Source organism: Pygocentrus nattereri, chromosome 17, assembly GCF_015220715.1.
Source record: "Pygocentrus nattereri isolate fPygNat1 chromosome 17, fPygNat1.pri, whole genome shotgun sequence".
Classification (NCBI taxonomy): Eukaryota; Metazoa; Chordata; class Actinopteri; order Characiformes; family Serrasalmidae; genus Pygocentrus; species Pygocentrus nattereri.
Window position 1 is genome coordinate 36684900 of NC_051227.1, and position 65140 is coordinate 36750039.

Below are 65140 nucleotides of genomic sequence, written 5' to 3' on the forward strand. Positions count from 1 at the left end.
AGTATTTCGGAAATACAGTCCGTAAGTTGCACTGGTTGAAGTCACCGGCAATGATAAACACGGCATCAGGGTGAGCCGTCTCTAACGCGCTGATGACGTCATGGAGTTTGCCGAGCGCTGCCGCAGTTACCCCGCGGATTAATATATACAGATGTTAAAAATACAGCGCAGAATTCCCTTGGTAAATAATAGGGATGACATTTTAACAGCAGGAACTCCAGATCTGGTGAGCAGTGCTTATAAACGGTCCGTATGTCTCTACACCACGCGTTGTTTACAAACACACACACACCTCCACCCTTAGCCTTACCGGAGGCTGCCGTGCGATCTCCGCAATGCACAGAATGAGTCTCTAGCTGGATAGCGCTGTCCGGTACTCTGTCTGAGAGCCATGTTATCCTAGCTCTCAGCTCGTCCAGCTTGTTCTCCAGTGACCGCATGTTAGCTAGCAAGAGGCTAGGCACTGGTGGTCAGCTAGCGCGAGCCTTTAGCCTAGCATGCAGCCCTCCCCTCTTGCCTCGCTTGCGTTGCCGCCTCTGGAGCGCTCTCCTCGGATCAGCGTGCTCACTCGCGGTCGGTAGGTCTGGGTCTTCCTGGTGGTGGTGGCTGCGGGAGCGGACAATGGGTTGTAGCTCCGGTGGAATAAAGCCGCTAAATCCGTGCATGTTGTCTTTTGCGATGTCCAGCAGAGTTTGTCTGTCATAAGTTAAGAGTGCCTGGCACTTGTGCACTGTAAGGAGAGCATTAATGCACAGAAAAAGAAGAAAAAGCTGGCATTCTTGAGCAGAGCGAGCAAACACGTCTGCCTCGGGGGGCGCCATGTTGCCACATGTAGCCATGGTGGTTAGCACTTAAATGCTTTTAGTATCTGCTGATAGCTACTTCTAGCCTTCCAGTTTTAGCATTTCTGTACTGTTAGCCTTTACTGTTAGTCACCTATAGCGTTTGAACTATTGTTGCTGTTCCGTCCTGCGTTTGGATGCTCTTTCTCTCCTTTTCTCCTAAATACAGCTTCAGGAAACATGTCTGTTCTACTACTGCTCGATCTCAGCGCTGCCTTTGACACCATTGACCACAAAATTCTCATAGATAGACTGAGAACTGGGTTGGACTCTCAGGAACTGTCCTAAAATGGTTCAGTTCATACCTTCAAGGAAGGAACTTCTTTGTGGAAATGGAAGGTAACGTTTCTGAGACTGTGCCAGTGCCCTGTGGTGTACCCCAGGGTTCAATTCTTGGGCCACTCTTATTTAATTTATATATGATTCCTCTAGGTGAAATCATGCATACTTATGGGATATCTTACCACAGCTATGCAGATGACACTCAGATCTACATGGCTCTCTGCCCAAATGACTACGGTCCCCTAGACTCACTGTGCAAATGCCTTGAGCACATAAACAAATGGATGAAACAAAACTTTCTGCAGTTGAATAAAGATAAAACAGATTATTTTATTTGGGAATAGCAATGAAAGACACAGACTAGCTGCCTATCTAGATTCGTGAGGCCTAAAATCTAAAGAACTAGTACGTAACCTTGGTGTACAAATGGACTCTGATCTCACTTTTAACAGTCATGTCAAAGCTGTCACCAAATCAGCTTTCTATCACCTCAAAAACATCAACAAAATCAGAGATTTTCTGGCTAAAGCAGACCGGGAGAAACTCATCCACGCCTTTGTTTCTAGTAGGATTGATTACTGTAATGGGCTCCTAACTGGACTCCCAAAAAAGACAATCAAACAGCTTCAGCTGATTCAAAACGCAGCTGCCAGAGTTCTCACTAGGAGTAAAAGAAGGGAGCACATCACTCCTATCCTTAAATCCCTACACTGGATACCAGTATGTTGCAGGATAGACTTTAAGGTACTATTACTGGTCTATAAATGTCTTAATGGTGCAGGACCAGTATATTTATTAGATGTGCTCCAGCAATATGAGCCGGGCAGAACTCTCAGATCATCAGGAACTGGTCAGTTAGTGCAGCCTAAGGTAAAAACTAAACACGGAGAGGCGGCATTTAGCTACTACGCTGCTCTGAAATGGAACCAGTTGACAGAGAGCATTAGAAGAGCCCCAATAATAGACACTTTTAAATCCAGAATGAAAACCTTCATGTTTGAGCAGGCCTTTAGCTCAGTTTAATCCACTTTTATCCTGTAACGGCACTCTTATGCTCATTCATTTAACTTCTTTTATATCTATTGTTTTAATTATGTTTTTAAAATTGTTTTTTTTAATTTACATAAATTTTATTTTATTTACATTAATTACATTTTTCTGTATTTTTTCATTTGTAAAGCACTTTGAAAGACCGTTGTGTAGGAAAGGTGCTATATAAATAAACTTGCCTTGCCTTTTCCCTTAGTTTCCAGGTGGACCTTGTTGCTGTGATGGACGTCTCGGTTTTCCCGGCGTGTGGTTGGCTGCTCCTGTTGGCGCCGGTTATAAAGGGCCTTTGATGTCGGAGCAATGTGGAGCGGTTTTCTTATTCGGTCTCGCACGGTTCCGCTCCCCTGGCTGCCCGCCAGTCGACAGGCCGGTTTCTTGTTCATTTACTGACCTACAGGTTCCAGGTATCAGTAGTGTAGTGAGGGTAGTGTTTTTGTAGTTATTTTTTTCTTTTCTTTTGTTAGGTAAATTAGTTATATTTCTTTTCTTGTTATTAGGCTTTTTGTTTGTTGTTTTGGGCTTGGAAGGGTTTTGAAGCTGTTATAGCTACAAAGGGTGGGCCGACATCATATTAAACCCTATAGATTAAGAATGGCATAGAGAGCCTCACCTGCATGAACTGACCCTCCTAATGATGCTGCATAAACTCATACTATCTAATCAACCATTGCACCACCTGTTTTTACCCATTTTGTAATATTTTAAGGCTGTTTGCTATCTGGTGTCGACCAGTGGAGGATGGGTTCCCTTGTTGAGTCTTGGTTCCTCTCAAGGTTTCTTCCTCTTAGGGAGTTTTTCCTTGCCACTGTCGCCATTGGCTTGCTCATGAGGGCTTGGACCCAGATTTTTCTGTAAAGCTGCTTTGTGACACCTGTTGTAAAAAGCGTTTTATATACTTTGACTTGAACTGCCTATATTTTTCAGGGATGGCCCATTCTTTCTCAGGACTAGACCTTTCCTGGATGCTGTTTTACCCTGCATTACCTCTTTTAAAATGGAATAAATTACATTTACAAAAAACAAGTTAATAAGGTAAACATTTTCACTTAAATGCAGGCGAATCACTGTTTTGTTTTTATTTGTATTTATAGGTTGACCCTAGAGGACTGGCAACATGCAATGTTGTCTGAGTCATTGTACCGATTGTTTCACGCTGACGGTAGGGTTAGTGTGTGATGCAGTACCCCATCAAGCCATGGACCCCAGTTATCAATGAGCCACTGTGCAGGCTGGCGGTGGTTCCATACGGTCAAGATGGTGGCGCGACGTGCGGTCGCTGCGGCTTACGGCTCTCCCCTTCAGTGCTCTTTTTTGTTGTTTTTGTACTTCTTTTCTGTTTGTTTGTGCACTTTCTGTTCTGCGAACATCCATTACACCCGCCAGAATCTTTTGGACATCGGTGCCCAGCACCAGTTTGCTGTTTCGAGTGACTTTAGATACACACATAACATCCCAGACGACATAGCGAGACCGCCGGGCTCTCCGTGGATTGTTATCGGGTCTGGGAGGCAGCGCAGACGGAGGAAGGAGAGGAAGCAGAAGCGAGGCCGCAGGTCCGGTGCTATGCTAAGGCTAAGGAATCAACCACACAAGCCACCTCTCCCGAGCCTCTATCTCTCCAATGCCAGATCCCTGGTGCATAAAACGGACGACTTGGAACTACAACTTGCTGGAAATCGCCATGTTCGTGACTGCTGTGTCTTGATTATTACCGAAACCTGGCTTCATCCGGCGATACCCGATGCTAGCGTGCAGCTAGCAGGCCGCACTCTGCTGCGCTGGGACAGGACTGAGAACTCCGGCAAGAGCAGAGGTGGGGGGCTGTGTATTTACGTGCATGATAACTGGTGTAACAACGGGACAATCATAGACAAACACTGCTCCCCAGATCTAGAGTACATGTCGGTAAGATTTCGGCCCTTTTCGATGCCTAGAGAGCTAACAATAGCGATCGTAACAGCTGTATATATACCGCCAGACGCTAATGTAAACAAAGCGCTCTCTCTCCTGCTGAACACCGTAAACGAGCAGCAGCGCGCTCACCCTGACGGTGTTCACGTGATTGCAGGAGACTTTAATAAGGCCAACTTGAAGACGGTACTACCGAAATTCTACCAGCATGTAAAGTGTTCAACTAGGGGGGAGAACACTCTGGATCATGTTTACACGAATATTAAGCACGCGTACAGAGCCATACCCCTCCCCCACCTCGGACAGTCAGACCATCTTTTCCTTCTGCTCTCCCCAACCTACACCCCCCCTACGGCGCAGAACTAGGCCCACCATAAAGACTGTTACAACCTGGCCTGACAATGCACTCTCAAAACTACAGGACTGCTTTGAACAGACAGACTGGGACTTGTTTGAACACCAGGAACTGGAAACATTCACAGGAACGGTGCTGGACTATATCAAGTTCTGCATCGGAAATGTGACTGTGGACAAAATCATCCGGGTTTACCCAAACCAGAAACCATGGATGACCAGCCAGGTCCGCTCTCTCCTCAGAGCCCGGGATGCCGCCTTCAGGTCAGGCGACAGAGCTATGTACATCGCCGCTCGAGCTGACCTGAAGAGAGGGATTAAAAAAGCCAAGGCGGACTACAAGAGGAAAATAGAGTCCCACATGTCCAGCAACAACTCACGGGAGGTGTGGCGGTGCATACAGAACATCACAAACTTCAGAGGCTGTGATGTGACAGCAGGAGTACTGAGTGCACCGTTGGCAGAGGAGCTGAACTGCTTCTTTGCTCGCTTTGATGCATCTCAGCAGCACTCTTCTGCTCCTGCCCGACCTCCACCCCCACCCGGCTTCCACTCCACTCACTGTACAGGAGCGCGATGTCAGACGGGTGCTCCTGGCAGTGAACCCCAAAAAGGCTGCTGGTCCTGATGGAGTACCCGGCAAGGTGCTCAAAACGTGTGCCAACCAGTTCGCCCTCACCTTCACCAAGATCTTCAATCTCTCCCTGGCCCAAGCCATCATCCCGCCCTGCCTGAAGTCAGCCACAGTCATACCAGTGCCGAAAAAGTCTACCATCACCAACCTTAATGATTACCGCCCTGTGGCCCTCACACCGGTAATCATGAAGTGCTTCGAGAGATTGGTACTTCAGCATATCAAAGACTCTCTGCCCCCAGACTTCGACCCCCACCAGTTCGCATACCGTGCAAACAGGTCAACAGAGGACGCCATAGCAGCAGCTCTCCACTTTGCACTGAGCCACCTGGAGCAGCAGCACAGCTACGTCCGAATGCTCTTTGTGGACTACAGCTCTGCTTTCAACACAATCATCCCGGACATTCTTATCACCAAACTGGGCACCCTCGGACTCCCCCCCACCCCCCCCTCACATGTGCCTGGATCAAGAACTTTCTCACTGACCGGCCCCAAACTGTGAGACTTGGCCCCCACCTCTCCTCCACTCGTATGCTTAGCACCGGCTCACCACAAGGCTGTGTGCTGAGCCCCCTCCTGTACTGCCTCTACACCTATGACTGCAGTCCGGCCTGTGACAGCAACCTCATCGTCAAGTTTGCTGACGATACCACAGTGGTCGGACTCATCTCAGAAGGAGACGAGACAGCCTACAGGAAGGAGGTCCTGAAGTTGGCAGCTTGGTGTTCAGAGAATAACCTGGCTCTGAACACCAAGAAAACAAAAGAGATCATCGTTGACTTCAGGAAGCACAGCACCGACCCAGACCCCCTGTCCAACAACGGCGAGTGTTTGGAGAGGGTCTGCACCTTCCGGTTCCTTGGAGTCCAAATCTCTACCAACATCACCTGGACAGACAACATCACAGCCGTCATCAAGAAGGCTCAGCAGCGACTACACTTCCTGAGAGTCCTCAGGAAGCACAACCTGGATTCCAACCTGCTGCTGACCTTCTACCGCTCTTCCATCGAGAGCCTGCTGACGTACTGTATCACAGTGTGGTACGGCAGCTGCACCATGGCAGACAGGGAGAGGCTTCAGAGGGTAGTAAAGACAGCACAGAAGATTATTGGCTGCCCTCTCCCATCCCTGATGGACATCTACACCTCCCGCTGCGTCAGCAGAGCGAAACGCATCACAATGGACAGCTCGCACCCCGGATCTGTACTGTTTGACCTGTTGCCCTCAGGAAGGCGGTACAGATGCATCAGATCAAGGACAAACAGACTTAAGTACAGTTTTTTCCCAAAAGCAATAACACTTCTCAACTCACAGATGCACTGATAGTCTATCCCCAGACTTCCATCACCACCTACATACCAGTCTATTCCCAGACTCCATTACCAGCTACTGTGCAATACTCTGCATACGGAAATGTGCAATCATACTGTACATGTATGTACATTATACTGGAATATGTGCAATACTTAGCAATGTGCAATATTTAGTGAACATACAATACAGCTGTAAATATCTCCATATTTATATCTTGTAAAATTTTTAAATTTTGTTTCTATATTTATATTTATTTCATATACATATATATAGAAAACGCATAGAACTGTGCACAACCCCTCCCCATTCTATTCCGTGTCATTTGTTTACATTGTGTGTTTGCACTGAGATGGAGATGCTCTTAATCTCATTGTACTGTGTATAGTGACAATAAAGGCATTCTATTCTATTCTATTCTATTCTACTGGTGTGGGCTGTGTTATCATGGCATGAGGTGGGTCCAGTGCTTTTAAAGTCACAGCTAAAATTTTCTGGGCTTGATAGCAAGTTTAAGTTACTTTATCTCAACTGACTTATGCATGGCAGCAAAGCTTATTCTCCCACTGTTTCTTGTTCTCTCCAAATACTGTTCTGGGCAGGAAGAGTTAAGGACCTTCTCAAAGTAATCTTTTAGTAGATCTTTCTTCATCCACACATGATTGTGAAATAGCACATTGGTGACAAAAAAAAATATTTTTCTACCACAACCACATACACCAGTGTGTTATTTTTACACCTGGCTATGATCACAAAATAAAGACCGTTCCACACCAAATGTACATGAAAAATGCCATGAAATTATACACACTGGATGCAGTGTGATTTTTAGGAATATTGCAACCTCATTCAAATTTTTTTTGCAGCAAAAAAAAGGAGCTGACAAAATGTCTTCAAGTGATGAAGACGTTCTTTTGCTGCTAGCAGAAAAATGTAAACAGGTACATCAACTTTAGGGTACATCCAATGTAACAAAAAAGGAGCACGAAGAACTTTACCATCTTATACAGGAGCTGAAACATCATAATAAGCACTTCTGCACATATTTTAGATGTAAGATTATAAACACCCAAAAATTAATAGCCTGCTTAGAGATACTTTTAGAGAAGAAACATATTTTCTTTATTATGTAAGCTTTTTAATACAGAAAGTATCAATTGGCAATCATCATGCATCGCATTGTATGTCACAGAGTCATGAGTACGGGGGACTTATTTAGAACCATAGTTGCCATGTCAACTGTGGCAAAAGTCGACTGCAATGTCCTCATGCAATGGATATACATGAAGGAATAGTAAATGTCACTGGCAACAGAAAAGCTCTGGAAAGCTGCTGCATCAAGATTCCTGGAAAAGTGGAATTTTACTAATTGTATTAGTGCACCCACCTTGTCTATTTCTCTTTGCACCTAAGCTGGGGCCTGTGTCACAGGTTATTATGGCAAATGAAGCTTTTACAATCAAGCCCTACCTACTGTGACCCTACCCATGGAGATGTCTTCAAAAGGGCCGGAGGCCCAAAATTGCATTGATCTCAAGGCTTCTATCAGGCAAAATTGAACCACTTAGTAGTCAATTTCCCTCATTACTGTACACCAGCATAACAATTCACACAACAAACTATTTTGCCCTAATGTCCATTGCTTACAAACAAATCAAAACAGGCTTTTACATCTGGCTTAAATAACAACAGAAAGACAGTTCAACACCTAGATAAGCTTAAGCATCAGAATAATTTGTTAACAGGAACAGATGAAACTATGACTCCTATCACCTTCAATACCAAAGACAATTGCATGGTTTTGATTATCAAAGATAGCTGCTCCTTTGAAATTCCCTGAAAAAGGTTTCCTGCTGGGCCTCCCTGTGAAATTCCCTCAAAGGGATTTCTTGTCCTGTTCAACCTCGCACCTATTTTGTGTATTCCTGCCTGCATTTTACGACAGTGTCTGGCCTGATGACCAAAATTATGGCAGTAATGACATTCAGATAACTTATCCTTCCTGTTGGAAGTAAAGTTCTGCCTGGAGCTTGGGTTAGAGCTACTCTCTGTGAGTACATGTATAGATGCAGGAACATTGCAGAAATCCAAATCACAGTCTATCACAGGTGATCAAGCTCATCTTTAAGGTTCCTCCATTTGGTTTTACGGCAGTTTGGAACAGCAGTCACTAGTGCTTGCCTAAGATCTGATTGCAGTGACACAACAAGTTGTCTAAAATGAGGACTATCAGTTATAGTATCAGTGTTATCACTACTGCATTTAGGAATACCAGAGTGACACAGGAAGACTCTTTCAAAACGCTCACAGAAATCTGCAGCCGATTCTCCTCTTTTCTGTCTGCATTTGGTTATTTCATTTTATTTTCCAATCAGTAGTTCTGCGACATTTACAGCTGATCCAGTCATTAAAAGCTTTCCAACTCCTTTCAATGTCAATGTCCTGGCCTTTGTCACCCAACGCATCCAATATCTTATTAGCAAGCTGTCTACTATCTGTTACGTTAAGTGCTTGGCTTGCTATGGCAACAGCATCATTGGGGTGCAATAAGTAGAGGGTCCTTTTCTTTTGCATGAGATCAATGAAGTCAAGCCCCATTTCCCTAGGAGGTTTAAATTCCTTGGACAGCTTGTCCAAAGTGGCTGCATCTAAAGGAACACGATCAACTTCTACTCTCGTTTGCTTAACTTCTTCTTCTTCTTCTTCTAACTTCTTCTTTTGGCTGCTCCCTTTAGGGGTCGCCACAGCGGATCATCTGCCTCCATCTTGCCCTATCCATTGCCTCCTCTACTTTCACACCAACCAATCTCCATGTCCACCTTCACTACATCCATAAACCTTCTCTGAGATCTACCTCTTCTCCTTCTACCCGGCAGCTCCATCTCAAACATTCTTTGCCCAATATATCCACTATTCCTCCTCAACACATGTCCAAACCATCTCAACCTAGCCTCTCTGGCTTTATCTCCAAACTGCTCCACCTTCACTGTCCCTCTTGCTTAACTTCACCACCCTTATTAAGGGCCTCAGATGATCTAATAGTGATTGGTCTCATCTGAACTGCCTTATCGCTTGTAGGTTCAGAATCCTCATTAGAGGAGGAGGTTTCTGATCCATCAGAGTGGATTGCTTCCAATTCTGGATATAGGGCCTACAGGTACAGACTGGCACTGACGTTTTGATTTAGAATTACAATTGGTCTGTTGCTGTTCAACCTTGGTCAGTGATTTGCTTAGGTTTTTTTACATGTTCTCTGGGCATTCATGGCAGCTATTTTATGCTTTTTACATTCGCTGTTTAGCTCTAGGATCTTTCCCTCAGTTCCCTTTAGCTTACCCTCCATTTTCTCTCACAGGGGAGTGACTGTTTTAATAAGGAAGAATATCCCATTCAGGGTCCTGAAGTGTGTGGAGGATGAGCAGGAACAATATGTGACAGTGTGGGAGTTATGTTTGGTCAAACCAAGGCATTTACGAATGTGTACTGTTCCCAGGTTCACCCTTCTAGCTTTCTTGAGATATTCTGAGATTTCCCTGATCTGGGGTAGGATATTATGGTTGTGGTGGGAGACTTTAACTGTATATACTTCATGTTGTGATTTATCCTGAAATATAAGCCTAAGGAAAAGGCCAGCACACCTGCTGTTGAGTCTCAAGGTCACTTGGAAACGGGCTGGGGCTAGCCCAAGCCTTGAGCCTGTGGTCGACCAGCTCAACCCATGTCCACGATTGCGTTGGAATGGGTTCTCACAAAGTTGGGAGCATGAAATTGTCCAAAATCTCTTGGTGCTAAAGCTTTAAGAGTTCCTTTCACTGGAACTAAGGTGCTGAGCCAAACTCCTGAAAAACAACCCCACACCATAATCCCCCCCTCCACCAAACTTTACACTTGGCACAATGCAGTCAAACAAGTACTGTTCTCCTGGCACCCACCAAACCCACTCATCCATCGGCTTGCCAGACAGAGAAGCATGATTAGAGACCTCCAAACTTCATGTAGCCTTCAAGATTAGCTCAAGGACAGAGCAAAGAGCACTTAATGTAATGGGTTTCCATGGCAGAGCAGCTGCACCCAAGCATCACATCACTAAGTGCAAGGCAAATTGCTGAATGCAGTAATGTAAAGCCCGCCACCACTGGACTCTACAGCAGTGGAGACATGTTCTCTGGAGTGACTAGTGATTGACTCTGCAGAAAGTTGGCGACCTCTGTGCACTTTGTGCCTCAGCATCCGCTGACCCTGCTCTGTTATTTTACATGGCCTACCACCTCGTGGCCAAGTTGCTGTTGTTCCCAGTCGCTTCCACTTTGTTATAATACCACTGACAATTGACTGTGGAATATTTACTAGTGAGGAAATTTCACGATTGGACTTGTTGCACAGGTGGCATCCTATCACGGACCATGCTGGAATTCACTAAGCTCCTGAGAGCGACCCATTCTTTTACAAATGTTTGTAAAAGCAATCTGCATGCCAAGTTGTTTAGTTTTATAGAAGTGACTGGAACACCTGAATTCAATGATTTGGATGGGTGACTGAATACTTTTGTAAATACAGTGTACTCTCATTTAGAAAACATGTTTCCATTTACAATCAATGGTTTCATGAAAGGTCATAATTCATACAATAACATGTTCAGGTTCTTAAACAATGAGGAATCAGTGGCCTAGTGTTTTCTCTGGATGCAGAGAAGGCATTCTACCATGTAGAATGGTTGTACTTTTATTTGTTTTGGAAAAGTTTAATCTTGGAGCTAATTTTATTAGTGGGTAAAAGTGTTGTATGAAGATCCTAAAGCATTAGTCAATACAAACACTATGAGGTCAGAGTGTTTTACTTTACACAGCTGGACTAGACAAGGGTGTGCTCTGTCACCCCCAGTTCTCTCACTAGTCACTGAAACATTGGCTAAGGTGATCAGAGTGGAGAACTCTGTTGAAGACTAAAAATCATAAAATAACCCTCCATGCAGATGACGTTCAAAAATTTATTTCAAACACCTCAATACCAACCCTTATTAACAACATCGATTTATTTGGATCCTTCTCAGGCTATAAAATCAACTCTACAAAGTCAGGAGCTATGCTTGTAGGTGGATTAAAATTAGCATCTACCACTACCCCAACATTTCCTTTCAAGTGGACTTCAGAATTCAAACAGTTATATACAGTCAATTTTACATCCCCTGTTGGAAAAGATAAGGCAAGACCTAGACGGAACTTGCTAACTGTTCCCTGGTTGGGGCGCATAGCACTTTTGTACCCAATACAGATGATTCAGGTTTGATTTTCTAGCAAGGTGGTGAGATACAAATAATTGGTACAGTTCTTTCATATGGAGTACACGAAAAGCAAGGCTTTATTTTGATGTTTTGCAATTACCAAGCTCCATGGGTTTGGACATACCAAACATGGGACTTTATTGATGGTCTGCATATTTAAGATATATCTTTGAATAGATAAACAGTTAAAAAAAAAAAAAAAAAAAAAAAAACCTCTACATGGTTGGACCTTGAAAAGTCCTTATCAAGATATCCTGCTTCTGATCTTTTACTCTTTAAACACTTCAAATCAGTTGGAGAGAGCTGTGATAATCCTGTAACTACAGTTATACTTAAGGTATAACTAACTTAGCATTCATTATATTACTGGGATTTCACTGATTGTCTGCATCAGTTCCATCAGTAACAATCAGAATCTGTTAAATTTGTCTGTTGAGATTGTGGAAACGGTCTAATTGTGCCTTGGTAAACGGTTTAAAGGCAAAAGCCAAGAAAGAAATATTCAGAAAAAAAGTATTCTGTGTTTTGATTCTGTTAACTGTAATTGACCAAGGACCACAATATGGCCCAACGTATTATTACGCACTTCTGTAACCTCAAAACAGCACCAACGCTTTCCACGTAAGGCCCTAGAGTTACTGAATATGCTTTAATATGTAATAAGCTTGGAATTTTAAGAGGTTAAGTTCAATTGAATTTAATAACAGCACAATTATTATTACAAATAGTAAAAAAAAAATGTATTACCTAAAGAGGCTCATAGGCTCTATTATTCAATTGTACTGAATGACGTTACTGTACTGTAAAATCTAAAAAAAAATATTGTTGTAGTCAGCCTGGAAAATCATTGAGGCAGACTTTACTGAAATGTAAGACAAGGCAAGGCAAGTTTTTTTTTTATACATAGCACCTTTCAAACACTGCTGTCAATCAAAAAAAACAAAAAAACAAAGACCATTAAAACAAAAAGAACATTAAAACAAAATGTGACAAAACAGTACATTTACAACAGAATACCATTCAATTAAAAATCAATTTAAAGAAGTTAAATTAGGATAGTTAAATCAAATTAAAAATGAAAAGTTAGATTAGGATTTTAAAAACTTGTGTACCTGATTACAGTGAAGAGTTAAGCATTTTTATTAACTTACACATATATTGTAAAATACTGTGCAAAAACTTTCAAATGCTGATTTATTCAGTTATATAGGTCTTACTTTGCTTCGAATGGACAAAGATTGGGAAAGATTATCAACACCATAGCATGCATAATGTCTCAAAACAATAAAAAATCTCTCATCTCTGAGACCATAAATCAGTGGACTGAGACAACGTGGTGCAATCATAAAAACAACAAAAATGGAGTACCTAACATTAATAAACATCATAACATCACCCTTCCAAAATGCTATTTCTACATATGGTGTTACAAACTGAACTATGGACAGAAACAGCTGAAAGGCATGAAGTATCACAGTTCGGAGACTCTTGTTGGTTGATTTCTTATTGTCAGAGGAGGCGGCTCTGGCTGCAATCATTATTTTGATGTAGGTGAACAAAACAACAACGATCATAAAGAAGAAAATGATCTGGAAAATTAAAGCATGTGTTTGTGCCACCCACTCTTCCCCCAACAATAACTCTACACTACACAAAGCATATGAGAACAGAGCACTAGAATGGACCGTTGAGAGATAAGCTATAAAATTAAAGATTGGGGCTATGGAGCTGATACCCCATATGATAAAAAATCCAAAACATCTATTCCTGCTGGTAGAGAAGGCAGCATGTCTTAAAGGCATGCATATAGCAACATAGCGCTCCAGACACATTGCCACAAGAGTCAGTGGAGTACAAATGTAAAAAAAAGTCATTGCTAAACAGAGGATAATACAAGGAATCATGTGGATGCGGTACTGAAAACCATAACAAATAAAGAGGATATTGTTCACAACCATGAAAGCAGAGTCAACAAACAGGGTTTGTGCAAACAAAATGTAGCGAGTGTCCTCCCTGAATACCTCCTTTTTCAAAAAGGTGAAAATCATCAGGCCGTTCACAAAGAGGAAAATCCCCACCAACACCTGCAACACTGGCATTTGTCTCAAAACAGTATACATCAGTAAGTCCATATTAATGCTGCTGTTTACAGTGAGCTGCATTTCTGCAAAAGGTACATACACACAATAATAAATGAAGCAAAGATGAAGACCTCTTAAAACCCAGAAAGTCAATATTGAAGTCACAGAAAGCAGTGTGCAGAACTTGAAATCACACAGCTCAGGTATTCAAATGCTTTTTCAAGACCTCATGGGTGGAGCAATGATTTTTCCTCACCAATCATCACACACTAACATTGGTGACAGTGACATTTAATAATGAAACACTTCAAACACTTTTTTTCTTTTTCATTATTTAATTAATCCTCAATTTTTGGAAGGAAATGGAAATTTCTGAGAAATGCCATCCATACCCCTACCACAAAACAATTCTGAACCACCCTTTATTTGTGACTGGAAATAATTATATTGCCCAAATTATTCAGTCAGTTCTGGCTTTTGTTTAGCTTATTTCTGTGTGTGTGTCAATTAACTGGTCTCGCAGTTTCAGTTCTTATTGATCCTTGCTGGCTTGCCAAAATTTACATGTAACACTTGTATGTAATACGCATGTTGTGGCTTACCTGAACAGAGAGTAAAGATAACCAATGGACTAGTTAGGTTCGCCCGTGAAGCGAGAGACTTGAAAGAATCAAGACCAGATATGAGGTAAGTCATGAACTGTATTGAAAATTATGTAAAACACAGATCTCTCAACTTTGACAGAATACAATAAATAAAAGTACACACACAAGAAAAAGTTCCCTCAAGGAATAAGCAGTGTTTGGTCAACCTTCCAGGTATCAAGGTATTGAGAATCAGAGGTAAGTGATTCTAGTTTCCGTTAGTGTTTGCGTTATTCAATATTATTAATCAATGCTATTAACCAGTAATATTTATTTCAGGTTGAGATACTCGCAGCCCTCAGGCAAGTATTGATTATTATAACCTATTTACAGCTATTTTAACAACTAATTTTGCTCTCTTTCTTTTCCTTCTAGGCTCTTATAGATTCCGGTTCCTCCGGTTAAGGTAAGTATTATCACTGGGTTATGGTTTAGTTTTGATGTTTAGCGTTTACCCCCTATTTAGAAAACAGTAATTAATACTCATTTCTTCTGTTATTTCTCTTTAGATTTAAAATCACCTTCTCAGTTATCTAACCCAAAATAACCTCAAAAAAACAAAACAAAAAAAAAAACAAAACTATAAATTCAGCCACCAAGAACAAAACCAACAATTATGACCAACAGCAATAATCAAGATAATCAGCAGAAAAACCAACAAAAAAAAAAAAAACAAAGACACGTATCAAATGAGTCATTAATCAACAGTTTTAAAATAAAACAGAATTATCCTCCTCAATGTCTCTTTTGTCAAGATCGATTCACTTAAATATCAAGAGTTAGTCCTGTGACTCAGTGGGTGACTTTTGTAACCAATACAGATGATTCCTGTTTGATTTTCTAGCAAGGTGATGAAATACAAATAATTGGTACAGTTCTTTCATATGGAGTAAACGTAAAGCAAGGCTTAAATTTGATGTTTTGCAATTACCAAGCTCCATGGGTTTGGACATACCAAACATTAGACTTTACTGACGGTCTGACGGAGCTGTGATAATCCTGTAACTACAGTTATACTTCAGATATGGAGGGGTGTGTGGTGTCTTGAAGGAAGGTGAAAATTAACTTCTGTTCGAACATCAATTATTAATAACCCGGGCAGTCATGATGCAGGCTTTCAAGTCTGCGCAGCTAAAGGCATTAAAAGGTTAGCAAGCCTTTTTAAAGATAGGCATTTAATTGTCTTACAAACACCCGAGTTAGCAATATCATTTATGGAGACAAAATTTTAGATTTTTACAAATTCAGAGTTACATTTTCAAGGACACTTCATTGACCAACAATTTTCATGAAACCTCTAGAGAAAGACTCCTATTGTATCCCCTTGGGAAAATATCAATGAGCCTATTTTACAATGTGTTGAAACTTAAACCAGCAACTCATACATCTGAGCTTAGGAATGCTTGGGAGTGGAAACTGTGTAGCTATAAGTGATGAGGATTAGGGGAACATCTGGAAACACGCAAAGTCCATTTCTGTTTGTAACCGTGCAAAAGCAGCCTCACCACTCTGTCTGAAGTGCTAAACGCAGAGAAGGTCTATTACCCACTGTTTTTGGGCATGGTATGTGGCAGTATTAGGCTAAGATAGAAGAGAAACTGGGAACATCTTTGAAAATGAGGTTGATTTAGATCCAATATCTTTGATTTTGGGTATTCTCAGTGAGAAAAGTAACTTCAGTGAATGAAAGAACAACGACATACTTACCTTTGCAGCAAGGAAGAATATTTTCATACAGTGGGTTACTGACAAGGTTCCAACTGCAAGTGGCTGGCATAAGATCTTAAGAGAATTAATGGTACTGGAGTATTTAACCTGTGCATTACGTTCTAATACAGACCACTTCTACAAGGTATGGCATCCTAATACTAAGTCCATTGAACTAACTTAGAATCCATTTTACTATTGGGATTTCACTGATCACTGATTGTCTGCATCAGTTCCATCAGTAACAATCAGAATCTGTTAAATTTGTCTGTTGAGATTGTGGAAACGGTCTAATTGTGCCTTGGTAAATGGTTTAAAGGCAAAAGCGAAGAAAAAAATATTCAGGAAAAAAAAAGTATTCTGTGTTTTGATTCTGTTAAGTCTAATTAACCAAGGACCACAATATGGCCCAACGTTTTATTACACACTTCTGTAACCTCAAAACAGCACCAACACTTTGCACGTAAGGCCCTGTAGATACTGAATATGCCTTAATATGTAATAAGCCTGGAATTTTAAGAGGTTAAGTTCAAGTGAATTTAATAACAGCACAATTATTATTACAAATAGTAAAAAAAAATAAAAATAAAAAATTACCTAAAGAGGCTCATAGGCCCTATTATTCAATTGTACTGAAAGACGTTACTGTACTGTAAAATCTAAAAAGTTTATATATAGCACCTTTCAAACACTTCTGTCAATCAAAGTACTTTACAAATGAGTCAGAGTCAGAGTTGTTCAAACAAAGTAAACGCAAATACAAAAACAAAGAACATTAAAAAAATTAAAACATGACAAAACAGTACATTTAAAAGAGAATATCATTCAATTAAAAATCTAATTAGAAGTTAAATTAGGATAGTTAAATCAAATTAAAAATGAAAAGTTAGATTGGGATTTTAAAAACTTGTGTACCTGATTACAGTGAAGAGTTAAGCATTTTTATTAACTTACACATATATTGTAAAATATTGGGTAAAAACTTTCAAATGCTGATTTATTCAGTTATATAGGTCTTACTTTGCTTCGAATGGACAAAGATTGGGAAAGATTATCAACACCATAGCATGCATAATGTCTCAAAACAATAAAAAATCTCTCATCTCTGAGACCATAAATCAGTGGACTGAGACAACGTGGTACAATCATAAAAACAACAAAACTGGAGTACCTAACATTAATAAACATCATAACATCACCCTTCCAAAATGCTATTTCTATATATGGTGTTACAAACTGAACTATAGACAGAGACAGCTGAAAGGCATGAAGTATCACAGTTCGGAGACTCTTGGTTGATTTCTTATTGTCAGAGGAGGCGGCTCTGGCTGCAATCATTATTTTGATGTAGGTGAACAAAACAACAACGATCATAAAGAAGAAAATGATCTGGAAAATTAAAGCACGTGTTTGTGCCACCCACTCTTCCCCCAACAATAACTCTACACTACACAAAGCATATGAGAACAGAGCACTAGAATGGACCGTTGAGAGATAAGCTATAAAATTAAAGATTGGGGCTATGGAGCTGATACCCCATATGATAAAAAATCCAAAACATCTATTCCTGCTTGTAGAGATGGCAGCATGTCTTAAAGGCATGCATATAGCAACATAGCGCTCCAGACACATTGCCACAAGAGTCAGTGGAGTACAAATGTAAAAAAAAGTCATTGCTAAACAGAGGATAATGCAAGGAATCATGTGGATGCGGTACTGAAAACCATAACAAATAAAGAGGATATTGTTCACAACCATGAAAGCAGAGTCAACAAACAGGGTTTGTGCAAACAAAATGTAGCGAGTGTCCTCCCTGAATACCTCCTTTTTCAAAAAGGTGAAAATCATCAGGCTGTTCACAAAGAGGAAAATCCCCACCAACACCTGCAACACTGGCACATGTATCGAAACAGTATACATCAGTAAGTCCATATTAATGCTGCTGTTTACAGTGAGCTGCATTTCTGCAAAAGGTACATACACACAATAATAAATGAAGCAAAGATGAAGACCTCTTAAAACCCAGAAAGTCAATATGGAAGTCACAGAAAGCAGTGTGCAGAACTTGAAATCAGCTCAGGTATTCAAATGCTTTTTCAAGACCTCATGGGTGGAGCAATGATTTTTCCTCACCAATCATCACACACTAACATTGGTGACAGTAACATTTAATAATGAAACACTTGCCATTCATAACCCTACCACAAAACAATTCTGAATCACCCTTATTTGTGACTGGCAATAATTATACTGCCAAAAGTATTCAGTCACCCATCCAAATAATTGATTTCAAGTGTTCCAATCACTTCCATGGCCATAGTTGTATAAAACCAAGCACCAAGGCATACAGACAGCTTCTACAAACATTTGTGAAAGAATGGGTCACTCTCAGGAGCTCAGTGAATTCCAGCGTGGTTCCGTGAATAAGTCCTGCCATAAAATTGCCTTGCTACTAAATATTCCACAGTTAACTGTCAGTGATATTATAACAAAGTGAAAACATTTGGGAACCACAGCAACTCAGCCATGAAGTGGTAAGTCATGTAAAATAAGAGCGGTGTCAGCGGATTGTGACAGTCACTTTTAAGTGCCTTAGACCCCGCGAATGCGCACTACAATGTTAATACTTGGAGAGAGAGAGAGAGTGTGGAGATGCCAATAGTTATATGCACATGGTGGATAGCTCTAGGTTGTAGCCTGTATGTTCTGCCTACTGCTGTTATTCTGGACTGTGATGAGTGCAGTGTGTGTGCTCCCCAGCCCAATAAATGTTCTCCATTACACCGCACCTGCTGACTCCTGCGTGTTCCCTTTGGAGGACCGGGCAAGTACCTGTCCACCCAGTAGCATCTCTCTCCCTGGGAGCATTCACCCCACCAGTTTCCATCACAATTTGGCGCCCATACTCGATGGTATTGGAGCCTTCAACTTTCTATTCATTCATTTTTGGCTTTTGACTTATTTTCGCCGTTTTCCTGTGTCGTTGACTTCTTGCGTCCTCCCATACAGGGCTAACAGGAACTAACGCTAACTGGCTTAGTTCATCATTGTGTGTGTCAGCTAGCTACACTTTGTGGACTGTAATTTGGGAGATTGTTGGTCCGTTTTATATTATTGGGCACCCAGCTTCGCATTTTTCCTATTTGTGTAATCTGACGACTACTGCTCTTTATTTTTTTGATACCGGACATGAATTTTTTTTCCGGTTTTCGCAGACTTTTGGCTCCATTAGCTTAGGACGGGTGCTATGCTAGGCCTCTGGATGCTAACATTAGCCTCATGGGTTGCTATGAACTACAGCTGCCCCACCTTATTCAGTGAAGAGACTGCTGTTTGTGTCGTGGGACATGTTTAAGGACTTTTCTCCAAGTATCGCTCAGTTTCGGAAGGTAATGCATGTTTTTCACTTTTGCTGGACTGGGTTCACTTTAAACCCAAAAGCAAAACTTTTTTTTTCTGCTGGTGTTTGCTCAGGCTACAGAGAGGACTTTGTACTGTTCTGGATATTTTGCTTGCTTTGTCAGGACACTTAATGCCATTTTTTTTCATGGACAAAGATTTCTTCGCACAGCTGTTGGTGTTCCGTGAACGAACTTTTCTGTGACTGTATGCGCTACATGTCTGCAGTGGGACTATGTGCTGGAAACGGGTGTGTTTACTGTGCTGAAAACAGGTGTGTGTCAACTTGGCTTGCAGGTGCATAGTGCTCCAGACTGCTTCTGGGAAGAACAAGTGAGACTGTTGCTATTACAAGTTTTATTTTGTCGTTACCGCACTTATTGTGTGTTTCAGATGTTAACTAGTTTATGTGTAGTTACATAACTATATATTGGTTAGTAACTGGAGAATATTCACATGCTCTAAATTCAAGTCAACATTTCATTCACTATAGTCACTGATTTTGTGTATCTTTTGAGACTGATGAACGTTATTGCATGTCATTGGAAAATGGATGCTTTTGATGATCGTTTGACACTGATCACTATGAGACGTGCTATCGTATCTGCACCTCTTTTGAACACTTTAGAAAGTCAAGTTTAGTTAAAGCATCAGGAAATGGGAGTTTCGTTTCCTCATTATGAAAACAGACTGAAATTTTGAAACAGAAAGACTGACTCTAAAACTACTCCTTCTAGTCAGAGTGCAACATGGTCTGTCCCTTTGAGTACTTCCATACCTTATATACCTGCTCACACTACATGCACTCCTAAATCTGGCCTGCCTGGGGCTTACATGAATTCGGTCATGCATGGTGCCCAGGGTGAATCTTCCCCTGTTACACGTCACCTACATATCTCACCTTCTGTTGGGGTTAAGCTTAGTGCTTCCTGAAATGCACACCAATGCTCGGGTAGTTGTGCCACATCTGACTCTGCTGCGTTAATAGCACTTCCCACGTGCTTATTTCACTGTTGCAGCACTCACAAATGGAGCCACCAAAGTTTAATGGTTCCACAGGAATTCCACCAATGGAATGGTTGTGTGCTGTAGACGACTTTAAACAAAACACAGGCTTTTCTGATGTACAGACCACGTTTTCTGTCTGGAGAACCTAGTCATTGGTCCCAAGTACTCAAACAGCACTTGAATAGCTGGGATGACTTTTCTGAGCTCTTTAAAAAAGCTTTTCTGCTTTCTCACAACCAGGAGAGAATCTGGAAGAGTATTCTTGATGAATACCGGATGAACCCCTTCCAACATTTGTGGCATATATGTTGAGTGAATTCAAAAAGCTCAGATATCCTTCTCCTGAACTAGATCAGATCAAACTAATCTGCAAACATGCTCAAGAAAACCATACCATTGCTTTGTATGATACTCGTATATCCTCACAAACTGCATGCTGCACTCGGGGACACAGAGACTCAAGTAGCCCTCCAGCTATTCCTACTAAATCAGCCAAGGCTGTTGTCTGCTTTCAATACTCTTTACCTGGTTATACTTCACATACTTGTCCCCAGTGTAACCCTAAATCTTCTCGGGGACCGGGGCAACAGAGAACGTGTAGCTGAGTTTTCCCCACAACACCAGGATGGTTCAGGCACACAATTTGGGGACCATGAGCAATGTACAAGAGAAAAACCAGACACCAAAGGATGTGAGAAGTGGGACACAATGTCAGTGTGTTTCCCAACAGTCCTCCAGGGGGCCAAATGTTTCTAGTAACTATGACTACCACTGCTAAAGTACATAATATAGGGTATGTAGCAGATTCTTCCTCTGATGCTTCCTGGAACAAATTTCTGGATAAGTGTAAAACTCAAGAACCAAGTTGTGCCTGCAAAACTTGACACTGGTGACTCGTCTGCTGTGTTAGCAGATTATGTTGACAAGGACATATCTGGAAACATGAAGTGTGAACCATGGACAGCTCCTCCATTGAGGTTAGCCAATTCATCTTACTGTGACCCTGTAGGAATTACATGGCTGCCTGTCTGGTTCCAAGGTTAGCCAATTCATCTTACTCCATTGAGGTTAGCCAATTCATCTTATTGTGACCCTGTAGGAATTACATGGCTGCCTGGTTCCAAGGCCAGCACTTTTCATCATTTCATGATCCTGACTTCAATGTCCTCACTTCTTATTCTTGAGATGGATTTCATCATCAGAGCTTCGATTTCTATCCATGTTCCAAGCAGAACTGTTATCCGTGGGACGCACAATGTGCCTGGTGGGGTGGAGCATGAAGACGAACTCTCAAGCGCTAACTTTGCGTTCTTTGGAGGGACCAGACTCACCTTACTTGGAGCCTTGTGAGTTCTCTGTTAATCTAGATGATGCAGCTCTGAATTCTTTGCAGAAGGAGGAACTGGGAAATCTGCTGTCAGATTTCACTGGACTGTTTGCAGCGCGTATCGGTCATACTACAATTGCTGTTCATCACATTGTGGTTGGTGATGTGAGGCCTATAAATCGTCCTCCGTATCACAGTTATCCTCTTAGAAAGAAGCTCATAGAGGAACAGATTCGGTCAATGTTCGAAAATGACATCATTGAGCCTGCTTCAGGGCCTTGGTCGTCACCAATCGTCATTGTTCCTAAGCCTTCTGGAGAAGCTAGATTTGTTGTGGATTATAGAGGTCTCAACCAGGTGACTGTAAAAGACATATCCTCTACCAAGAATAGATTGATCATCAAGTTCATCTTGATGCTAGACATGGCTCGTGGGTACTGGCAGGTCGGGGTGGAAGAAAGCTCTAGGCCCAAGACTGCTTTTGGGTCTTACTGTGGCCTGTTCCAATACAAAGTCTTTGCAACGCCCCTGCGACTTTCCAGAGGGTTATGAATGCAGTTTTGGCAGGTCTTATCTATAAATGTTGTGCATTCTACCTCGATGACATTGTGATTGCCTCACCAACATTCAAGCAGCACCTTGTGGACTTGAAAGAAGTCTTTACAAGGCTGGAGGAGGCTGAACTTACCCTAAAATTAGGGAAGTCTCAGTTTTGCCAGAACAAGCTAAAGTTCTTGGGGTACAAAGTTTTGCCTGATGGTATTCTCCCAGACACTGACGAAGTTGATGCTGTTTTGAAGTTTCCTGTGCCTGCTGATGTTAAGCATGTGAGAATTCTTGGGACTCACCAGTTATTACCGGAGTTTCATTCACAACTATGCTCAACATGCGGAACCCTTGTTTGCTCTCACCAGACATGACACGCCATTCGTGTGGGACAACAAATGCCAGGTGGCAATGGATTTCTTAAAAACTAGCCTAACCTCGGCCCTGGTCCTAAATTTACCAGATTTTGATCGACCATTTAATCTCCACACTGATGCTTGTGATAGGGGACTAGGTGTGACTCTAATGCAGCGTGATGATGCTGGAAGGGAGATTGCTATAGCCTATGCTAGCCGAACTCTGCACAAGTCAGAAAGACCTTACTCCACATCGGAAAGTGTACTTGGGTGTACTTCAGGCCATACAATGAGGGGCTTCAAGTAACTGTGTACACTGACCACAGTAACCTCAAATGGCTTATGTCCCAACCCCTCTGGACATTTGGCCAGGTGGTGCCTCAGGCTGCAGGATTTTGACATGTGGTTGGCTCATAAGCCTGGTCCTCAAAACACTGTGCCGGATGCTTTATCCAGGAACCCACTAAATGTGGATGTTACATAGATGTACTTCAGAGGTATGCCGTTGTAGCAGGCCTAGATTTGGAGTCACAGCCGCTCATTGAGCTATCTGACAAAGAGCAGCTTCGTCATCAGATTTAAAACCCTAACGCTGGCCTACAAAGCCAAAAATGGACCAGCCCCTACCTACTTGATGGCAATGGTAAAATCTCGAACTGTACCACGAGCCCTTCGAGCTTCGAGTACAGCTCGGCTTGACCCGCCATCCTTCAAGGTGCTTTGTTGGGCCTCTGCCACGTCCTCAAGCAGGAAATGCCTACCTCTTGGTCTTTGTAGACTATTTTACCAAATGGGTAGAGGTGTCTGCTGTGAAAGAAGCTACAGCTCAGGTTGTGGCTATTAAGTTCCAAAGCGACATTTTTGCAAGACATGGTGCTCCAAACTTTATCTCGGATCGAGGACAAGTTTGAGTGCATTCTTTAACCATGTTGTGGAAGCCCTGGGAACGGAACACCACTTCACAATGTCGTACCATCCACAAACGAACGCGGCAGAAAGGGTTAACCACACAGTTGAAAACTGCAATCAGAGCTTACACTGTTAACACGCATAAATCCTGGGATAAATTTCTTCCACAAATCTGCTTTGATCTTCGTACCTCACATTGAGGGAGTATGGGGTTTTGTCCGGCAAAAATTCTTTACGGCAGAGAATTGATGACTCCCCTCAACCTCTTGACAAAGCCGTCCACTGATGGTCTGGTCGACCCTTTGAGTCAGCCTGAGACTCATGGGGAGGCTGTGCAAAGAATTCATGATCATGTCCGAGTTTCTCTGAAGGCATGTCACGAGTGACAGAAACGTCATTATGACCGGAAGCACTGTTCAGTCACGTATGAACCTGGTGATCTGCTTTGCTCGAAGAACCATCCATGTTTAGATGTGGCTGCGAACCTGACAGCTCAGCTGGCTCCTGTGTATAGTGGCCCATGCGAAGTAGTTCGAAAACTATCTCATGTGAACTACCGCCTCTCGACGGAGGATAGTCTGGACGTGGGTGTGGTTCACGTAGTTAATCTTCAACCTTTCCGTACATGGTCTTCACCTCACACTCAGCCAAAAGACTACCCCAGATCAGACCCTACTGCTAGCCAGGAGAACATGCCCAGTAGTGTGGTAGACAGTTGTTCAAGTCCTGCCTCCCACACAGGGCCAGAGTCAACTGTAGAAATTTCTGAACAGGCAACAATTGAGGGTACACTAACACAAGGTGACCCAGGATGCTTTAGCTCTAGTCAGATCAGGCTGTCACAGCCTCTTGCTGATATGTTTGTGGACAATGATATGCCCCCCACTCTTATGACTTGAGAAGCAGAACTGACCACACCCTTGACACTCACACTAACCCAAAGTTAGTTAATGACACTGACACTATTACTGATCCCGATAGCCCTAATCAGATGCCAGTGACCAATTTTGAGTTTACAGTTACCATGACTTAGACCACGACGTCAACTGACAAGCACTTGAACTCTGAACGCTGGACTGTTTCTGTTTCTTTTGCTCTGAGATAGTGAGCTTTTGTTTTCCTGTTTTTAATATGTTGCACTGTTATACATATTCATGATTTCTTGTGTTATAAATCTTTTTATATTGAAAGGTTTTGATTTTGGTGTTTAAACAACAAAAACGTGTAAACGTGTGTGTGTGTGTGGGGGGGGGTGGAGACCTGCAAGCTTTGTTTGTTTTTTGAATAATTTTTGTAATTCATGGGCCTGTCACAAATTTTTGTTTCATGTCATGAATGTATGGTTTAAGAAGTTTTGCAGTTTGTAGACAGCTGGCGACAGCTTTGTTCCTGTTGGGGGAATATGTGACGATCATTTTTTAAGTGTCTTAGACCACACGCATACGCACTACAATGTTGATACTCGAGAGAGTGTGGAGATGCCAATAGGTATATGCACATAGATATAGCTCTAGATTGTAGCCTGTGTCTTCTGCCTATTGCGGTTAGTCTGGACTGTGATGAGTGGTGCTCCCCAGCCCAATAAATGGTCTCCATTACACCACACCTGCTTTCTCCTGTGTGTTCCCTTTGGAGGACCAGACAAGTACCTGTCCACCCAGTAGCATCTCTCTCCCCACGAGTGTTCGCCCCACCAGTCTCAATCACAGGATGCTGAGGCGCATAGTGCGCAGAGGTCAACAACTTTCAGCAGAGTCAATCACTACAGACCTCTAAATTTCATGTGGCCTTCAGATTAGCTGAAGAACAGTGTAGAAAGCTTCATGCCTCCGTCTGATGAAGTCTGAGTCTGGAGTTTGCCAGGAAAACGATACTTGTCTGACCTGCATTGTGCCAAGTGTAAAGTTTAGTGGAGGGAAAATTATGGTGTGTGGTTGTTTTTCAGGAGTTGGTCTCAGCCCTTTAGTGCCAGTGAAAGGAGCTCTTAATGCTTCAGAGATTTTGGACAATTTCATGCTCCCAATTTTGTGGGAATAGTTTGGGGATGGGCCCCTTCCTGTTCCAACATGACTGCGCACCAGTGCAAGGTCCATAAAGACATGGATGAGCTAGTTTGGTGTGGAAGAACTTGCCTGGCCTGCACAGAATCCTGACCTTAACCCGATAGAACACCTTTGGGATGAATTAGAGTGGAGATTGTGAGCCAGGCCTTCTCATTTAACATCAGTGTCTGACCTCACACATGTGCTTCTGGAAGAATGGTCAAAAAACACACTCCTAAACCTTGTGGAAAGCCTTCCAAGAAGAACTGAAGCTGTTATAGCTGCAAAGGGTGGGCCAACATATTGTTAAACCCTATGGATTAAGAATGGAATGTCACTCAATTTCATATGCGTGTGAAGGCAGTCAAGTGAATATTTTTGGCAACATAGTGTATATTAAATGTCAAGGATAAGATCATCAGGGTGCTCAAAACACACAATGTAGTAAAATCAAACAAATTATACATCTGTGTTTATATCTAAAGTAAATCACTCCAGCACCAAAAGGATAAACCACTGATACAATTATACAAAAAGAGTTCATGAATATGCCCTGCAATGGAATGGCAACCTGTCCATGGTGTATTCTTTTAAACAATGACAGCTGTATTAGGCCCCAGCACCACCCCGTGACCCAGAAGGAGAAGCGGCTTAGATGATGGTGTGTGTGTGTGTGTGTGTGTGTGAGTTCATGAAGAAAAAAAGTGCACAAAAATATACTATTAGATTTATCACCTACTTTATACATTATGTAGCGAATGCTGGCTGAAACTTTACTTCAAGCTGAATGTTCACCTAACTTAACAAACCGAAGTTAGGGCCTTTTGGCTCCAGCGAGTCTGGAGTTAAAGAGTGTAAATCTGTCAACTTAACACTCCCAACCTCAAACTCACTCAAATTTATGACTGAACTAAGGACCAGAACACCTCTCTCTCGACCTAGGAGAGCAACACTACACCTCTTTGGAATTTGGCCATCTGGCCCTCCAAATCCTATGGACAATTCTTTCTGTAAGTAACAGAACAAAGATTTAGGTATTTAGATAGATTGGTTCCAGTTTGGAGTGGGCAAATACCTTTCATTAGAACTCTTTTCACTAAACGAGACATACCAAGAATGAAGCGGATATGACAATCTGGACAGAAAGTCAAATTTTCTAAATTCCCTGAGGATCTTAAGCATGGACCCACAGCACCCCAAAGAGGTAAAAACGTCAATTACCACATCACCACCAATAAGGACTGTTGCTCACATTCCAGAGAAGAAGAGAAGCGTTCAGAAGCCTGTGCCAACCACGGTTAGCAATAAAGTTTAGAAGTAGAACACTTAGATCAGATCTGGACATTTTGTTGTCTGTGTAATTTGTCTTTTCGTTTATACCTTTAAGTTTAACCCAACATTAGAGAGGAAAGTGAAGATTTCTTTACATGGCCAAGGAGCTTACTTTCAGCTCTGACAAAGATAGGTAATTAATTTAGGTTAGCAGCCTCGAAGTGTGACTGCACCGCTCCAGTCAACTGTGTGTCGAGGTAATCCCGTGACACCAAGAACCAAGGTTTCATTCGAACCCCACATTAACCTGCAGGCAGATTTGTCACGAAAGGCCACCTCACTGCAAGCTCCATCCTCCAGCAGCCCCAAGGAGAAACCCAGAGACTCTGAGTCTTACTCAGAGCTATGCTTCGACCTGCAAACCAACTCCTTGCCAGAAGATTAACCCAGTTCCAAACTTCATCCTTGGGTAGGCGAGAAGCTGAAGCCGGTCCTCAACTCCAACACCGAAGTCAGTCATAAGCTGCAGCGCATCGCCTGTGTGAAGCCCAACAAAGACTCCAGGGCCAGCTATGGCCCAACGTGTGAGCTCCAGCCAATTCTCAAGTGACCCATCTCAGCTCCCCAACTTCAAAGTAAGGCTGGCTATCTTTCATTTGTGCAGTCAAGATTTGATGCTATTTTATTCAAAAAAATAATCTTTTAGATATATTAGTTTAGGTTAAGCCTCTCCATGGATCCCCACCTTATCGTGGTGGAGGGGTTTGTGTGCTTGAATGATCCTAGGAGCTATGTTGTCTGGAGCAAAAGCTCCTGGTAGGGTCTCCCATGGCAAACTGGTCCTAGGTGACAGGCCAGACAAAGTGTGATCCCTAATAACAGTACTTGTGTACCCTGCCCGGATCAGGGTTACCGGGACCCCACCCTGGAGCCAGGCCTGGGGGAGGGGCTCACCAGCGAGCATCTGGTGGCCGGGCATTCACTCATGGTGCCCGGCTGGGCCCAGCCGGAAGGAGCTAAATGAGGCCCCCCTCCCATCGACCCACCACCAAAGGGAGGGGCTGTAGTAGGGGTTCGGTGCATTGTGGTTTGGTCAGTGTCAGAAGGCGTGGGACTTGGCGTTCTGATCCTCCGTTGCTGAAAGTGGCTTTTGGAACTTGGAATGTTACCTCACTGACGGGGAAGAATTGGTGCACGAGGTTGAGAGATACTGGCTAGATATAGTCGGGCTCACCTCAACACACAACTTGGGCTCTGGGTCCAATCTCCTTGAGAGGGGCTGGACTTTATTCTTTTCTGGAGTTACCCATGGTGAGAGGCGGCGGGCAGGTGTGGGCTCTCTCATAGCCCCTCGACTCGGCACCTGTATGTTGGGGTTTTCTCCGGTGGATGAGAGGGTAGCTTCCCTACGACTTCGGGTGGGGGAACGGGTCCTGACTGTTATCTGCTTATGCACCAAACAGCAGTTCAGAGTACCCAGCCTTCCTAGAGTCCTTGAGAAGGGTGCCTGAAAGTGCTCCTCCTGGAGACTCTATTGTCCTACTGGGGGAATTCAACGCTCACGTGGGCAACGACAGTGAGAGCTGGAGGGGTGTGATTGGGAAGAATGGCCTCTCTGATCTGAACCCGAGTGGTGTTCAGTTTTTGGACTTCTGTGCAAACCACAGTTTGTCCATAACGAACACGATGTTTGAACACAAGGATGTCCATAAGTGCACATGGCACCAGGACACCCTAGGCCGCAGTTCAATGATCGACTTTGTAGTCGTGTCATCGGACTTGCCGCCATGTGTTTTGGACAATTTGGTAAAGAGAGGAGCTGAGCTGTCAACTGATCACCACCTGGGTGAAAAAACCCAGGTGTGGGAAGAGTTTGGTGAGGCCTTGGAAAGTGACTAAGTCGGCTCCGAAAAGATTCTGGCAAACCGTCAGGCGACTCAGAAGGGGAAAGCAGTGTGCCACTAGCACTGTATATAGTGGAGATGGTGTGCTGCTGACTTTGACTGAAGACATCATTGGGCGGTGGAAGGAATACTTTGAGGACCTTCTCAATCCCACCTACATGTTCTCCAGTGAGGAGGCAGAGTCTGGGGACACGGGAATAGGCTTGTCCATTACTGAGGCCGAAATCACTAAGGTGGTTCAAAAAAGCTCCTTGGCGGCAGGGCTTCAGGGGTGGATGAGATCCGTCCCGAGTTCCTCAAGGCTCTGGATGCTTTGGGGTTGTCTTGGCTGACACGCCTTTTCAACATTGCGTGGGCGGTGCCACTGGATTGGCAGACTGGCGTGGTGGTGCCTCTTTTTAAAAAGGGGGACCGGAGGGTGTGTTCCAACTACAGGGGAATCACACTCCTCAGCCTCCCTGGTAAGGTCTATGCAGGGGTACTGGAGAAGAGTGTCCGGCTTATAGTCGAACCTCGGATTCAGGAGGAGCAGTGCGGGTTCCGCACTGGTCGTGGAACACTGCACCAACTCTTTACCCTCTCCAGGATTCTGGAGGGTCCAGGGGAGTTTGCCCAACCAGTCCACATGTGCTTTGTGGATTTGGAGAAGGCATTCGACTGTGTTCCCTGGGGTATTCTGTGGGAGGTGCTTCGGGAGTAGAGGGTACATGGCTCTTTGCTACGAGCCATTCAGGCCCTGTACAAACAAAGCAGGAGTTTGGTTTGCATGGCCGGCAGTAAGTCAGACTCGTTCCCAGTGAGAGTTGGACTCTGTCAGGGCTGCCCTTTGTCACCTATGGAGTCAAATTAGGGTCTTTAATGGTGACGAGAAAAAAAATATATCGCAAATATAAGATTAGCATTTTGCATTTTACGTTCAGAAAACAGATGTAAACAGTAAACAGTATTACTCTGTGCAGTAATAGATGTAAACATTATTGTTTTAACAGCAGCAGTACAGTGCAGGTAAGGTGCAGTTGTTGAGTGCAAGGTTAAATCAGTTCAGATCGGGAGGGGGGAAGAGGTAGTTAGTGAGGTGTTCACCAGCCTGACAGCCTGTGAATAGAAACTGTTGGTCAGTCTAGTTGTCCTGGACTTCACACTCCTGTAACGTCTGTCTGAAGGTAGGAGTGTGAAGAGTCTGTGCTGGGGGTGTGTACTGTCCCTGATGATGTTTTGTGCCCTTCTGATGACCCTGGTGTGATAAATGTCCTGTAGTGTGGAACACTCTCGATCGTACTCCTGTAGAAGGTGTTCAGAATTTTGGCTGGCATGCCAAATTTCCTCAGCCTTCTCAGAAAGTACAATCGCTGCTGGGACTTCCTGATGATGAGGTGTGTATTGTGAGACCAGGTGAGATCCTCACTGATGTGGATGCAGAGGAATTTGAAAGTTTTCACCCTCTCCACCTCTGTCTCACCAACATACAGGGGTGTGTGTAGCTCCCGATTTCTCCTTGGATCAACAATCATTTCCTTGGTCTTGTCTGCATTCAAGGAGAGATTGTTGTTATGACACCAGGCCACCAGCTCAGCCACCTCCTTCCTGTATGCTGTCTCGTCCCCACCAGTGATCAGTCCAATGACTGTAGTATCATCAGCAAACTTGATGATGCTGGTGTTGTTCTGGGAGGACACGCAGTCATACGTGAAGAGTGTGTACAGAAGGGGACTCAGCACACAGCCCTGTGGGACCCCTGTGCTGACTGTTCTTGTGCTGGATGTGTGGCTGCGGACTCTGACTGACACGGGTGTATTTGATAGAAAGCTCAGCACCCAGTTGCAGAGAGCAGGTGTCAGTCCAAGGGTGAGGAGCTTTTCTGAGAGTTTGTGTGGGATGACCGTGTTAAATGCTGAGCTGTAGTCAATGAAGAGCATCCTGACATAGGTGTCCTTGCTCTCCAGGTGTGTGAGGGCTGTGTGAAGGGCTGTGTTCACTGCGTTGTCTGTGGACCTGTTCCGTCAGTATGCAAACTGAAGAGGGTCTATGGTGTTTGGAATGGTCTCTTGGATGTGAATCATGACTATTCTCTCGAAGCACTTCATCACGATTGGGGTGAGTGCAACAGGGCGATAGTCATTTAGGCTGGTCAAAATGCTTTTCTTTGGGAGGGGTACGATGGTGGTTGACTTGAAGCAGGATGGCACAAAAGCTTGCGCAAGGGACAGATTGAATATGTCCACAAACACATCGGCCAGTTCTGATGAACAAACCCTGAGTGCACGCCCGGGGATGTTGTCTGGGCCGGCTGCTCTCTGTGGGTTTATTCTCCTCAAGGTCCTGCACACATCCACTGATGTCACAGTGAGTGATGTGTTTTGTGTGGCCATAGTGTCTCTTGGTCGGCCAGGGTTGAGGACCTCGAAGCGAGCATAAAACTCATTTAGCTCATCAGGTAGCGTGGTGTGGCTGTTTGTAGCCGCCCTGCTCGTCTGCTGGTAGAGGGTGATGTGCTGTAGTCCTTGCCACATGCGCCAGGAGTCCGTGGTGGTGTAGTAGCCCTCAAGCTTCAGCCTGTACTGTCTCTTGGCCTCTTTGATGGATCTATGCAGGTCATATCTGAACCTTTTGTATTCTTCAGCATTGCCTGAGAAAAATGCAGCATGGCAGGCACGTAGAATGTACTGAACTTCACCGTTTAACCACGGTTTCTGGTTTGGGTATTTTCTGCAGGGACAACGCTTTCAACGCAGCTGCTGATGTAGCCCATTACCCCAGAAGCATAGTCCTCTAGATCAACAGTACAGTCCTCATTCATAGCAGCAGTTCTGAATACATCCCAGTCTGTACTGTCAAAGCAGTCCTGAAGCACCAAGTCAGGTTCTTCATTCCACACTTTGATAGTTTTACTCACTGGAAGTGCTTGCTTGAGGAGTTGTCTGTATGCTGGGTAGAGGAACACAGAGATGTGGTCGGACTGTCCGAAGTGTGGCCGAGGCACGGCCCTATAGGCCCCCCTCATGTTGCTGTAAACTTGGCCAAGTATGTTACTCTCCCTCGTTGGAAAGCCCACGTGCTGATGATACTTGGGGAGGGCAGTCCTCAGGTTGCAGTGATTGAAGTCACCGGCCACAATGAACGCAGCGTCCGGGTGTAAGTAAGTAAGTAAACATTTATTTATATAGCACTTTTCTAAGCACAGCTACAAAGTGCTTCACAAACAACAAGTACTAAAAATAGAATGATAAAACAAAACAGATACATATAACTATAAAAACAGTACAGCTATATTCATAAACAACATAAAACTGACATAAAACCATAAAAACAATGCAGCACTATCCAATAAATAACAAAAGCATCACCTGTGACCAAAAGCTAATGAATAGAGATGCGTTTTGAGTCTTTCCTTTAGTCTTCCTTGTGCAGTCTCTTGTTTACTGATGGCGTCATGCAGCAGCCCTAGCGCCGTGGCAGACTTCGCGCATGGCGGAATGTAAGCAGCAAGAATGTGCACAGAGCTGAACTCTCTAGACAGATAAAAGGCTCTGCACCATCAGCAGCTCTAAGTCAGCCGAACAATGTTTTTCAACAGTCTTTACGTCCGTACACCACCTGTTGTTCACGTAGATGCAGACACCGCCGCCTTTGTTCTTCCCAGACGTTGCCGTGCAGTCCCCGCGGTGGACGGAGTGCGTTTCCAGCTGGATCGCAGAGTCTCGCGTGCTGTCCGAGAGCCAGGTCTCTGTGAGGATCAGAGCACAGCACTCTCTGATCTCACGCTGGGTTGTTATTCTGGTCCTCAGCTCATCCAGCTTGTTTTCGAGGGAGCGAATAGCCTATTAGCTAGCAATAGGCTAGGTAGCGGTGGCCGTGTAGCCCTAGCCTTTAGCCTTTAGCAGGGAAGCATATTTTGTGTTCTGGCATTCTCAGCGTACACTCATGGTCAAATTTTAGTGCAATCTTGAACTCCTGTAGTTCAGAGGCAAGAAGTGGCTTGTGTGCCTAACCAGTAAGCCACTGCATTACAAAGGGCACAGTTAGGGAGGAGACGTCTGCGCCAGGCTGGACTTCATATTCGCCTCCTAAAACACAAGGGTAAGGGTTAGACGTAAAAGCAGCTACCACCAGCCCAGTCCATTGCTCAAACTCACTGAAGTTAGCTCGTAATTAACTTAATGGAGTTCATTAGCTTACTTTACCGTTTACCAAGATAATATGTTTAAAGAAATACGGTGGACGCCGTGGGAACCATTTGGCTATATAGTGGAACTGGTATCCATGTTTTCCATGTTAGCTAGCTAGCCTACTCTTCTCACAGCCCTGATCACACTGCACAATTTAGTAAGTGAAAACAAATCTAGCTACCGAATTAGATAATATGTCTATAAAAGTCGATTATTACCATCAATCTATAAAGTGTATATACCTGTGGTCCAGCTGGGCGACCGTCTGCCATGATACCAGTAAACCGAATTGCCACGCTGTGTGACGGTGGCTGCAACTGCAGACGCGGAACGTTCACGGCACGCCTTTCGCTCTTGGCCACGCCTCTTTCCCTGCCCCCACACAGAGGGTAAAACCGGAGCAAAGAAAAGAGAGAAGCGCGAAAAAAAAATTATGAACGTAAAATTCGAGACGCAAAGAAAAGCAGTGTGACGCGCAAACAGAAGAAAGAAACGCAAAAGGGAGAAAGTATTGCAAAAAAAAGCAGCAACATAAAATGTGAAATACAAAGAAAAGCAGTGTGACGCGCAAACAAAAAAAAGAAACGCAAAAGAGGGAAAGTATTGCAGAAACAAAATAGGAACGTAAAATGCAAAATGCTAATCTTATATTTGCGATATATTTTTTTTTCTCGTCACCATTAAAGACCCTAATTTGACTCCATAGTCATCAATTTTATTCAGAATTTTTATGGATAGAATTTCTAGGCGCAGTCAGGGGATGGAGGGTGTCCGGTTTGGTGACCTCAAGGTCACATCCCTGCTGTTTGCAGATGATGTGGTGCTATTGGGGACATCAGGCCGTGAACTACAGCTTTCGCTCGATCGGTTTGCAGCTGAGTGTGAAGCGGCCGGGATGAGGATCAGTACCTCCAAATCCGAGGCCATGGTTCTCAGGCGGGAAAGGGTGGAGAGCCCTCTATGGGTCGGGGATGAGCTCTTGCCGGCTACCCACCGCACCACTGTGCTGCTCAAGAAGTATATAGTTAGTAGGGTTCAAGCACACATTGAACGCAGTGCAGTGGAACACACAGCCCAAACCGTAAGTCCTAGAGACTTGAAACTTGGTCAATAGGTAGTAGGCCCTCCCGTTACTCAGGTGCAAGAACTAATAAGAGGGCACTATAGTGCAGAAAAATTAGTTTTGCCTAATAACTCCTAAACCATACTTTTGCAAGTCAAGCCATATTTTTTCCAGGTTCCTTGGGTCCAAACAAACAACTCTGCCATTTGAACCATTTAGCTTTGCCCACTTAGATTTTGAACTAATTTGCATAATATGGAAAACCTACTTTTGCCATTTCTCATGTTTTTGGTGTCAAATAATTCAGAAGAGCCTGAACCTCAATAATTATCCAAAAAATGTTGAATTTTCCAAACAGCATGGCTGCCATATGCAAATAAACCCTTCTGGATTCATTCAAAATAATTTAAAATTCTGTAACTCTTCAACCCTTCAGCCAAAAAATTTCAAACTTGACAGACATATTCGGCAGAAGATTCTGAAGTGGCCATTTGATTTTTATGCGAATATGTAATTAGGGGGCAGAGGTAATGCTACATGGCTGTTTCTCAGCATCCTTACATCCAATCAAGCTGAAATTTTGCAAGTACCATCTGTCGGCCAGACTATAAGTCCATAAGGACAATTTGATTAATTTAAATATGGTCACCATTGGCCAATCAGCATTTAGCAGGCTTTTCACAGGCTTAACATTGAACAATCATGAAACTTGAAAGGTGTCGACATGTAGCCGCTTCCTAACAAACACGTTTCAAAAGATTTGACCACTGGGAGGCGCTATTCATAAAAATATATTATAACATGTCATTACTATATTATTATAATTTTGACAACCTCAATATGAATCCATTGTAATACATTATTCCAAACAATTTTGCAAATGCATATTTATTACAAAAATGCACCACTTTTTCATAGTCATTAACTGTTCAAAAACCATACTTTTCAAACTAGTCCCTGAATTTTTAATTCAAACTTTTCAAAATTGGTGTAGAATAAGTCTGTGGTATCTCTAGGTAAATAATGATCAAAAACATGTTGACTTTGTTGTTGAGTGTCATGTGTATCAATCACTTAATTACTGCAGCCATTGCATTGCTAGCTTGATTTGCTATAACTCAGTCATTGGTCAGATCATCTCCAAACTTGAATTTTTTTGACAAATTGAGACTTCAATGGAGTATGCCAACGTTGGTCAAGATAGGCCTTTAGGGGGCGCTTCAGCTCTAAAGAAACCACTTAAAAATCAATGTAAATGTTATTACAATGTTATCACAAGGTCCACAGATGAACAAAGGGTGCCATACGACTCATTTCTCTCAAATGAACAACTTTGTAATAAAATGTTCTTTCAGAAATGGTACTGTTTGTCTGGTATTTGGCTTATTCTTTCAAAGACTGCATAATACAAAGACTCATTATACAAAGATCAAAAGGTCAATCTGACCAAAACTTTGTAAATGTCTTTGGATATGGTCTCTGATCCATAATCATACCATATTGAGGCCTGTTGACAAATTCTTACCCACTTTCACTGAGCTCCTCACACCAAAAGTGTCCCTTTTAAGTACATTAAACAGCTCTATGGGCTACATCAAATCAAAGGGTTAAATATAGAACCAAACCTCTGTGTAAGTGCTACTATGTAAGAAATGCTAACATTAGTCATGTAGTTTTGACATCTATGTTGACAACCTCATGTTCTACAAACCAGTGTAGCTCAGTACACCTCAATGGAAATTTATATGTTTAAAGACCTCTGCTCATCGTTTATGGCAACTGAAGGCCTTTTGATGAACTGACATCCTTTCAGTTCTATTCACTCTGCCTGTAAATAAGATCCAAACAGCTTGAGGTTAATAATTATTACTATTATTGTTGTTAGGCCTGATCTTGAGAGAGGCACTGGGCTAAAGAATCAGGGACCCATATTTCCAAACTTGTAACTTTTTTTTTTTTTTTTTTTTTAATGTTCTACAGTAGATTAAAGGATTAAAGCTACATTTATCAACAAAGAGCAGAAAAAATCCACTAAATAAAAAGGCTGATATACTGTATTATTCTATTGTCTGTGGCAGAATTAACTTATATATATATATATATATATATATATATATATATATATTACAGTGAGAGATTTACCATTTTCATTAGCTTACACAATGCAAAATATTATGCAAAAACTGTCAAACGCTGATTTGCCAATTTAGGTCTTACTTTGTTTTGAATGGACAAGTTATGGGATAGAAAACCACAGCATGCATAATGCCTTAAAACAATGAAAAAATTCTCATCTCTGAGACCATAAATCAATGGACTGAGGCAACGTGGTGCGATCATAAAAACAACAAAATTAGAATATCTTATATTGAAAAACACAATGATATCACCCTTCCAAAATTCCTTTTCTATATATGGTGTTACAAACTGAACTATGGACAGAAACAGCTGAAAGGCATGAAGCAGCACAGTTCGGAGACTCTTGTTGGTTGATTTCTTATTGTCAGAGGAGGCGGCTCTAGCTGCAATCATTATCTTGATGTAGGTGAACAAAACAACAACGATCATAAAGAAGAAAAGGATCTGTAAAATTAAAGCACGTGTTTGTGCCAGCCACTCTTCCCCTAACATTACCTCTACACTACATAAAGCATAGGAGAACAAAGTGTGAGACTTGACTGTTGAGACATAAGCTATAAAATTGAACAATGGAGCTATGGAGCTGATACTCCATATGATAAGAAATCCAAAACATCTATTCCTGCTGGTAGAAATGTCAGCATGTCTTAAAGGCATGCATATAGCAACATAGCGCTCCAGACACATTGCCACAAGAGTCAGTGGAGTACAAATGTAAAGAAAAGCCATTACTGAACAGAGGATAATGCAAGGAATCATGTGAACGTGGTACTGATAACTATAGCAGAAAAACAGGATATTGTTCACAACCATGAAAGCAGAGTCAACAAAAAGGGTTTGTGCAAACAAAATGTAGCGAGTGTCCTCCCTGAATACCTCCTTTTTCAAAAAGGTGAAAATCATCAGGCTGTTCACAAAGAGGAAAATCCACACCAATACCTGCACCACTGGCACTTGTATCGAAACAGTATACATCAGTAAGTCCATATTAATGCTGCTGTTTACAGTGAGCTGCATTTCTGCAAAAGGTACATACAGACACAATAACAGACGGAGCAATGATTAACGGTACTGAAAACCCAGAAAGTCAATATGGAAGCAACAGAAAAGGCTAAAGCAGCACTTGTAGTCAAATGGCTCATGTATTTATATTGTTTTTGAAGATCTGAAGGGTGGGGTAGTGATTTTTCCTCTCTAAGCACTGCACAGCAACATTGTTGGCACTGGCATTTGATAATTAAATATTTAAAACACTAATCTTTTTTTCCTTTCTTATATAATCTAATAAATCCTTCATTTTTAGAAAGAAAGGACAGATTTCTGAAAAATGCCAAACACAGCCCTTCAACAAATCAATTATCACCAATTATATTAATTATCAAGAATGCTGGCCTAACTAAAGTTCAAAGAAAAGGAGAAAAGCCAAACAAATCATACTCTATCTAAAAAAAAAAAAAAAAAAAAAAAAAAAAAAATCACTCAAGCATAAAAAGGATAAACCACTGATATATTTACACGAAAACAGTTCAAGAAATGTGCAATGTGCACAAAAAGAAAAGAAGGGGGTCCGAGGCGCTCCCAGGCCAGCTGGGCAATATAGTCACGCCAGCGTGTCCTCCCGAGGGAGGCGTCCAGGAGGCATCCTAACCAGATGCCCGAACCACCTCAGCTGGCTCCTCTCAACGTGGAGAAGCAGCGGCTCTACTCCCTCCCGGATGACCGAACTTCTCACCCTATCTCTAAGGGAGAGTCCAGACACCCTACGGAGGAAACTCATTTCGGCCGCTTGTATTCGCAATCTCATTCTTTCAGTCATTACCCAAAGCTCATGACCATAGGTGAGGGTGGGAACGTAGATCGACCAGTTAATCGAGCGCCTTGCCTTATGGCTCAGCTCTTTCTTTACCACAACAGACCAGTAAAGAGCCTGCATCACTACTGACCCAGCACCAATCCGCCTGTAAATCTCCCGCTCCCTTTTACCATCACTCGTGAACAAAACCCTGAGATACTTAAACTCCTCAACTTGAGGCAAGAGCTTATCCCCGACCCAGAGAGAGCTCTCCACCCTTTTCCACCTGAGAACCATGGTCTTGGATTTGGAGGTACTGATTCTCATCCCGGCCGTTTCACACTCGGCTGCAAACCGATCCAGTGAAAGCTGAAGTTGCCTGATGTCCCCAATAGGAGCACATCATCCGCAAACAGCAGTGATGTGACCTTGAGGTCTCCAAACCGGACACCCTCCATCCCCTGACTGTGCCTAGAAATTCTATCCATAAAAATTATGAATAAAATCAGTGACAAAGGGCAGGCCTGACAGAGTCCAACTCTCACTGGGAACGAGTCTGACTTAACTGCCGGCCATGCAAACCAAACTCCTGCTTTGTTTCTACAGGGCCTGAATGGCTCGTAGTAAAGAGCCATGTACCCTTTACTCCTGTGTTTACCCTGGGGAACACAGTCGAATGCCTTCTCCAAATCCACAAAGCACATGTGAACTGGTTGGGCAAACTCCCATGCACCCTCTAGAATCCTGAACAGGGTAAAGAGTTGGTCCAGTGTTCCACGACCAGGGCGGAACCCGCACTACTCCTCCTGAATCCGAGGTTCGACTATAAGCCAGACTCTCTTCTCCAGTACCCCTGCATAGACCTTACCAGGGAGGCTGAGGAGTGTGATTCCCCTGTAGTTGGAACACACCCTCCGGTCCCCCTTTTTAAAAAGAGGCACCACCACGCCAGTCTGCCAATCCAGTGGCACCGCCCACGCAATGTTGAAAAGGCGTGTCAGCCAAGACAACCCCAAAGCATCCAGAGCCTTGAGGAACTCGGGACGGATCTCATCCACCCCTGAAGCCCTGCCGCCAAGGAGCTTTTTTGAACCACCTTAGTGATTTCGGCCTCAGTAATGGACAAGCCTATTCCCGTGTCCCCAGACTCTGCCTCCTCACTGGAGAACATGTAGGTGGGATTGAGAAGGTCCTCAAAGTATTCCTTCCACCGCCCAATGATGTCTTCAGTCAAAGTCAGCAGCACACCATCTCCACTATATACAGTGCTAGTGGCACACTGCTTTCCCCTTCTGAGTCGCCTGACGGTTTGCCAGAATCTTTTCGGAGCCGACTTAGTCACTTTCCAAGGCCTCACCAAACTCTTCCCACACCCGGGTTTTTGCCTTGGCAACGACTGAAGCCGCAGATTGCTTGGCCTGTCTATACCTACCAGCTGCCTCTGGTGTCCCACAGGCCAACCATGCCCGGTAGGACTCCTTCTTCAGCTTGACGGCATCTCTCACCTGGGGTGTCCACCACCGGGTTCGAGGATTACCGCCCCGACAGGCACCAACTACCTTGCGGCCATAGCTACAGTCAGCCGTTTCAACAACGGAGGAGCGGAACATGGCCCATTCTGAGTCAATGTCCCACACCTCCCTCAATATCTGGTCAAAGTTCTGACGGAGGTGTGAGTCGAAGATCAATCTGACAGGTTCTTCTACCAGACGTTCCCAGCAAACCCTCACTATACGTCTGGGTTTGCCTGGTCTGACCAGCATCTTCCCCCACCACCTGATCCAACTCACCACCAGGTGGTGATCAGTTGACAGCTCAGCTCCTCTCTTTACCCGAGTGTCCAAAACATGGCCGCAAGTCCGATGACACGACTACAAAGTCAATCATTGAACTGCGGCCTAGGGTGTCCTGGCGCCACGTGCACTTATGGACATCCTTATGTTAAACCTGTTGTTTGTGATGGACAAACTGTGGTTTGCACAGAAGTCCAAAAACTGAACACCACTCGGGTTCAGATCAGAGAGGCCATTCCTCCCAATCACACCCCTCCAGGTCTCAGTGTCATTGCCCACATGAGCATAGAAGTCCCCCAGTAGGACAATAGAGTCTCCAAGTGGAGCACTTTCAAGCACCCTTCTCAAGGACTCTAGAAAGGCTGGGTACTCTGAACTGCTGTTCGGTGCATAAGCACAGACAACAGTCGGACCCATTCCCCAACCCAAAGGCATATAGAAGAGACCCTCTCATCCACCGGAGAAAACCCCAACATACAGGCACCGAGTCGAGGGGCTATGAGAAAGACCACACCTGCCCGCTGCCTCTCACCATGGGCAACTCCAGAAAGACTAAAGTCCAGCCCCTCTAAAGGAGATTGGACCCAGAGCCCAAGCTGTGTGTTGAGGTGAGCCTGACTATATCTAGCCGGTATCTCTCAACCTTGCGCACCAACTCAGGCTCCTTCCCTGCCAGTGAGGTAACATTCCAAGTTCCAAAAGCCAGTTTCAGCAACCGAGGATCAGAACGCCAAGGCCCACGTCTTCGGACACTGCCTGATCCACAAAGCACCGAACCCCTACTACTGCCCCTCCCATTGGTGGTGAGTTGATGGGAGGGGGAACTCATGTAATTCCTTTGGGTTGGGCCCGGCCGGGCACCACAAGTAAATGCCACCAGACGCTCGCTGGCAAGCCCCTCCCTGGCTTCTGCAAGAGGACAACCGTCCAACACATACCTAAAAATCCACTAACAAATTACTTACAGCAACACAAGCTCAGTATTTTCAAGCTATAACTGGCTACAAAAAAAGTGTTTGCAACATGTTTTCTCTGATAAAGGGAGTGTAAGTAAGTATGGGTTAGGGGGGTGTAACTTAACAGAAAATGTTTTATCTGTTTGCTGCAGAGGTTGTTAACTTCTCAATTCAAAAACCTACAGAATACATATGTATACATATGGAGAGGATTTTACTGCAGAAAATGGGGGACAAACCCCCTATTAATACCCAATGTTGCAAATGAAATGTTGGATCACTGGGTGTCTACACACTTTTGGATATATGGTGTATGAAATTTAGTGTGGGTGCCCAAATTTTCACCTGCATTGACCAGAGTGAAATGGAATGGCATACTGACCACTATGAATGTTTATAAATAGTGCAAAGGAATTGCTTTTCCCCACCCATTATCTCTTTCCTTCTTCTGTTGTAGGTTGATAAACACACTGTATATACATACACACACACACACACACACACACACACACACACACACACATTTTATTTTAAACATATATAGTGTTGTGTAAAACAAATAAAAACAATACAATGATTTGCAAATCCTTTTCAACCTATATTCAATTGAATACACTACAAAGACAAGATATTTAATGTTCAAACAGATAAACTTCGTTGTTTTTTTGCAAATATTCACTCATTTTGAATTTGATGCCTGCAACATGTTCCAAAGAAGTTGGGACAGGGGCAACAAAGGACTGGGAAAGTTGATGCTAAAAAAAAAAACACCTGTTTGGAACATTCCACAGGTGAGTGTCATGACTGGGTATAAAGGGAGCATGCCTGAAAGGCTCTGTCGTTCACAAGCAAGGATGGGGCGAAGTTCACCACTTTGTGAACAACTTTGTGAGCAAATAGTCCAACAGTTTAAGAACAACGTTTCTCAATGTGCAATTGCAAGGAATTTAGGGATTATCATCAACTACAGTCCATAATATCATCAAAAGATTCAGAGAATCTGGAGAAATCTCTGCAAGTAAGCGGCAAGGCAGAAAACCAACAATGAATGCCCATGACCTTTGATCCCTCAGGCAGCTCTGCATTAAAAACTGACATCATTCTGTAATGGACATTACCACATGGGCTCAGGAACACTTCAGAAAACCATTGTCAGTGAACACAGTTTGTCGCTCCATCTACAAGTGCAAGTTAAAACTCTGCCATGCAAAGCGAAAGCCATATATCAACAACACTCAGAAATGCCGCCGGCTTCTCTGGCCCTGAGCCCTTCTGAGATGGACTGACGCAAAGTGGAAGTGTGTCCTGTGGTCTTACGAGTCCACATTTCAAATTGTTTTTGGAAATGGATGTTGTGTCCTCCAAGCCAAAGAGGAAAAGGACTGTCCGGATTGTTATCAGTGCAAAGTTCAAAAGCCAGCATCTCTGATGGTGTGGGGGTGTGTTAGTAACTTGCACATCTGTGAAGGCACCATTAATGCTGAAAGGTACATACAGGTTTTGGAGCAACATCTGTTGCCATCCAAGCAAAGTCTTTTTCAGGGACATCCCTGCTTATTTCAGCAAGACAATGCCAAGCCACATTCTGCACATGTTACAACAGCGTAGCTTCATAGTAAAGGAGCGTGGGTACTAGACTGGCCTGCCTGCAGTCCAGACCTGTTTCCCATTGAAAACCTGTGGAGCACTATAAAGCGCAAAATACAACAACAGAGACCCTGGACTGTTGAGCAACTGAAGTTCTAAATCAAGCAAGAATGGGAAAGAATTCAACCTACATAGCTTCAACAATTAGTGTCCTCAGTTCCCAAACGCTTATTGAGTGTTGGTAAAAGGAAAGGTGATGTAACACAGTGGTAAACATGCCCCTGTCCCAACTTCTTTGGAACGTGTTGCAGGCATCAAATTCAAAATGAGTGAATATTTGCAAAAAACAATAAAGTTTATCCATTTGAACATTAAATATCTTGTCTTTGTAGTGTATTCAATTGAATATAGGTTGAAATGGACCTGCAAATCATCGTATTCTGTTTTTATTTATGTTTTACACAACATCCCAACTTCATTGGAATTGGGGTTGTAGATCCACATTTCAGAAAGCAGAAGACAAATGACAGTGAGCCCGTAACCCCAGAGAAGCAACTATGAGTGTAGCTGAGGTAAGAAAAAATATCCAAACTAAATACAGAAATCACCTGACATATGTTTCTCTGTTAAAGCCAAAATCAAATAGCCAGCAGACAGACATTTTTAGAGGAGAAAAGATATTAATTACTAATTACTTTTAAAAGATATTTTCTTCATTATGTAAGCTGTTTAATACATAAGAGACATATCAAGTGACAATTGTTCATATTGTATGTCACAGATTCATGAGTACAGGGGACTCCTTTACAACCATAGGCGCAAGCTAATGCTTAGCAATGTCAACTGTGGCAAAAATAGTCAAAGACACATGATGTCATCTAGACACACACAAAGGAAAAATACAACTATACAAAAGTAAAACAATGCAATGACATGCAAATTTTACCCCTATATTTAATTGAAAATAGTACAAAGACAACATATCAAATGTTGAGACCGAGACATTTCATTTTTTTTTTTCAATTTTTTTTATTGAGGAGTCTCACATAAAAATTACATACCAGCATTATGTCATAAGACACAATTCAAATGTCACTGAATAAAAACAACCTCACTTTTTCTTTTTGTATTAAACATAACCCCAATTCACTTACACTAACACACACCCAGAGTAAATCTAACTTTCTCCAATTTAAGGAAATGAGTCATGTCACGTGCCACATTGAAATCGAGGGAGGTTCAGAGGACCTCCATAGCAACAGAATACAGCGTCTCGCTATTAATGATGAAAAACCTATAACATCCAACTGAGCCTGTAAAATTGTAGGCAATCCTGAAGAAAGACCCAATATTGCTATGAGTGGACAGATAGTGATGTTGACACCAATAACTTCAGACATTATCTCAGAGTAATCTGACCAAAATTTAGAAATACTGGGGCACGAAAAAAACATATGGGTTAGATCACATGGAGAAGTGGAGCACCTCTCACATTTGTCAGTAACTGCCCCAGGGTAGAATTTTGATAATTGAGACTTAGAACGATGAATTCTATGCAGTACTTTAAACTGAATTAGCTGAAGTCTGGCACAAGGTGTGACAAAGCGTACACTATTAATAGCCTTTTCCCAAGATTGCTCAGATAGATGGAAGCCCAGTTCAGCCTCTAATAGTTGTTTTTCTACTTCGGATGTTGTGAAAAGATCAAATTTAGCCAGCAGCTCAAGGCGCTGTTTAAGTAAAACTGGTGTTGATTTAATTACAATAAGCCCATCAAGCTCAGCAATTTTACTCAATAGTTCCTGTGCACTGGCCTTCTGTAAATTATTTAAATATGAAGTGTAGGAAATAATCTGACTGTGCAGATAAGCCTTAAGAGATTCCCATACAATAGGAGGAGAGACAGAGTCTCTTTCATTGTTGGCAATAAAATCATCTATTGAAGCAGAAATTAATCTATTGAATTCATTGTTTGACAGTAATAGTGAATTGAATTGCCAAATAGGGGGAGAAGAATGCCAATTAGAAAATTGTATATTAATAGTATGAGGTGCATGATCAGAAATGACTATTGAATGATAGTCAGATGAAGTAACTTTGGGAATAAGAGAATTGTCCACAAAAAAAATAATCTAAACGAGAACAGGTATTATGCGCGTGAGAATAGAAGGAAAATACCTTAGCTAGTGGATTATAAAACCTCCAAGAATAAACAATTGAATTTTCAGTTATAAATTCAGAAATTACCTTAGACATTAATGATGGAGTAAGAGTACGTGGACTTGAATGATCCAAAGTTGGGTCTATAGTACAATTAATATCTCCACCAATAATCAAAAGATGAGTGTTTTGCCTGCGAGACCTGAATTCCAAATCCTCACATTTCGTGTCCAATCTGGCAACCTCCGCCATCAGGCAGTTCACCTTGGCTTGTAAACCCACAACGTCGTCCGAACATGATGAGAGACTGCTCCGCTTCAGAAAAATTCTTCTTTAGGTCAGAAAACTCAGATCTAAGTGCTGCATTATCACGAGACAATTCAGCTTTCAACGCCTGAAACTCCAACATTACGCTGGATCTGAACTCCTCCAGTACCGCCTGCAATTCCTCCTTCACAGCCAGAATCAATTCAGATTTCAGTGTCGCAATATCCTAAACAAGCAGAGCAGCGCTACCTTCAGGTGAGGCTGCTGCCTCACAGGGCGGCGTGGACGCAGACTGGATTGCAGAACTGAGAAGGCTCTGCGAGGGCCCCGGTGTTTTGCTAGCTTTAGGAGGCATCGTGATGACCAAAAGCAAGTCCAAAAACAGAGACCAAGCACCAACAATGAATATCCGGCAAAAAATTATGATAAGTGTGCCTTTAAGTAATGAAAAAGATGAATTCGCCTCACGTCCGTTCCATGCGGCATCAGAACCGGAAGTCTGTTTTTTTTAAAAAAATGTTTGCCCACTTTGAATTTGAAGCCAACAACATGTTTCAAAAAAGTTTGACAGGTTCAACAAAAGGCTGGTAAAGTTGTGTAATGCTTAAAAAACACCTGGTGGTTAACTGGCAAGTAATTTGTCAGTAACATGATGGGAACAAAAAGCCGCCCATAGAGGCTGAGTCTTTCAGAAGTATAGATGAGGAGGGGTTCACCAATATGTGAAAGACTATGTGTACTACAGTACATCATTTTAAACATTTAGAGAATCTGAAGAAATTTCTATATGCAAGTGACAAGGCCAAAAAATCCAATGGCCATAATCTCTGGGCCCTCAGGTGGCACTACATTAAAAACGTGATTCAGGGCTCCTGAGTGGCGCAACCGTCTAAGCGTTGGCCCTATCATCAGGATATTGTGAGTTTGATCCCCGGTGATGCTACAGCCATCTGTAGCCAGGAGTCCAAGAGAGTACAATTAGCCTTGCTCTCTCTGGGTGGGTAGGATGGCCCCCCTTCTCCCTCAATCACTCAATGCAATACTAGTCAGTGCAGGCATCTGTTAGCTGACGTAACCGTTATGGTTTGGTAGTACTGTGTGATTGGGGGAGTCCTAAGTAGCGGGTGGAATTGGAAACGACTAAATTGGGGAGAAAATCGGGCAAAAAAACGAGATTCTGTCGTGGAAATCACTGGATATTTTTCAAAAACAAAACTTCAGCACATCATTGCATTTTGTTTTATTTGCATTTTGCATAGCCTCCCAACCTTTTTTAGAAATGGGGTTGTATATCCTACTGGCAACAGAAGAGCTTTGGAAGTTCGCTGCAACAAAATTCCTGAAAAAGCAGAATTATGCTAATTGTACTGGTGCACTGGATGGCAAGCACATTGTAATTCAAGCATGTGACAACTCAGACTCCCAATCCTTTAATTACAAGGGAACATTCTTCATAGTCCTCCTTGCTTATTCCAATGAAGCCCTACCTCCTGTGAACCTACTCTGGCACACATTTTCAAGAGGACATCTCAATGTTCAAATACTGCTTGTCAAAAGAATGTGGTGTCTCACCTTTAGCATCTTAAGTCAGTGGCTGAGTCTACATGCAAGGAAACGGTGAGAGGAAGATGCCGTGTTCTTAGACACAAAAGCTGGACACCCGTCCCACCGCCATCTTTTATAGTTCAAAGCATAAACTTTGTCTCCTCTACAGACCAGTTTCTGTTCCCGCCATGCTGAACATTCTAAACGTTCGCTATGACACAAACACAAGTGCAGAATGTACTTACATGTTCCGACTGGGGACGGAATTGGACATGGAATTTACATGGCCATTATTCTTCTATTTAACGGATTATTTACAGGATTCCCCACCTTTTTTAAATTGGATAATAATAGCAATAAGAAAAGAAGCACACGCACATCTAAACCGCTTCTTCTTCTGGGTCCCAGCAGTCATAGAGCGGAAGGCAGGTTACACCCTGGACAGGCCGCTAGTCCATTGCAGGGCAGAGGGGCAGTCAGCACATTCACTCACATCTAGGGGCAATTTGGCATGTCCAATTTGCCAAACTGCACGTCTTTGGACTGTGGGGGAAAACCGGAGTACCAAGGCAACAGCGCTACCCACTGCGCCACTGTGCCGCTCAAGAAGTATATAGTTAGTAGGGTTCAAGCACGCAGTGCGTAGAACCCTATTGGAATTGTCAAGATTTTTCTTATTATTCCTTTTCTTCCCTGAAACGGAACACACAGCCCAAACCATAAGTCCTAGAGACTTGAAACTTGGTCAACAGGTAGTAGTCCCTCCCGTTACTCAGGTGCAAGAACTAATAAGGGGGAGCTATAGCGCAGAAAAATTAGTTTTGCCTAATAACTCCTAAACCAGACTTTTGCCAGTCAAGCCATATTTTTTCCAGGTTCCTTGGGTCCAAACAAACAACTTTGCCATTTGGACCATTTAGCTTTGCCCACTTAGATTTTGAGCTAATTTGCATAATATGGAAAACCTACTTTTGCCGTTCCCCATGTTTTTGGTGTCAAATAATTCAGAAGAGCCTGAACCTCAATAATTATCAGAAAATGTTTTATTTTCTAAACAGCATGGCTGCCATATGTAAATAAACCCTTCTGGATTAATTAAAAAATAATTCAGAATTAATTTAAAATTCTGTAACTCTTCAACCCTTCAGCCAAAAAATTTCAAACTTGACAGACATATTTGGCAGAAGATTCTGAAGTGGCCTTTTGATTTTTATGTGAATATGTAATTAGGGGGCAGAGGTAATGCTACATGGCTGTTTCTCAGCATCTCAAGCTGAAACTTTGCAAGTACCATCTGTCGGCCAGACTATAAGTGGGTCCATAAGGACAATTTGATTAATTGAAATATATGGTCGCCATTGGCCAATCAGCATTTAGCAGGCTTTTCACAGGCTTAACATTGAACAATCATCATGAAACTTGAAAGGTGTCGACATGTAGCCACTTCCTAACAAACACGTTTCAAAAGATTTGACCACTGGGAGGCGCTATTCATAAAAATATATTATGTCATTACTATATTATTATAATTTTGACAACCTCAATATGAATCCATTGTAATACATTATTCCAAGCAATTTTGCAAATTCATATTTATTACAAAAATGCACCACTTTTTCGTAGTCATTAACTGTTCAAAAATCATACTTTTCAAACTAGTCTAATTTTGGTTCAAACTTTTCAAAATTGGTGTAGAATAAGTCTGTGGTATCTCTAGGTAAATAATGATCAAAAACATGTTGACTTTGTTGTTGAGTGTCATGTGTATCAATCACTTAATTACTGCAGCCATTGCATTGCTAGCTTGATTTGCTATAACTCACTCATTGGTCAGATCATCTCCAAACTTGAATTTTTTGTACAAATTGAGACTTCAATGGAGTATGCCAACGTTGGTCAAGATAGGCCTTTAGGGGGCGCTTTAGCTCTAAAGAAACCACTTAAAAATCAATGAAAATGCTATTACAATGTTATTACAAGGTCCACAGATAAACAAAGGGTGCCATACGACTCATTTCTCTCAAATGAACAACTTTCTAATTACATGCTCTTTCAGAAATGGTACTGTTTGTCTGGTATTTGGCTTATTCTTTCAAAGACTGCATAACACAAAGACCAAAAGGTCAATCTGACCAAAACTTTGTAAACATCTTTGGATATGGTCTCTGATCCATAATCATACCATATTGAGGCCTGTTGACAAATTCTTACCCACTTTCACTGAGCTCCTCACACCAAAAGTGTCCCTTTTAAGTACATTAAACAGCTCTATGGGCTACATCAAATCAAAGGGTTAAATATAGAACCAAACCTCTGTACAAGTGCTACCATGTAAGAAATGCTAACATTAGTCATGTAGTTTTGACATCTATGTTGGCAACCTCTTCATGTTCTACAAACCAGTGTAGCTCAGTACACCTGAATGGAAATTTATACGTTTAAAGACCTCTGCTCATCGTTTATGGCAACTGAAGGCCTTTTGATGAACTGACATCCTTTCAGTTCTATTCACTCTGCCTGTAAATAAGATTTTAGGCCTAATGGGCTAAACCTGCAGAAATGCCGTACAGCTGTTGCGTTCCTGAACCCGCTCTTTCCCACTTGCGGCTATATTTGTTATTTATATTAGTCACACAACAACAACAACAACAACAATATTGCTGTTATTATTATAATAATTATTATTATTGTTGTTAGGCCTGATCTTGAGAGAGGCACAGGGCTAACCAAAGAATCAGGGACCCAAATTCCATTCGCAAACTTGAAGCTGTGACCTCTGGTTGCTGAGACCTGCTGCCAAGTAGAGGACCATTTTTCCATTTGCAGACTTAACTGAACTGCTTTGTTCTTTGGAGGTCAGGTTTTAGTGGTTCTTGCAGATTAGGAACAGAAGTAAGAGAGGGTTTTTCTCATAGCAGAAATGACTACAGCCTTGATCGCTCTATGTTTTTTTTTTCTCTCTGTGTTTTTTTACACTTGAACAATAGCCTGATGCTGTATTGATATAAATTCAGATTCTACATCCAGCAGTTTCTGCTGTAGTGAATTACTCATTCAGTAATTTTTCTCTACACAAAACCACCTTCATGTTCATTTATTTTTCCGCCAAATCACAAAACTGTAACTTTTTTTTAAATGTTCTCCAGTAGATTAAAGTTACACTTATCAACAAAGAGCAAAAAAGGAATCCACTAAAAAAAGGCTGATATACTGTATTATTCTATTGTCTGTGGCAGAATTAACTTATCATTTTATATTTTTATATATATATATATATATATATATATATATATATATATATATATATATATATATATATATATATATATAAATAAATTACAGTGAGAGATTCAGCATTTTCATTAGCTTACACAATGCAAAATATTATGCAAAAACTGTCAAACACTTAAGAACTTAGGTCTTATTTTGTTTTGAATGGACAAGGTATGGGATAGAAAACCACAGCATGCATAATGCCTTAAAACAATGAAAAAATTCTCATCTCTGAGACCATAAATCAATGGACTGAGGCAACGTGGTGCGATCATAAAAACAACAAAATTAGAATATCTTATATTGAAAAACACAATGATATCACCCTTCCAAAATTCCTTTTCTATATATGGTGTTACAAACTGAACTATGGACAGAAACAGCTGAAAGGCATGAAGCAGCACAGTTCTGAGACTCTTGTTGGTTGATTTCTTATTGTCAGAGGAGGCAGCTCTGGCTGCAATCATTATCTTGATGTAGGTGAACAAAACAACAACAATCATAAAGAAGAAAAGGATCTGTAAAATTAAAGCACGTGTTTGTGCCAGCCACTCTTCCCCTAACATTAACTCTACACTACATAAAGCATAGGAGAACAAAGTATGAGACTTGACCATTGAGACAAAAGCTATAAAATTGAACAATGGAGCTATGGAGCTGATACTCCATATGATAAGAAATCCAAAACATCTATTCCTGCTGGTAGAAATGTCAGCATGTCTTAAAGGCATGCATATAGCAACATAGCGCTCCAGACACATTGCCACAAGAGTCAGTGGAGTACAAATGTAAAGAAAAGCCATTACTGAACAGAGGATAATGCAAGGAATCATGTGAATGCGGTACTGATAACTATAGCAGAAAAACAGGATATTGTTCACAACCATGAAAGCAGAGTCAACAAAAAGGGTTTGTGCAAACAAAATGTAGCGAGTGTCCTCCCTGAATACCTCCTTTTTCAAAAAGGTGAAAATCATCAGGCTGTTCACAAAGAGGAAAATCCACACCAATACCTGCAACACTGGCACATGTATCGAAACAGTATACATCAGTAAGTCCATATTAATGCTGCTGTTTACAGTGAGCTGCATTTCTGCAAAAGGTACATAGAGACACAATAACAGACGGAGCAATGATTAACGGTACTGAAAACCCAGAAAGTCAATATGGAAGCAACAGAAAAGGCTAAAGCAGCACTTGTAGTGAAATGGCTCATGTATTTATATTGTTTTTGAAGATCTGAAGGGTGGGGCAGTGATTTTTCCTCTCTAAGCACCGCACAGCAACATTGTTGGCACTGGCATTTGATAATTAAACATTTAAAACACTAATCTTTTAATCAGGTTGGCTATATTTCTGCCATTTTATTTTAGATATCCAGAGAAAATGATGCAGTCTACGAAGATTACTCCTCTGGGTTTCTCATGATATCAAAAACAAGGACACAATCATTGAAATTTACCAGGACTGAGATTAGCTGTGTCACAAACATAGGCTCATGGGAAAATTCCAAACGAACCACTAACAACTGAAGGTTTTCAGATGTTTAGAAAAGACACAGATCCCATCTAGGTATGCTGAAATATTAGGTTTTCCCTTCACTGGGACCAAGGAGCCTAGACCAACCCCTGAAAAACAACCCTACAGCATTATTCCTCCTCCTCCAAACTTTACAGCTGGCACAATGCATTGAGGCAGGTAACATTCTCCTGGCATTCAGCAACCCAGAACCATCTATTAGACTGCCAAATAGGGATAATCACTTCACATAACGCATTTCTACTGTTCCAGAGTCCCATGGCAGCATGCTTTAAACCACTTCCATTTAGATCTTAGGCTTGTGTGTAGCTGCTAGGCCAAACTCATTTTGTGAAGCTTCAATTCATCTGCTGATGTTGCTTCCAGAGGCAATTTGGCACTCTCTTGTGAGTGATTTAACAGAGGACAGGCATCGCCAGCCCCACTCTGAGTGTATTCTTGGTCGATCGCTTTGTGGTTAAACTGCTGTTGCTCCTAGGTGCTTCCATTTCACAATCATAGCACTTACAGTTGACAAGAGCAGATTTAGCAAGACAGAAATTTCACAAACTGACTTGTGGCAGAGGTGGGATCCTATGACAATGCCACCTTTAAAGTAGTTGAGCTCATCAATAAGACCCATTCTACTGCCAGTGACTTTCTGTCAAAACTGCAAGGCTATGTGCTTAATTTTACACACCTGTTAGCAACCCCTGAGCTCAATATTTAGGAATTGTGACCCAATATTTTTGTCTAGATAGTGTATGATTACTTATTATGGATTAAACCAAAACCACAAGCCTATGGCTAGAGAGGATTAAGGCCCAATCCCATTTCTTAATTTACCCCTACCACTTGTTTTCGAGTGTAACCCTCCCCCTTGAAATTGAGTTACAAGGAGTAACTTCTTTCACCCCTAAACTGCGAGCGACTGAGAGCGCATCACTGCGGTAAAGTTTTTTGTGATATCAGCTTCTAAATCGACAAAAAGTAAGTGGCTGAAATATCATGGCTTCTGCTGGTTGTTTCGTCTGCGCAGAGTGTGGCATGTTTAGCCTAACGCCATTTTCCGCCTCTAGCGATAGCGACAGTGTTTTTGCTAAGTGCCAGCTAGTTAGATGTTTGGTGGAGAAGGTCGACCAGTTAGAAGTGCATATCCAAGGATTATTAAGGGATAGGCAGCCAGAGGCAGCGTTAGCAGCTCCGGGTACCCTAGGGAGATTTAGCACCCCCTCGACTCTGGCGTCAGAGCCCTCACAGCGGGGCGAATGGGTGACAACTCGGCAGTCTAGCCGGAAAGCTAAGGCTAATGCTAACGCTGAGGCCAAAGCTAGCCCACCGGAACACCACGCTCCTCTGATTCTCGTGTCAAACAGGTTTGCCCCGCTCAGTGAATCACCCACTGTGAACTCTGTTAAAAGCACTCTGGTCATAGGAGACTCGATTGTTTGACACGTGAAGTTAGCTACTCCTTTAGGGGCGCCAGCGGTTACAGTTAGATGCTTATCGGGAGCCAGAGCGCCGGACATTAGGGGCAACCTTAGATTAGCTGATAAGAGATATTTGAGGATAGTCATTCATGTAGGGGCCAATGATATCCGTCTGCGGCAGTCTGAGGTAACTAAGGCTAATATTAGAGAGGTGATTAAACAGGCCCAGACGATGTCCGATGCCGTAATCTGCTCTGGCCCAATCCCAATGCGGCATGGCGCTGAAGCCTACAGCAGGCTTACGGCGTTAAACTGCTGGATGTCCAAGTGGTGTCCCGAAAAATCAAGTGGGCTTTATAGACAATTGGTTACGTTTTGAGGGCAAGCCTGGTCTTATAGGTAGGGATGGTGTCCACCCCACGCGGGAGGGTGCTGCCTTACTTTCGTGCAGCATAGCACATAGTCTTTTAGTTAGTCGGCAGAGTAGTGTAAACCGCTGCTGACAGTCCAGAGCCGGGATCAGGCCGCAGACAGACAGGGTAAACCGACCATCTGCGATCTGCCTTGAGGCGTCACCCAAGATCAACTTTATAGAGACTGTGTCTTTGCCCCGAATTAAAACTAAATTTAATCATAGAAAAACTCAATCAGTCCGTTTAAATAATCTAATCAACATATATCCATGTTCTGATGATAGCAATAACACCTTAGATCTAAAACTCGGACTACTTAATATAAGATCACTAAACTCTAAAGCAGTCGTCGTAAATGAAATTATAAGCGATCATAAATTTTTTTCAATAAACTTTTTTTGTCTTACTGAAACGTGGGTTAGACCAGATGAATATTTAGCTTTAAATGAAGCCACGCCTGTAGGCTATAATTATGCACATAGGCCAAGATTATCAGGCAAGGGAGGTGGAGTCTGTATAATATACCAAAATACTCTCAATATTAGTCAGAAACAATGTGACACTTTTACTTCCTTTGAGGTCCTCTCTATTCACGTTACAAATCCGGTCACAAAAAAAGAAGGCGTTTTCATTATTTAAACATTTACAGACCACCAGGGCCCTACTCTGAATTTATAAAAGAATTTAGTGACTTCGTTGCAAACCTGGCTGTGTGCAACGATAAAGTAATAATTGTAGGGGATTTTAATATTCACTTTGAGAAGGTAAACGACCCATTAAAAAAGGCATTTACCTAAATCCTAGACTGTTGGTTTTACCCAAAATGTAACAGGGCCTACACACTACTGTAGTCATATGTTAGATTTAGTTTTGACACTAGGTCTTAACATAGACAAGCTTAATATCCTACCGCAAACCACAGCAAACTCCGACCATTACTTAATTTCATATGAGCTACGACTTAGCCATAATATATATACGTCCCCTCGTTATTCAACAAGGCGCTCAATAAAAACTTCTACCGCCATACAATTTACAGAAAATCTTCCAGAGTTATCAACCCCAGTCTCCACTGCATCAGACCCAATGGAACTAGATTTACTAACCGATTATTTAGAAAATACCTTACGATCCACTTTAGAAAATGTGGCCCCACTTAAAATAAAAAGAATAAGGCAGAAAAAGCTCGCCCAGTGGTACAACGATAAAACCCGGACCTTAAAACAAACAGCTCGGAAATTAGAGTGGAAATGGCGTCAAACCAAACTGGAAGTGTTCCCCACTGCCTGGAAGGACAGCCTTATAGAGTATAGAAATGCTCTCACTAAAGCTCGCTCAGCATATCTGGCCTCGCTGATCGAGAAAAGTAAGTATAATCCTAGAATACTGTTTAACGTGATTTCCCAAATCACAAAAAATCAGGCATGTACTGAACCAGAAATTCCAGCAACTTCTTTAATAATAAAATTTAAAATATTAGACAACAAATTCAACCCACAGTATCAAATTCAAATCCACCTGTCTGTCATCTGAATTGGCTGATATAGAACAAAACACAGCTGTAGAAAAGAGCCTGGAAACCCACTCCCACAGCTAGAGCTAGAGAAGATTATCTCTTCTGCAAATTGCACAACCTGCATACTCAATGCAATTCCATCAAAATTACTCAAAGAAGTACTGCCAGTCATTATAAACCCCATTTCAACTATTGTAAACTCGTCCCTTATTCTGGGCCATGTACCCAAAGCTTTTAAACTAGCAGTTATCAAACCCCTGATCAAGAAACCAAATCTTGATATCACCGTTTTGTCTAATTACAGGCCTGTTTCTAACTTACCGTTTATATCAAAGATCTTAGAAAAAGCTGTGGCCCAACAACTTAGTTCATATCTACACAAGAACCATATATATGAAAAATTTCAATCTGGATTCAGGCCACACCACAGCACTGAGACTGCTCTAGTTGAGATAACTAATGATCTTCTTCTTGCCTCTGATCAAGGCTACATATCTCTCAGTGCTACTTGACCTTAGTGTGGCTTTCGATACAATAGACCACAATATCAGAACGTTATCAGTTTGTTAGGGTAAACAATTTATCTTCCAATTATTCAAAAGTGAGATTTGGAATTCCGCAGGGGTCTATATTAGGACCATTATTATTTACACTATACGTGTTACCGTTAGGCACAGTTATAACTAATCATGGCGTAAACTTTCATTGTTATGCAGACGATACTCAACTGTACATATCAGCCAAGCCTGATGACAAATACAGGTTAAAGAAAATGGAGGACTGTGTAAAAGACGTGAAAGGCTGGATGTCACGTAACTTCCTCCCATGAAACAGTAACAAAACAGAGGTTCTCCTTCTGGGTCCAAAATTAGCAAGAAGTAAATTACCAGATTGAATCTTAAATCTCGCCGACTTTCCAGCCACACCTGGCTCAGCAACAAAAAATCTTGGCGTTATAATAGATTCAGATTTATCATTCGATCAACACATAGGCAGCATCACTAGGACAGCTTTTCGACATCTTCGCAATATTGCCAAGATAAGAAATGCCCTATCCCTGCGTGATGCGGAAACTCTAGTACACGCCTTTATTACTTCTAGGCTAGACTATTGTAACGCACTTCTGTCAGGATGCATGAGCAGGAATTTAAACAAACTCCAACTAGTCCAAAACGCCGCAGCCAGGGTCCTCACTAAAACTAGAAAATTTGAGCATATTAGTCTAGTGCTATCATCACTTCATTGGCTGTCTATTAAATTCCGTATTGATTATAAAATCCTTTTATTGACTTATAAAGCCCTACATGGGCTCGCTCCTGAGTACTTACAAGTCCTTGTTTCTCATTATGAGCCATCACGACCACTCAGATCACAGAGTGCTGGCTTATTAATAGTCCCCAGAATTCAGAAGGTTTCAGATGGGGGAAGAGCTTTTTTTATAAAGCCCCCAAACTCTGGAATGATCTTCCATCTTCCAGAAATTGTTCAGGACTCAGACACAGTCTCAATCTTTAAGAGTAGGCTGAAAACTCACTTGTTCAGTTTAGCTTTTGGTAGCTAATGTCCCCCCTTAGATAAAGGCAGCAGATCCAGGGGTCCATGGACACAGGACGCTGAAGGACGACCGACTGCCGAGCCCTCCTGCTACCCACTTCAGACCAGCTGCCCATGCCCCAGCTGCCACCACCTGCCTTGGACTAGCTGCCCACCCTACACTGATGTTCTCATAGACTCCTAGTTATTCCTAATACCAATATTACTGCTATTAATATTAGTAATATAATCACTTGTAGGTAGTTTGACCAGAGGAGGATGGGTCCCCCCTGGTGAGCCTGGTTCCTCCCAAGGTTTCTTCCTCAGTTCTGAGGGAGTTTTTCCTTGCCACTGTTGCCCCTGGCCTGCCCATCCATTGTAAAAAGCGCTATACAAATAAATTTGATTTGATTTGATTTGATTTGATTTGATTTGAGTAGTGGTTGAAATCTTCCCCCTACAAAATGGGAGAACCCTTCAAGAACCAGATAAGTCATCAGCTGTCGTCAGCAACTTTTACGTGAACAGACAAGACGAGGTTTTCCGGCCATTTCCAATACGTCGCCTCCAGCTGTGGTGATCTCACTTGTGTGTCACATGACAGGACAGGTGAATCACACTTAAAATAGCCTGGAAAAATAATCAGGATGTGTTTTCCTGCTTTGTCTCCATCCTATAGCAATAATGGTATATCACACTGGCATTTGCCATTTATCCAAAGGAGACTGAAAAGCAGGGCGCTTGCGATTCATTCACAACTTCAGTTTAACACATCAATCAATCAAACGAGTCACCGGGTAAAAAAAGAGCACAAACAAAAAACTACATCACTTTATTAACAGCTACTAGCGTTGCTCTGTCGGCAACCCTGCCAGTCTGTAGTGACAGCAGAGGAGGGTAAAGTTCAGCTCCTCATTGATTAAATACATTTAGGGCATCATACGCCTTTAAAAAAGGGGGGAAATTATTTATTATCACCACCAAGAACTCTTCGATGATATGAAGCTGAACTTCGCTTTCTAAGCGCCAGCTTCGTGACCGATTTCCCGTTTCACCTTAAATGGTGGAGCAAGCCCACGTACCAGAATGTAACTGCTGCACCATTTAAGGTAGAATGGGAAATTTCGTTCGGTAGCGACCAAGACATCAGCATTTTACTGGCGATTTTTATGCATGTTATGAAGGAAATGACCATAAAACATTTTAACAGCATTTTAACAGAGAAATACTTACATTTATGTGTCTCTTTGGTCGCTTGTGCAGCTATCTGGCTGATGATTCGCAGGGCATTCTCGGAATTTTCTTATAACACACTGTTTGCATTGTGCCTCTGAAAAATCTCTGTTTGAAGGGTCATGTAGCCCTAACACTTCACCCTACCCCTTCATCTCAACAGCAATCGGCACAATCCTACCCCTAGACGTGAATGTGCAAAACGGAGGGGTAGGGCTAAGTGTTGGGGCAAGGGGTGAAATGGGATTTGGCCTAAACGTGAACATTTAATGATGTATCTGCTAATTTGGATATGTGTTTACAGTGAGTTACAACCTCGTAGCTGGTTTAAGATTTTATATAATGGGAAGCCATTCAAAACTATTTGATATGAAAGATGTATTATTTTATGTACATTATACAAATATAAAGCTGTATGCAAAAACGATCAACTCATTAGGCCTTAAATTAGTGATGTCTAACTCTGTCCACAAAGGGCCAGTGTGGCTGAATGTTATCATTCCAAACAAGCAGGAGAACACCTGATTGCAATTGGTAAATGAATTGCTAAGTCTACAAACAACTGATTGTGTGTGTTGCTGCTTTGATGTAACATAAACCTACAGCACACTGGCCCTTTGCTGATCAAACTGGACACCCCCCTCCCCTTAAATGACTTATTAGAAGTGGTTAGGCTGGTCAAGAATGATCATCAGGAATGTCAGAACATGAAAAATTCAATGCGCAATAAGCGCTCTTCCTCTTCAAACTTTGCACTAACACTCAGCAATGATGGTACGCAGCTGGCTCTGAAAATGTGATAGCTAAGTGATACAATACAAGTGAAGGCTACAAAGATATCAAAGCACTTTCAGCTCACAATTTCCACCATCTGAAATGTCATTAAGAACAAATGTTAATGAGATCTATGGAAGTCAAGGCAAGATCAAAAAGTCCAAGAAAACTAAGACAATGTAAAACCCTCATGTAACAGCAAAAGACAAAAGGAAGGTTTTCCTAAAAAAATGAGTCGATGTGCACTGCTGTACTGTGCAGGGTTGCTTTCACAAACATGATCTGCAAAGAAGAGTCATCAAAAGTGAACACATGTGTGACCTCATCACAAAAGTCAACATCTGAAGTGTGGAAAATATCCAGATAAGACAAAGGCTTTTTCTAAACACGTGCTATGGATCACTAAAGTAAGAATGGAATGGTTTAGCAACAATCACCAAAGATATGTTGGGGGTGGCATGAAGAAATGATGGTTGGTGAAAAGAACACCTTGCAAACTTTTAAGCAAAGGGGTGGATCGGTTATACTTTGGGTTAGCATGGCAGCCAGTGGCACAAGAAACACTGTATGGGTGGATATAAGGATGGAGAGCAAATGTGACAGTCAGTCAAGAAAGTGAAAGCAAAAAAGAGGCTGGCTTCTGCAAGAGGACAACCGTCCAACACATACCTAAAAATCCACTAACAAATTACTTACAGCAACACAAGCTGAGTATTTTGCAATGGACCTGACAGTCCCCTGACTTACACATCACTTTAAAATCTGTTGGCAGGCCTTCAACATATGATACATGCAAGACCATCCAAGAACATTGCAGAACAAGAATCACTGTACAAAAAAGGTGGATGAAAATTCCAAAAACAAGAACAGAAAAAACATCAAGCTATAACTGGCTGCAAAAAAAGTGTTTGCAACATGTTTTCTCTGTCGAAGGGAGTGTAAGTAAGTATGGGTTAGGGGGGTGTAACTTAACAGAAAATGTTTTATCAGTTTGCTGCAGAGGTTGTTTACTTCTCACTTCAAAAACCTACAGAATACATATGTCCCAAAGTATTTAGACAGTTGTTTTAATTGGTGAATTCAGCTACATTAAGGTGCATCCATTGCTGACACAGGTGTTCAGCTGTGCATGCATATCTTGTGTAGTCTCCATAGAAGAATAGTGCAGATAGAATGGGATGCTCTAAGGTCACAAATCCTAGTTCCAAGAGGGGGCATAAAGCCCCCCAGCACTGGACTGTGGAACTGTGTATTCTGAAGTGATGGAGCACTATCCAATACCTTTAAATTGAGAAGGAGAGGTTTGTGATCCAAATCATCCAGCATCATGACATCAGCCACCATGTGGCTGAATGCAATCATATCCTCACAGCAGAGTTCCAATATCATGTAAAGACTTCCAAGAAACGTAGAGGATTTTACTGCAGAAAATGGGGGACAAACCCCCTATTAACACCCAATGTACCCAAAAATACACACACACAAACAAAATTTAAAAAATAAAGTAATCAGATACACCGGCAAAAATCAAGAATGGACAGACAAGCTTTGTAATACCCAACAATCGGAATGCATGACTGTAATTTAGTACTATGGATATGCGGAAGGAATTGTGGTAGAATTCCTGTGCTTTTAAAGCCACAGCTAATCTTTTCTGGGCCTGAGAGCAAGCCTTAACAACACTTTCAGTTTCAAACTTTGTCTCAACTGACTTGTGCATGGCAGCAAACTTCTTCTCCCACTGGTTCTTGTTCTCTCCAAATACTGTTTTGTATTGGTAGAGTCAAGCTGAAGGACCTTCTCAAAGTAATCTTTTAGAGCTTTCTCCAACCACATATGATCGAAAATAGCACATCAGTAACAAAAATTCCAAAAATATTTCTATCACAACCACATACACCAGTGATATGACCTAGTGTGTTATTTTTGCACTTGAGCTATACTTACAAAATAAAGGCCATTACACACAGAAAGTGACATGACAAAGGCACAAATATGCAAATCAAAACCATAAGTGCTGGATGTGATGCATTTTTTTGGGGAATTTTTTTGCCAATTGCTTAAATTTTTTTGTCACAGCCAAAAAAAATGACAAAATAACTTCTTTAGTTGATGAAGATGTCCTTTAGCTGCTCACAGAAAAATACAAACAAGTACCTCCCATTTTGGGTACACCCGATTTTGAAAAAAATAGAAAGGAGCTTGGAGAGCTTTACCATCTTATACAGGAGCTGAAAGTTTATAATAAGCACTTTCACGCATGCTTCTGGATGTTGGTAAGTCATGTGAATCACTGTTGGAAATACTAGGCCCTCACTTAATGAAAAGGAAGACAACCTACAGGGAGCCTATAGACCCAAAGCAGCAACTAGCAGTGTGTTTTAGGGTAAAAAAAATCAAATTTTTTATGACATGAAATGATTTACATGACATGGTCTGACTATGTTTCTCTGTCAAAGTCAATATCATATTGCTGGCCTACACTGATACTTCATAGAGGATAAAAATATTATGCTTTGAAATTGTATAAAGCATAGTGAAAGTATCATTGACAACACTGTATTGTGTAACAGATTTGTGAGTACAGTGGACAATATTTGTCAAGATAATACTTGACAGTGTCAACTGTGCCAAAAATGATCAAAAACATGTGACATCTTCTGGACAGACATGCAGCCAACAGAAAAGCTTTAGAGGGCTGCTGCCACCTAGAAAAGTGGAATTTTTCTAATTTCCTAATTTGTATTGGTGCCCTGGACGGCAAGCACATTGTAATTCCTTTTAACATTGTGGAATGTGATCGAGTGCACAGCGGCCAGTCTTTTGAATAGTGCATAAAGGAAAATATCTTCTTTTGTCCTTTAAACATATTCTGTATTTTATTCAATTAAACTTTTAAATGACCCCAGACCACCAGCGAGCCTCAGTTTTGTTGTTTCTTTTTTTGTTTTGTCTTGTTTTGTTGTATCTTTCAATAAGCTAAAAACAGTTCCACCATTTTGCACTGAAGTCTCTGTAGTTAATCAATAATAAGCCTTAGTATTTTATACCCCTGGGATTTTAAGAGGTTATGTTCAAGTCTGTATAATAACACCGCAATTATACAACATATTATTAGCAAAATTATACACTAACAATTAAAATACATGTATTATTATTATTATTATTATTATTATTATTATTATTATTATTATTATTATTATTATTATTATTATTATCATCATCATCATCATCATCATCATTATCATAAACTAATCAAATTATCACTGCCCACCTGTTTTACCCACTAATTTTTTTTACTGCACTAATGTTTTACTACAATAATTTATACTAATAATGTTTGCTATCCGGTGTCAACCAGAGGAGGATGGGCTCCCCTTCTGAGTCTTGGTTCCTCTCAAGGTTTCTTCCTCTTTTAGGGAGCTATTCCTTGCCACTATCGCCACTGGCTTGCTCATGGGGGCTTGGACTCAAATTTTTCTTTTCTGTAATACTGATTGTTCTGTAAAGCTGCTTTGTGACAACACCTGTTGTACAAAGGGCTATATAAATAAACTTTGCTTGCTTGTTTCATTATTATTAATATTCCATTAATATAAGTAGTAGTAGTAAATTTATCATGTCACAACAAAAACAACATATATTATTATTATTGTTACTCCATTAATATAAGTAGTAGTAGTAAATCTATCATGTCACAACAACAACCACAATAATAATAATAATAATAATAATAATAATAATAATAATAATAATAATAATAATAATAGATAAAGGGCTGATCTTGTGAGAAGCACTGGGAGTAAACACAGAATCAGGGACCCTACTTCTATTATCATGCGTGCAGCTGTAACTTGTGACTTGACACCTGCTGCCAAGGAGAGAACCATCTCACCATTTGCACTTAACCACTGCACACTAAATTGTGCTGCAATGTTCTTTGGAGGTTTCATACACACAGCCTTGACTGCTGTACCTCTTTCCACTTCCTCTTAATGCACTTTCTTGTAAGGTTCTCTGTATGAGGTTTTTTTTTTTTTTTTTTTTTAAACTTCAACAACGCCCAGGTGTTGTACTGGCTGAAAGTTTCAGATGCTCTATCTAACTATTTGTACTGTACTGAATGAAAAAAGAATGCTATAATGCCCATTTAGCAAACAATCATTCTCTGTATAACACTGTGTTCTATGTGTTCATTTATCTTATTATCATATCCCCCTAAATCACAAAACTGTAGCTTTTCTCCTTTGTACTCCTTTTTGTAATGTTCTACAGTAGATTATGGTTACGTTTAGCAATAAAAGAGTAAAAAAAAAAAAAAAAAGACATCCATTACCTAAAAAGCCTCTTACTGTATTATTCTTTTGCTTATTGCAGAATTTACTTATCATTAAATGTATACAGGATTACAGTGATCAGTGTTGCATTTTCATTAGCTTTCACATATATTATAAAATATCACCCAAAATTGTAAAATGCTGATTTAATGATTTAGTTAGGTCTTATTTTGCTTTGAATGGGCAAAGTTTGGGAAATACCATGAAAACCACAGCATGCATAATGTCTTAAAACAATGAAAAATTTCTCATCTCTGAGACCATAAATCAGTGGACTAAGACAACGTGGTGCAATCATAAAAACAACAAAATTAGAATATCTTAAATTAATAAACACCATGATATCACCCTTATAAAATGGCATTTCTATATATGGTATTATACTCTGAACTATACACAGAAACAGCTGAAAGGTGTGAAGTATCACAGTTCGGAGACTCTTGTTGGTTGATTTCTTTTTGTCAGAGGAGGCAGCTCTGGCTGCAATCATTATCTTGATGTAAGTGAACAAAACAACAACGATCATAAAGAAAAAAAGGATCTGGAAAATTAAAGCACGTGTTTGTGCCAGCCACTCTTCCCCTAACATTACCTCTGCACTACAGAAAGCATAGGAGAACAGAGCACCAGGACGGGCCGTTGAGAGATAAGCTATAAAAGTGAACAATGCAGGTATGGAGCTGATACCCCATATGATAAGAAATCCAAAACATCTAGTCCTGCTGGTAGAGATGTCAGCATGTCTTAAAGGCATGCATATAGCAACATAGCGCTCCAGACACATTGCCACAAGGGTCAGTGGAGTACAAATGTAAAGAAAAGACATTATCAAACAGAGGATAATACAAGGAATCATGTGAATGCGGTACTGATAACTATAGCAGACAAAAAGGATGTTGTTCACAATCATGAAAGCAGAGTCAACAAACAGGGTTTGTGCAAACAATATGTAGCGAGTGTCCTCCCTGAATACCTCCTTTTTCAAAAAGGTGAAAATCATCAGGCCGTTCACAAAGAGGAAAATCCCCACCAACACTTGCACCACTGGCACATGTATCGAAACAGTATACATCAGTAAGTCCATATTAATGCTGCTGTTTACAGTGATCTGCATTTCTGCAAAAGGTACATACAGACACAATAACAGACGGAGCAATGATTAACGGTACTGAAAACCCAGAAAGTCAATATGGAAGCAACAGAAAAGGCTAAAGCAGCACTTGTAGTCAAATGGCTCATGTATTTATATTGTTTTTGAAGACCTCAAGGGTGGGGCAGTGATTTTTCCTTGCTAAACACTGCACAGCAACATTATTGGCATTTTACTATTAAACATTTAAAACATTCCTTTTGTTTTTCATTTCTATTATCTGATGAATCCTTCATTTTCAGAAAGAAAGGGGACATTTCTGAAAAATACCATCCACACCCCTGCAACAAATCACCAGGTAAGATCACCAGGGTGCTGTCTAACTGGCCTAAGTAATGACATTCACAGCTCGAGGAAAAACACAAAGGATAAAATTCAAATGAATTATATATGTTTGCATTTATATCTGAAGTAAATCATAACAAGCACAGAAAGGATTAACCACTGATACAATTACACAAAAACAGTTATTCGGGAAATCTGCCAGGTGCACAAAAAGACAATATTAGGATTATCACTTACTTCCTGCACTACATTTCAGAGTTTCCCTTTTTAGTAGTCCCATGTTTTGAGTCAGGTTGCCTATGTTTGTGCCATTTTTTAACATCTTAAGACAATGACACAAAGATTACTCATCAGGGTTTCTCAAGAAAGGTCTGAGATTGGATGTGTCACAGAAACATGGGGCCCTGTGAATATTCCAAATGAATTACTAACAACTGAAGGTTTTCAGATGTTTAGGAAAGACAAAGTCCCCAATTTCAACATGAGAAGGGTCTGTATGTGGCCATTTATATCACAACTTTTGTACATGTTACGAGATGGTCAGTTTCTGAGCCGCTTATCCTTCTGGTTTGTGGAGGGAGCTGGAGTCTATCCCTAAGGCCAAGTAACAGGGTTACTGAATTTTAAAAACTGCCTGCAAGTCAAATAATAGATGTACTATGAGGAATTCATTTTGTTGTCCTAAATCAGAATGAATTGTTATAAAAATACTTCAGAATTGTGTTGGAGCAACTGTGTTCTCACTGTAAAGCACACTGTTTTTCTGAGACTGTGCTACACTGAAACCATACTGGGAAGATATTTACAAAAAATATGTTTGACACTTCATACTGATTTACCAGTTGGCCCTGCTGGTACACATTACAGTGGGGATGCCTGAGAGGGTTTTGGAGAGAAAGTCTCTAATACCCTCAATATGTACTAGTTGGTAGAATTTTTGTATTTATTTTGGCTTAAACCACAGCCAAAACCCTAAAGCTAGAGAGGATTAAATGTGTACATTTATTGGAAAAAAATAACTGCAAATTTACAGGCAATACTCCCATCTTTGCATCTCAGTGGCCCACTGTAACTGCTCAATTATATGTGCCTTTACAGTAAGATAAAACCACAGAGCTGGTCAATGGTTTTCTTTAACTGTATGGCTAGTCGTTCAAAACTGTCTTTAAAAGATGTAATATTTTGTGTACGTGGTACAAATATACAGCTGTATGTATAAGTGATTAACTCTTTAGACCTTAAGTGGTCTCTAATCTTATCCACAAAGGGCCGGTGTGGCTGCAGGTTTTCATTCCAACAAGCAGGAGAACATCTGATTGCAACTGGTAAATGAATTACCAAGTCTACAAA

General features: G+C 41.7%; 5 protein-coding genes across 5 annotated transcripts; all 5 read right to left on the reverse strand.

Annotated features, from left to right (window-relative positions):
• Positions 1 to 12867: 12867 nt before the first annotated feature.
• LOC108436485 (odorant receptor 131-2-like) lies at positions 12868 to 13827 on the reverse strand. The gene has a single exon (XM_017713007.2). It carries the CDS (start codon positions 13825 to 13827, stop codon positions 12868 to 12870), a length of 960 nt encoding a protein of 319 aa, XP_017568496.2.
• A 3275-nt stretch (positions 13828 to 17102) lies between these two features.
• On the reverse strand, positions 17103 to 18059 carry LOC108436484 (odorant receptor 131-2-like). The gene has a single exon (XM_017713006.2). It carries the CDS (start codon positions 18057 to 18059, stop codon positions 17103 to 17105), a length of 957 nt encoding a protein of 318 aa, XP_017568495.2.
• A 10724-nt stretch (positions 18060 to 28783) lies between these two features.
• Positions 28784 to 37245, reverse strand: LOC108435278 (odorant receptor 131-2-like). The gene is made up of 6 exons (XM_037546494.1): positions 36307 to 37245; positions 33269 to 33398; positions 32450 to 32584; positions 31690 to 31785; positions 31017 to 31486; positions 28784 to 28798 (listed from the first exon to the last, which is right to left on the reverse strand). Exons 1-6 carry the CDS (start codon positions 37243 to 37245, stop codon positions 28784 to 28786), a joined length of 1785 nt encoding a protein of 594 aa, XP_037402391.1.
• Positions 37246 to 49726: 12481 nt separating this feature from the next.
• On the reverse strand, positions 49727 to 50692 carry LOC108435277 (odorant receptor 131-2-like). Its single transcript, XM_017711009.2, has one exon. It carries the CDS (start codon positions 50690 to 50692, stop codon positions 49727 to 49729), a length of 966 nt encoding a protein of 321 aa, XP_017566498.2.
• An 11817-nt stretch (positions 50693 to 62509) lies between these two features.
• Positions 62510 to 63469, reverse strand: LOC108435276 (odorant receptor 131-2-like). The gene has a single exon (XM_017711007.2). It carries the CDS (start codon positions 63467 to 63469, stop codon positions 62510 to 62512), a length of 960 nt encoding a protein of 319 aa, XP_017566496.2.
• Between the last annotated feature and the right edge of the window lie 1671 nt (positions 63470 to 65140).

What these genes read in the sequence shown, in the direction of transcription:
- LOC108436485 (XM_017713007.2), bottom strand. Translation starts at nt 13,827, where the DNA reads ATGCAGCTCACTGTAAACAGCAGCATTAATATGGACTTACTGATGTAT.
- LOC108436484 (XM_017713006.2), bottom strand. Translation starts at nt 18,059, where the DNA reads ATGCAGCTCACTGTAAACAGCAGCATTAATATGGACTTACTGATGTAT.
- LOC108435278 (XM_037546494.1), bottom strand. Translation starts at nt 37,245, where the DNA reads ATGCAGCTCACTGTAAACAGCAGCATTAATATGGACTTACTGATGTAT. An exon ending in CTACGTGAACAACAGGTGGT is followed by an intron (nt 31,786 to 32,449) that starts GTACGGACGTAA and finishes TCCTCTACCCAG; the next exon opens with CATACAGACAACTCCTCAAG. An exon ending in GCTTCAGGACTGCTTTGACA is followed by an intron (nt 31,487 to 31,689) that starts GTACAGACTGGG and finishes CATTTTTCTCAG; the next exon opens with GCAATGCTGAAGAATACAAA.
- LOC108435277 (XM_017711009.2), bottom strand. Translation starts at nt 50,692, where the DNA reads ATGCAGCTCACTGTAAACAGCAGCATTAATATGGACTTACTGATGTAT.
- LOC108435276 (XM_017711007.2), bottom strand. Translation starts at nt 63,469, where the DNA reads ATGCAGATCACTGTAAACAGCAGCATTAATATGGACTTACTGATGTAT.